At 37.6% G+C, this 63578-nt stretch overlaps 1 protein-coding gene across 1 annotated transcript; it reads right to left on the reverse strand.

The window, feature by feature from the left end:
* Positions 1 to 5901: 5901 nt before the first annotated feature.
* LOC121385411 (zinc transporter 2-like) lies at positions 5902 to 59295 on the reverse strand. Its single transcript, XM_041516082.1, has 7 exons — positions 58423 to 59295; positions 14238 to 14384; positions 13586 to 13742; positions 12860 to 13166; positions 9819 to 9930; positions 8597 to 8731; positions 5902 to 6778 (listed from the first exon to the last, which is right to left on the reverse strand). Exons 1-7 carry the CDS (start codon positions 59063 to 59065, stop codon positions 6630 to 6632), a joined length of 1650 nt encoding a protein of 549 aa, XP_041372016.1. The 5' UTR covers positions 59066 to 59295; the 3' UTR covers positions 5902 to 6629.
* Positions 59296 to 63578: the final 4283 nt, after the last annotated feature.

Raw genomic sequence — 63578 nt, forward strand, 5'->3', positions numbered from 1 at the left:
AAGGATGGATGGATGGACAGAAGGATGGAAGGATGGATGGATGGACAGAAGGATGGATGGATGGTGTATCATCTCGGCAGGGCGATTGTGTCAGGATCGAATCACCTCAGTGGACCCATTCTCTTTTCTGTCTCGTCACAATTAGCTCATCACTGGTATATCAAAGGACATGGTATGCGCTATCTTGTCTGTGAAAAAATGCATATAAAAGATCTATTCATGCAATGGAGTTAAAAAAAACCCAAAAACAATCTCACACCTTTAAATATGATAAATATGATTTATTGAAAATATGATCTGTAACAAAAATACACATATGTATATTTTACACAAATATAGGTATATATTATCTTAATAGATTTACAACAATAGTATAATATGAGACACTGCCCTACTGCCCTACTACACCCACCCCCAATATTCGTATGAAGAAATACACATGAATGAATGTACATATACATGAACATATGGGGGAGGGGAGGGAGTGAGGCATATGGGGGGTATTTCTTCGGGTGGTGTAGAGATTTCAACCTAAACGAGTAGACTGGATGATAATTCAATATTCAGTTTCATAAAAAACAGGTTAGCGATTGTTTTCCCCGAATTGTTCATTATTTTCAGAGGTAAGGAGAATACCTCTCCCTCAGTCCCTACCCTATCCATCTTATGTGAACAGTTTAATAGTATTATTAGAGTAAACACTGACTTACATCTCCAATATAACAACAACAACCATAATAATGTATACCACACAACAAAAGAAATGCAAATATTTTAATATGTAAAGTTTGTTTTGTTTAACGACACCACTAGAGCACATTGATTTGTTAATCATCGGCTATGGGATGTCAAACATTTAGTAATTCCAGAATATAGTCTTAGAGAGGAAACCCTCTTCATTTTTCCATTAGTAGGAAGGGATAATTTATATGCATCATCCCACATACAGGACATACCTTTCTATATACCAGTCGTGGTGCACTGGCTAGAAACAAAATAGCCCAATGGGCCCACCGACAGGGATTGAACCTAAATGGTCCGTGCATCAAGTGAGTGCTTTACCACTGGGCTACGTCCCTTTTAATATATAATTTGTTTTTATGATCAAATTAATTTGCTAAATTGACTGTCAAAATGGGCTAAAGTGTTCACAATTCACACAGTAGTAATTTTAACACACACACAAACTAATGGGATGCAAATGTTTGGGTTTTTAATACTTTTTTTGCATTTCTATTGTTGTTTAGTATATACACATAATATAACATCCATAACATACACATAATATACCATCCATAACATACCATCCATAACATTCATTATATATTATACAGATCATAACAGTTATTATTGCCACCTGTCGAATTATTAACTAACTTTTTGTTTTCAAAATGGTCTACCATAGTACCTCCTGACCTGTACTAAGCAACCACCTGACCTAAGAGGCCAGTGTTTTCCCAAACCATCTAATAGTAATATCATATAAACTGACTTGTATTTAGCAACCACCTGACCTAAAAGCCCAGTGTATTCACAAACCATCTAATAGTACAGTGAAACTTCTCTAAACCGGACCCTCATTAAACCGGAATTCTCTCAACACCGAACTTTTTTCACGGTCCCGCGTTTTACGCAGCTTTAATCACTGAAATAAACCCCTGAAAACCGGAAACCCCTCTACTCTGAATACCGAACGGATTTACGGGTCCCGTTTTGTTTATTCAATAAAAAATTTACCTCTGAAGACCAAACAATTAAAAACTCTGAAGGAGCATCGCCTGTCTCGACCATACCAATTAGTTGTCAAAGTCGCGGTGTTACTAACTATACCAGATGGTATGCGCATGCTCGGTGTAGCGTGTCCGGGACGTGTTTGAGCGTTTGTCGAACAATGCTCTAATTAGTCTCTGTTACCTAGATTTCGGTTAAGCCTTGTCATTCAATTAACACCTTTAAGTTTGTAACGGGAATAATCATGTGCACTGTGTTTATTGGGAATGAGATTATTACCTCTTCCGAACAAATTTATCCTGGTTATATCTGATTATTTTACACGACGACCCGACAAAGCAACCATAAATTGAATTCATTGCATGTCAACATGTCCGAATGTCCAGCAAAACGGCATCGTGTAGAGTTGTCACTGGACGATAAAGTTAAAATTATTAACAAATACGAAAGTTTACCCAAACCTACATTACAGTCACTAAGTGATTCATTTGGCATTGGGAAATCGACTGTATCTGACATAATCAAGAAAAGGGACATCTATAAATCGCAGTACGAGAATAATGCAAATGGAAGTAAACAAAGGTTTAATAACGTGTGTAAATTTGACCGACTCAACGAACTCTTTTAGCAGTGGTTTTGTCAAGCATGTGCGAAAAACATTCCGGTCAGTGTTTCCACTTTAATTTGGTTATTGTTGGTTTATAAATGTAATTTAACACACGTTTGTACCTTGGTAATATTAATAGTTAAAAAAAAAAAAATGGTTATCAAGACTGTTTCTTAAAACCTCAGTAAACCGAACACCCCTCTAAACCGAACATTTTATTCGGACCCAAGGGTGTTCGGTTTAGAGACGTTTCACTGTAATATAGTATAAACTCACATAAGCTTGTAAAACTACATTAAATACATGCATAGACATGCATAGACAGGGTGTTCGGTTTAGAGACGTTTCACTGTAATATAGTATAAACTCACATAAACTTGTAAAACTACATTAAATACATGCAAAAAATGCATCCATTTTACAAATAATACTGAACATCTACTAAATTACTAACATGCACGCGCACATGTATGCATGCACGCACACATACACACAAATGCATGTTTATGTATGTGTGACCAAGCATGCATATACAAAGTTTTATTACTAAGTGTGCATAAAATCACTTCTTTGTTTTTCAATAACACTAAAACCTGCATGTAATCCGAGACACTATATGATTGTTGATTACACCAAGCCATAAGAATATCACCATAGAGATCAGACTTTCTCAAGCCTTATAGTTCACATACGTGTGCAAATCCACAGCAATGTTTTACCAGTTAAAGCAGCAATCAGTGGAAGATGTAATGTGTTCACAGATTAAAGCAGCAATGTCTGTCAGTTGAAGCCTACAGATTAACACACAGGTGTACTTTGAAAACAAAATAGTTCCTTTACACACGAGGCCTAAAACTAGAGCTTTCACAGCACGGTTCTTAAAATAAAGCCTTAAAATAGTCTTAAATTATAGCCCAGAAAAAAAAAGATTCATTGAATGACACTAGCTAGCAAGCTAAAGCTAAACAGCAATGGCATACTGAGGAAGGCGAGCAGTCGTGAAGTATTTGACTGGTACCATGGTCTTCTATCACATGACATTTGTCTAGTTGGGAACTGTGATAGCTTGTTCTCCTGAACAGGTGTTAGGTACCAATCTATTATGGAAGTAGTTTTCACAATATAATTATACATAATATTTTAAAATAGGTCTGTAAAAGAATAACAAATTGAGCACGATCAAATCAGAAGCGTAAGGCAGCAGTGGAGATGTTTGGTTTGTCCAGCAGATTAAAAAAACCTGATAAGAAAATATACAGATTGGCTATAATTTATGTTCTAGCCTACAACTAGATCAGTAATTGCAACTGTTGAACAATGTTGGGTTTTTTTTAATGTCAGCTAAAATCATAATAACCCTATTCATAGTTTAAGCTGAATTTCACAAATTGTTAATCATCATCTAACTGCCATTTGACATCTTCATTAGTGGATTACAATTGCCTCAGACCAATTGTAAAATTATCTCTGTAGTTTAGGAGAGTAAGCTACATTACATGCTGGAAAGGGCTGCGATCACAGGTAAAGTTATGATTACAATTGTAGGCCCAGGACAGTGTACTTGAACCATAATGAGAATTAAACACAAAATGAAACTAAAGTCAATCAATACAGAGAAACGACAATGCAATCACAACGATTACAATGCAATTACTAAATGCATGGATTATTAATTTATTCACTGATCTAAGGGAAATAACTCTTGATTTAAAAATCTTATTAAAGTTGTGTCCTTGTTTAGTGAGTAGACACAAAGTTGGATATTTAATGAGAATTAAACACAAAATAAAACTAAAGTCAATCAATACAGAGAAACGACAATGCAATCACCAAGATTACAATGCAATTACTAAACGCATGGATTATTAATTTATTCACTGATCTAAGAGAAATAACTCTTGATTTAAAAATCTTATTAAAGTTGTTTAGTGAGTAGACACAAAGTTGGATATTTAAGTTTCATGCACATTACAAACTTGACCTTTGAAGCAATAAGCTGTTTTAAGAATATGATAGTTTTACAGATTCAAAATACATAATTAGTCTATAAGTGTACATGGGGGGGGAGGGGGCAGGGGGTGAGAAGGAGGCGAGTGGGGGTATGGTGGAGTGTAATTTGCAACTGCCTGACTAGTGTTGAAGCAAATCGTTAAATTTTGGCAAAAAATTATAAAGATATTCGGGCAAAATGAGCTAGCCTGAAACCTTTTCACCCACAATATGAGTTGTAGTCCATGTAAAAATGTGTAGTGATTCATTTGCAACTTTTCATAGCTGTTTGGTAGTAATGCCAATATGAATAAATGTTGTTATCCTGATTCGGACAGCTTTGTTCAATTCGGGCAAAAAACAGCCTGCAAACAGGATAGTCCATACGCCTATCCTACAGTCAAACCTGTTTTCAAAGCGATCTCAATAAAACAGTTTTTCTGGTGGAGGTGAGAGGCACAAATTTATGCCCTGAAGGAATAAATGTAAAGTATTTAGGGTCATGACAACTGAGATAATTTGATAACATTTTCTGATCACCTAGAGCAAGTCGTGGATTTCTCATCCATGAGATTACCCTTAGCTGAGATTACAGGAAAGGAAAAGAAAGGAAATGTTTTATTTAACGATGTACTAAAGACATTCTATTTACGGCTTTATGGTGTCAGACATATAGTTAAGGACCACTTCATGGGCTACTCTTTTCGATTAGCAGCAAGGGATCTTTTATATGCACCATCCCATAGACAGGATAGCACATACCACAGCCTTTGATGTACCAGTCGTGGTGCACTGGCTGAAGCGAGAAATAGCCCAACGGGCACACCGACGAGGATCGATCCCAAACCAACCGTGCATCAAGCGAGTGCTTTACCACTGGGCTATGTCTCGCCTCGAGATTACAGAGGACGAAGTAACAACGCTTCATTGGGTACACACAGATGGAAAGATTACAGAGGACGAAGTAACAACGCTTCATTGGGTACACACAGATGGAAAGACACAGGATTTAACAAATGGAATGTTTCAGCAGACTGTCAACTTGAGTACGATTCGGTACTTTTAGTCACATATCACTTGACAAATGGTAGGCAGGAAGTCAAACGTTTTTCACATTACAGGTTACATTTTTCAACAAAATATTTCTTAAATAGTACTACTAATAAAAAAGAAAATGTTTCACAAAGACCAAAAGATGGAAAAAACCCCACCGTCACATAATGCAAGTCTTAAAAGAATATTACTTTACTCGAGCTTCTCCCATTATTTTAATTATATAAATATACTGATGGAAAGAAATAAAGGATCACACAGATAGCAACAAGAAATAAAGGATCACACAGATAGCAACAAGAAATAAAGGATCACACAGATAGCAACAAGAAATAAAGGATCACACAGATAGCAACAAGAAATAAAGGATCACACAAATAGCAACAAGAAATAAAGAATCACACAGATAGCAACAAGAAATAAAGGATCACACAGATAGCAACAAGAAATAAAGGATCACACAGATAGCAACAAGAAATAAAGGATCACACAGATAGCAACAAGAAATAATGACTGCATCAAAAATCAATTCATATTGTCAGAAGTTGACTGGGAACATATAGGCAGCACATTCAACACTACAGACATTCAATCCCACATTACAACTTGGTATGAAATACAGACATTACTACGCCAATTCTACAATTCGGTGTGTTGCCTTATTTCTTTCCATCAGTATATGAATAAAATTCTTTCCGAGACAAATTAAGGTTATATTTTCAGGCCACATTTTGTAGGCTCATTCAATCAGGGCTCGAAATTGATGGGAACAGGCAGCAAATGCTGCTCAAAATACTTTCTAGTAAACAGTTTCACAAGCGGATTCTGCTTTCCATCTTGTATTTGACAGTATTCCAGATACTTTGAGAATTCCTCATTTTCCACATCTGTGTCAGTCGTTTGCAGTAACAAAATGTTCCACTGTGATGAGGATTTCTCCCACTTCACATACAATCCTGTACTTGACTCTCTGTTCTGATGCAGAGAACAAATTTCTAAACATTTCAAAGGCACTTTCCATGGTCATGAATACAGTTTCTGTCATTCAGATTTATATGTTATACATGTAACCTATATTCATAGGTCACACATGTAAGCTATATGTATTTATGTCACACATGTAACCTAAACGTAATTGTGTTTAGTCACGAATATGGTTTTTGTCATACAGATTAATATGTCATACATGTAACAGTAATCTATATTTGTATGTGACACATGTAATCTAACTGTAACTGTGTGGCAGGGATCAGGGCTTGGCGTCCTGGCACTGGTGACAGTTGTCCATGACCTCCGCGTGGTAGCGTTCCACCTGGACGGTTGTGTGGAACACTTTGAAGTCATGCTGTAACAACTCCGTCGCCTCCTCCAACACTGCATCGCTCGTCACGCTGTCATCTGTCAGAATGACAAGGTAAATGTTATTATTATTTTTTTAATAACAAAATAAAGCAAGGGATCTATAAGACAGGACAGAACATACCACGTGGGCCACTGATTAGAACAGTTAAAACGACCATTCTGAGTGTACTACTAAAGCAATACATGTCCCCTACGGGCAAAACAAATTTCCATATCTCCTACGTTCTAGGACCATAACTCTGTTAAAAATGGGTAAATCACATTGAAAGTCAAACTTGATCTGTAACAGTACATGATAAAGCTATACACAAAATTTCAGCTCAATATCTGAAGGCATTGTGTAAAAAAAAAAATATTCGGAATACTATATGTGGAACAGATAGACAGACAGAAGGACGGAGATGAAACCTATGATTAAAAGTCTGCCCTCCACTAAGTGTAATTGATCCTACAACCTATCACTCCTCAGCCCAGCACTTCACCACCGAGTATCTTCCAGCCCTCTGGCTACTGGATTTCAAACATTTGAAAATTTCGACACATTTTCAGAAGAAATCTGTTACATTTATCCATCAGCAGCAATGTACATTGACAGGACAGCACATATCACAGCCTTTTTGTCTACTAGAAAATTTAAATATTTCACTTGTAATGTTTTGTATGGGTATGTAGTTAAAGGTAAAATGCTTACAGTTTGAAGCAAAAGCTAAGAAATAAGTTTGGCGGGAAACTGACACGATGCAACTTTGAAGGAAGGAAATGTTTTATTTAACAACGCACTCAACACATTTTATTTACGATTATATGGTGTTGGACCATACAGATATTGAGGGAGGAAATCTGCTGTCGCCACTTCATGAGCTACTCTTTTTGATATATAAGCATCATACCACAGACAGGATAGCACATACCACGGCTGTTGATATACCAACCGTGGTGCACTGGCTGGAGCGAGAATGCAGCTTTGAAATAGCACATTTTAACCTGACAAAACATACTGTTTTTAATGTGGAACATTTCGGCTTAAAATATGCAAAATAATTCAATTTATATCAATCACAACACAATGAGAAAACCGGACACTTAATTCTCAATTCATCATTTTATCAAAGAATGAATGAATGTTTAACGACCCCCCCCCCCCCCCAGCACAAAAATACACATCGGCTATTGGGTGTCATACAAGGTAAGTATATGAAAATATTATTTATATAATCATGTATTTTAGCAAATAAAAATGTCTTTAAAAATATATTATTTATCAAATTCTAATTCAGTTAGTACATGTATAAAGAACAGATTGAGCTGCGAGTATACAACAACAATATCATTATTTTCTTTTACAGAAAAAACTGAGTGGGTTAAATATGCAAATTAATCAATATATTTACATTTTTACAATATTTGTTCATTTTGCTTGACATATTAAACATATTTATGCTTTCAATACATTGAGTTTGATATAAATTACATATGTAATAGAGATTACGTTACAACAGGTGTGAAATATCAATGTACCATTCATAATACATGTGTATTATACGACTACTAGCTGTGAAGGTTACACACCACCATTAACTACTCCAAGCATGACAATAAGTCAGAATATATATGATGTAATATTTTTTTTTTTTTTCTTGACATGACGTCACTGACTTAGGAGTGAAGTAAATATCAAATTTATCAGAATTGTAGTTTATATTCTGAACAGGATTTATTCTTATACAGGACACACTAAACAAATATTTTCGTTTGCTGTTAATTTCTGTTGCAAAACGTATGTATATGATTGGACTTTACATTTGTGAAGCGGTTTTTCAACCTCATATTGAATTATTTCCAGTAATTACTGACCTATTGCGAGGTGAACGTCGACTGAGTTGCGATCTATGGTGAGAGACCAAATGTGGAGACTGTGCACGGATCGGACCCCTCGTAGAGACGACAGAGCGTTCCGCAACACTGCATAGTTGAGGTCTTTTGGCACTCCTGGTGATAAAAATAACATAAAACACGTAATGGGCAAAATGTAATCATCGGCTTATCAATAAGAATTTACAGTTGCCAAAATTGTAAGGTATATTAGCTGTAGGGAATGGTTATATGATAATAGTGAATTAATTGGGCAAATATTTACAACTAGTAGTTCAGTATTACAGTAGGTTTTATGACCACCAAAGATCTTGAAGGACGATTGGGGTCAGAAGTGAAATTTGAAAGTTGACTGGTTTTATCAGTAAATCGCAAATTCAAATAATAAAAATAACTAAAAACAAAACAATAACAACTGTATGATCAACAGAATGAAAAAGATTGACAGAAATAATGTTCCACAGTGAATCCGATTAATCAACCTTCCTGGAAATTGTCAAAATCGAGCATGACACCCCACACACGAGTATGGGGCAACTGCGTGATGTACATGCAAACTATGGAATGTTTTTCGGTGTGTTGATAAACGGACCTGAACGTTCTTTACTAGGATGTCTGTGGTCAAAACATATGTTTGGTCTAATAGCTGATATTAACATTAATATTTCAGCTTCCCCTATGTTTTTTGGAAGAGTATATATATACAGTAAAGTACTCTTACAACGAACTGCCAGGGACCAGGAACATCAGTTCATTACTGCAGCAGTTCGTTGTACACATTTACGCAAGTTAGCCGTTATCATTAAAAAAAGTTGAACATTTTGGATTTTTCAAATTTAAACACAAGAATTAGTGGGTTTTAAAATTTAATTTATTATCACCAATAGAAGCAAATAAGATACAAATAAGATAAAAATTATGATCGGTTTGCTGTATATACACTAATTTACAATGAAATTCATAATTTTGACCAAAAAAATTGGTTCATTTTAACAGTTAATTCATTACACATAGTTCGTTCTATACATTAAAATGTATTAATACTGTATATGGGGGAAAACGTGACTTTACAATCACTTCGTCCTAACTAGTAGTTTGTTGTAAGCGTGTTCGTTTTAAAAGTACCTTACTGTGTATATCTTCTACTGGAACCTTCAGTCTGATTTCAAGCCATAGTTGTGACAATAATGTCCCGTGGTCTTACCTTCCAGCATAACCCGGAGTGAGTCTCGTAGCACTGTGAAGGTTGTGATGAGAACCAATAAGGAAAACAGGAATGTGCAAATAGGATCTGCTAAACGATACTTCTCTTCGGGCTGAAGAGAAAAAAAAAACATAAATAAAAAACATATATCAGGAAGGAACTGTTTTATTTAACGACGTACTCAACACATTTTTATTTACGGTTATATGGCATCAGACATATGGTTAAGGACCACACAGATATTGAGAGAGGAAACCCGCTGTCACCACTTCATAGGCTACTATTTTCGATTAGCAGCAAGGGATCTTTTATATGCACCATCCCACAGACAAGATAGCACATACCATGGCCTTTGATATACCAGTCGTTGTGCACTGGCTGGAAGGAACATATATCAGAATATGGATTCAATGAGTGAAAGAAGGACGCGTGAGATTGTACAAGTTTAAATCACAATAAAAGTGAAGTTTTGAAGTCAAAGGTTATGGTACTCATTTGTGGTCATACACTGGTGAAACTGTCATACACTTGTGAGACACACCCATCATCACACCCGTGAAGTGTGTGAAACTGTCATACACTTGTGAGACACACCCATTAATCATCACACCCGTGAAGTGTGTGAAACTGTCATACACTTGTGAGACACACTCATCATCACACCCGTGAAGTGGGTGAAACTGTCATACACTTGTGAGACACACTCATCATTACACCCGTGAAGTGTGTGAAACTGTCATACACTTGTGAGACACGCCCATCATTACACCCGTGAAGTGGGTGAAACTATCATACACTTGTGAGACACGCCCATCATTACACCCGTGAAGTGGGTGAAACTATCATACACTTGTGAGACACGCTCATCATCACACCTGTGAAGTGTGTGAAACTGTCATACACTTGTGAGACACGCCCATCATTACACCCGTGAAGTGGGTGAAACTATCATACACTTGTGAGACACGCTCATTAATCATCACACCCGTGAAGTGTGTGAAACTGTCATACACTTGTGAGACACACCCATCATCACACCCGTGAAGTGGGTGAAACTGTCATACACTTGTGAGACACACCCATTAATCATCACACCCGTGAAGTGTGTGAAACTGTCATACACTTGTGAGACACACCCATTAATCATCACACCCGTGAAGTGTGTGAAACTGTCATACACTTGTGAGACACACCCATTAATCATCACACCCGTGAAGTGTGTGAAACTGTCATACACTTGTGAGACACGCTCATCATCACACCTGTGAAGTGTGTGAAACTGTCATACACTTGTGAGACACGCTCATCATTACACCCGTGAAGTGGGTGAAACTATCATACACTTGTGAGACACGCCCATTAATCATCACACCCGTGAAGTGTGTGAAACTGTCATACACTTGTGAGACACGCTCATTAATCATCACACCCGTGAAGTGTGTGAAACTGTCATACACTTGTGAGACACACCCATCATCACACCCGTGAAGTGTGTGAAACTATCATACACTTGTGAGACACACCCATTAATCATCACACCCGTGAAGTGTGTGAAACTGTCATACACTTGTGAGACACACCCATTAATCATCACACCCGTGAAGTGTGTGAAAGTGTCATACACTTGTGAGACACACCCATTAATCATCACACCCGTGAAGTGTGTGAAACTGTCATACACTTGTGAGACACACTCATCATCACACCTGTGAAGTGTGTGAAACTATCATACACTTGTGAGACACGCCCATTAATCATCACACCCGTGAAGTGTGTGAAACTGTCATACACTTGTGAGACACACCCATTAATCATCACACCCGTGAAGTGTGTGAAACTGTCATACACTTGTGAGACACGCTCATCATTACACCCGTGAAGTGGGTGAAACTATCATACACTTGTGAGACACGCCCATTAATCATCACACCCGTGAAGTGTGTGAAACTGTCATACACTTGTGAGACACACCCATCATCACACCCGTGAAGTGTGTGAAACTATCATACACTTGTGAGACACACCCATTAATCATCACACCCGTGAAGTGTGTGAAACTGTCATACACTTGTGAGACACGCTCATCATCACACCCGTGAAGTGTGTGAAACTATCATACACTTGTGAGACACACCCATTAATCATCACACCCGTGAAGTGTGTGAAACAACCATACACTTGTGAGACACGCTCATCATCACACCCGTGAAGTGTGTGAAACTATCATACACTTGTGAGACACACCCATTAATCATCACACCCGTGAAGTGGGTGAAACTGTCATACACTTGTGAGACACGCTCATCATCACACCCGTGAAGTGTGTGAAACTATCATACACTTGTGAGACACACCCATTAATCATCACACCCGTGAAGTGTGTGAAACAACCATACACTTGTGAGACACGCTCATCATCACACCTGTGAAGTGTGTGAAACTATCATACACTTGTGAGACACACCCATTAATCATCACACCCGTGAAGTGTGTGAAACAACCATACACTTGTGAGACACGCTCATCATCACACCTGTGAAGTGTGTGAAACTATCATACACTTGTGAGACACGCCCATCATCACACCTGTGAAGTGGGTGAAACTGTCTATTCACACTGAGTCAGTAGCCAACTAGAATGAAAAATCCTTTCACTGCCAGATGTGGGACTCAAACCCAGTACCTAGCAGCCTCAAGTCTGATACTCATTATGTGCTTTACTACTCAAAAATGATTTGTCCTGAATACTACATTTGAATTCAGTATATACTCATTCTGACAAGTATATTTATACCAAACAATTACTCATTCTGAATAATAATGTACTGCAAGAATTGTTGTCTGTCCATACTCAGTCTTTCTTGTATATTTCTCTCATGATCCAAAACAACTACACCTCCTCATTGAGCCTAGCAGTGTACTCACTGTAGTTTGAAACTGCTACACAGGGGAAAAAACACCCATTGTCTCAGGTGAAACCTGAACCCCATACCTACCAGCTTCAAGCTCTATGGCATAACCACTACAAGCCTACATATTTACCTTTAATTTAATGATAAGAGCGGCCACCAGGACCCCTAAACTCTGAATGATGTCTCCCAACACGTGGATGAATGCTGCCCGGACATTGATGTTCTTGTGTCGGTGCTCCGTGATGGGCGGTGGAGAGTACATGTCAGAATTGTCATCATGGTCGACTGTCAGCCTCTGGTATTCACTATGCTGCAGACTTGACTCGTTCTTCGCCACGGTTCGATGATGAGAATGTGTGTGCGAGTGACCATGACCAAACGACTTCCGTGATGTCGCGTGAAGACAACACCTTTCTGAATGTAGAACTATACCCATTCTGAAACAAACAGTTCCTTGAGTAAAGATAACACCTTTCTGAATGTAGAACTATACCCATTCTGAAAGAAACAGTTCCTTGAGTAAAGATAACACCTTTCTGAATGTAGAACTATACCCATTCTGAAAGAAACAGTTCCTTTCTGAATGTAGAACTATACCCATTCTGAAAGAAACAGTTCTCTGAGTAAAGATAACACCTTTCTGAATGTAGAACTATACCCATTCTGAAACAAACAGTTCCTTGATTTAGGATAACACATTTAATTATACAGAGAACAATTCTACTTACATAACATTAAAAGCAACTCCCAGGTTAGAGATTTTAAAACACACAGTTCTACTTACATAACATTAAAAGCAACTCCCACGCTAACGGTTTTAAAACATTTAATAATACAAGAGAACCATTCTACTTACATAACATTAAAAGCAACTCCCAGGCTAGCGGTAATGAGCATCTCGTTTGGTTTGACATCTTTGTAATGTTCGTGAATGATTCGCTCGACTGCGATGTAACACAACACTCCCGAAACAAGCCAGATCAGAAAAACACTGAACAGAGCACCAAGGACTTCTGGGAAACGAAAAAGATGATAAATATACAGAGATAATAAATATAGATTTGATTCCAGGAAATGAAAAAGATGATAAATATACAGCGATAATAAATATAGATTTCATTCCGGGAAACTTAAAAGATGATAAATAATTGTATACAGCGATAATAAATAAACATTTCATTCTGAGAAATGAAAAACATGATAATTATAGTATTTTGTTTAACAACACCACTAGAGTACACTGATTTATTAATCATGGCTATTGGATGTCAAACATTTGGTAATTTTGACTTATTACTTATCAACCCTGTAGTAACCTTTTACGTGAAAGTTTCTAGCTCATAACTTATTACTTATCACTGGGACAACCGACACGAGGATGGGGGCAGCCACACTATCATTAGTTATATTATGGGGAGATAGAAAAATATATATAACTTAGAAGCTCTGTGGTAGCCAGAAGGACATTTTCTGTGAGGCTGGCTTCTAGCTCATAATGTTTTACTCACCAGCTCTGTGGTAGCCGAAGGACATTTTCTGTGAGGCTGGCTTCGTGGAGAGGTAGATGGCGAGAAGACTGATGATGAAGCTGATGAGATCACTACCGAGATGGACCACGTCCGTGAACAATGCCAGACTGTTAGACAACGCACCGCCTGTGATATACAGAATGTTTAATATGTTAGACAATGCACTGCCTGTCATATACACAATGTTTAATATGTTAGATATCACACCACCTGTGATATACAGAATGTATAATATGTTAGATATCACACCACCTGTGATATACACAATGTTTAATATGTTAGATATCACACCACATGTGATATACACATTGTTTAATATGTTAGATATCACACCACCTGTGATATACAGAATGTATAATATGTTAGATATCACACCACCTGTGATATACACAATGTATAATATGTTAGATATCACACCACATGTGATATACACAATGTTTAATATGTCAGATAACACACCACCTGTGATATACGCAGTGTTTAATATGTGAGATAACGCACCACCTGTGATATACACAATGTTTAATATGTTAGATAACACACCACCTGTGATATACAGAATGTATAATATGTTAGATAACGCACCGCCTGTGATATACAAAATGTTTAATATGTTAGATAACGCACCGCCTGTGATATACGCTATGTTTAATATGTCAGATATCACACCACCTGTGATATACAGAATGTATAATATGTTAGATATCACACCGCCTGTGATATACAGAATGTATAATATGTTAGATATCACACCGCCTGTGATATACAGAATGTATAATATGTTAGATATCACACCGCCTGTGATATACAGAATGTATAATATGTTAGATATCACACCGCCTGTGATATACGCTATGTTTAATATGTCAGACATCACACTGCCTGTGATATACAGAATGTATAATATGTTAGATAACGCACCGCCTGTGATATACAAAATGTTTAATTTGTTAGATAACGCACCGCCTGTGATATACAGAATGTATAATATGTTAGATATCACACCGCCTGTGATATACAGAATGTATAATATGTTAGATATCACACCGCCTGTGATATACAGAATGTATAATATGTTAGATATCACACCGCCTGTGATATACAAAATGTTTAATATGTCAGACATCACACTGCCTGTGATATACAGAATGTATAATATGTTAGATAACGCACCGCCTGTGATATACAAAATGTTTAATTTGTTAGATAACGCACCGCCTGTGATATACAGAATGTTTAATATGTTAGATATCACACCACCTGTGATATACAGAATGTATAATATGTTAGATAACACACCACCTGTTATATACAGAATGTATAATATGTTAGATAACACACCACCTGTGATATACAGAATGTATGATATGTTAGATATCACACGACCAGAGACAAATAGCACTATCGGTCTACCGACAGGGATTCAAGACCGACTGCTCATCAAGCGAGTGCTTTACCACTGGGCTACAATCCGCACTTTCACAATATAACAAATTCATTCTGTCGAGTCACAATTTGTCTTTTCCAGACCTCTACAACATACTGTAAGAGATTTGTTTTTTGTTGCTGACTGCTTGCATATCACTTTCATGCCACCTGCACCTGTGAATATGAACGTGATCTCAGTCACAATGCAGGTGCTTTATTAACATGAAACCATGCTTTAACTGGATATAAAAACGAATATTAATGAAAATGTGAAATGAATGTGAAACGAAACAGCCGTGATATTGATTCTCTAGTTAAGCAGCGTCCTCTGTCTGCAAATTAAAACTCAGTCTGTAATTACGCTGCTGACAAGACATTAAAGAAACACATCCCTAGGGACGGTTCCTCAATTAATCACACAGGGTGGTTGAGGGCTGGTGGTGGTTGGGGGTTGCATTACGGTGCTGACAGGAAATCAAAGAAATACGCCCCTAGAGACTGTTCCTCAATTAATTACACAGGATGGTTGGGGGTGGGGTGTGTGTGTGTTTGGGTGTTGCATTACGGTGTTAACAGGATATTAAAGAAAGACGCCCCATGGGACTGTTCCTCAATTAATCATACAGGGTGGTTGAGGGGTGGTGGTTGGGAGTTGCATTAAGGTAATGACAGGACATTAAAGAAACATGCCCCTAGGGACTGTTCCTCAATTAATCGCACACAGTGGTTGGGGGGGGGGGGGTGGCGTTGCATTACGGTGTTGACTATTTTGTAGATGGTGAATATGTAGAAAAAGACTTCCACAGACAATTACATGTCTTGTCTACCAGAAACTGGTTCAGTGTCGGTCATACAAATATGTACAAGTTTGTTTCGCTTAATGACACCACTAGAGCATATTGATTAATTAATTCTGACTCGTGGTCATCTGAGAAAATCTGCTACATTTTTCCATTAGCGGCATGGGATCTTTTATATGCACAGACTCGACAGCACATACCATGGCCTTTGTCCAGTTGTGGTGCACTGGATGGAATGGGAAAAACCCCCATTCAGTTGAATGGATCCACCGAGGTGGATTGATCCTAACTGAGCTAAATCCAGTCCCTACATGCATGTATGTAGTTTCATCCATACATGGTCTGGCGGGCGGGATCTAGCTCAGTCGGTAGAGTGATCACCTGATGTGCTTTCCATACATGGTCTAGCGGGCGGGATCTAGCTCAGTCAGTAGAGTGATCACCTGACGTGCTTTCCATACATGGTCTAGTGGGCGGGATCTAGCTCAGTCAGTAGAGTGATCACCTGACGTGCTTTCCATACTAGGTCTGGAGGGCGAGATCTAGCTCAGTCAGTAGAGTGATCACCTGACATGCTTTTCATACATGGTCTAGTGGGCGGGATCTAACTCAGTCAGTAGAGTGATCACCTGACGTGCTTTTCATACATGGTCTAGTGGGCGGGATCTAGCTCAGTCAGTAGAGTGATCACCTGACGTGCTTTTCATACTTGGTCTAGAGGGCGGGATCTAGCTCAGTCAGTAGAGTGATCACCTGACGTGCTTTTCATACATGGTCTAGTGGGCGGGATCTAGCTCAGTCAGTAGAGTGATCACCTGACGTGCTTTTCATACATGGTCAAGTGGGCGGGATCTAGCTCAGTCAGTAGAGTGATCACCTGACGTGCTTTTCATACTTGGTCTGGGGGGGGCGGGATCTAGCTCAGTCGGTAGAGTGATCACCTGACGTGCTTTCCATACTTGGTCTAGGGGGCGGGATCTAGCTCAGTCAGTAGAGTGATCACCTGACGTGCTTTTCATACTTGGTCTGGGGGGGGGGGGGGGGGGGGGGGGGGGCGGGATCTAGCTCAGTCGGTAGAGTGATCACCTGACGTGCTTTCCATACTTGGTCTAGGGGGCGGGATCTAGCTCAGTCAGTAGAGTGATCACCTGACGTGCTTTTCATACTTGGTCTAGGGGGCGGGATCTAGCTCAGTCAGTAGAGTGATCACCTGACGTGCTTTTCATACTTGGTCTAGGGGGCGGGATCTAGCTCAGTCAGTAGAGTGATCACCTGACGTGCTTTTCATACTTGGTCTAGGGGGTGGGATCTAGCTCTGTCAGTAGAGTGATCACCTGACGTGCTTTTCATACTTGGTCTAGGGGGCGGGATCTAGCTCAGTCGGTAGAGTGATCACCTGACGTGCTTTTCATACTTGGTCTAGGGGGCGGGATCTAGCTCAGTCAGTAGAGTGATCACCTGACGTGCTTTCCATACTTGGTCTAGGGGGCAGGATCTAGCTCAGTCAGTAGAGTGATCACCTGACGTGCTTTTCATACTTGGTCTGGGGGGGCGGGATCTAGCTCAGTCGGTAGAGTGATCACCTGACGTGCTTTCCATACTTGGTCTAGGGGGCGGGATCTAGCTCAGTCAGTAGAGTGATCACCTGACGTGCTTTTCATACTTGGTCTGGGGGGGGGGGGCGGGATCTAGCTCAGTCGGTAGAGTGATCACCTGACATGCTTTCCATACTTGGTCTAGGGGGCGGGATCTAGCTCAGTCAGTAGAGTGATCACCTGACGTGCTTTTCATACTTGGTCTAGGGGGCGGGATCTAGCTCAGTCAGTAGAGTGATCACCTGACGTGCTTTCCATACTTGGTCTAGGGGGCGGGATCTAGCTCAGTCAGTAGAGTGATCACCTGACGTGCTTTCCATACTTGGTCTAGAGGGCAGGATCTAGCTCAGTCAGTAGAGTGATCACCTGACGTGCTTTTCATACTTGGTCTGGGGGGGCGGGATCTAGCTCAGTCGGTAGAGTGATCACCTGACGTGCTTTCCATACTTGGTCTAGGGGGCGGGATCTAGCTCAGTCGGTAGAGTGATCACCTGACGTGCTTTCCATACTTGGTCTAGGGGGCGGGATCTAGCTCAGTCAGTAGAGTGATCACCTGACGTGCTTTCCATACTTGGTCTAGAGGGCAGGATCTAGCTCAGTCAGTAGAGTGATCACCTGACGTGCTTTCCATACTTGGTCGGGGGGGGGGGGGGGGGGGGGGGCGGGATCTAGCTCAGTCAGTAGAGTGATCACCTGACATGCTTTCCATACTTGGTCTAGAGGGCGGGATCTAGCTGTCGGTAGAGTATTCACCTAACGTGCTTGGGTCAAGGACTGAACCTTCTCATTCATGATTCCCTCCCATCGCAACCAGTGTCCCACGACTACTATATCAAAGGCTGTGGTATATGCTGTCCTGTCTGTGAAATGGTGGATATAAAAGATATCTTGATGCTATTTCCCCCATCCCAACCTGTATGCCATGACAAAGGTCATTGGATGTGCCGTGGGAAAGTGTTTATAAAAGAGCCCTTGATGCTAATGTGAAGAAGGTAGCGTTTTCCTTCTAAGATTAAACTTGTATCAAAAATTTTAAATGCTAAATATCCAATAGGTAATGATGACTTAATCAATGTGCTGTTAAACAAAACAAGTTTTTAGCTATAGATGTTTATCTTAATGAAAGTTTAATTTTTTAATTATACAAACATTTACTAATTCTGCCCACTCGTCTGGGCACCCCCATTTGACAACCGTGGAACCTCCCTAACTGACCTCAAGGAGAAATCAGAGAACTGTACAATTGTTAACAAATATATCTTTCAGGTCAGAGCAGGACAAACATTTACCTGACAACCACCCCCACCCACCCCATGTGACAGCCATGGAACCTCCCTAACTCAAGGTAATATCAGAGAACTAGATGACTATTTCATTGGTTAATGAACACATTTTTAAGGTCAAAGCAGGACAAACATTTGCTTGACCCTCCACCCACCCCATTTTACATCCGTAGAACCTCCCTAACTCAACGTAAGATCAGAGAACTAGATGGCTATTTCATCGGTTAATATTTTTTCAGGTCAGAGCAGGACAAACATTTACCACTCCCACCCACCCCCATGTGACAGCCCTGGAACCTCCCTAACTCAGGTAAGATCAGAGAACTTAACAGTTGTTTCATCTGTTAACGAAGGTATTTTCCAGGTAAGTGGATCCACGAAACACACGAGGATACACACAAAGGTCATCATGCCAATCACCTGTTGCCGTGGTTTCGGTACATGCAAGTCTTGTTTGTCAGCTTATCTGATATTCATTGTGGTATACTTTACAACACGACAGATGTTGTCAGCAATATACTTTCCCTGTGAATATAGTTCACTACACACCAAATGACACATGTTGTTTGTAGTATTTAACTATTCCTCTCAATAATATACATACATATATTACATGTCACGACAAACAGCCAAAAATGTGTAACATATGTTATAACATACAGTATATCAGAAATAAGTGAAATACATGTGACATATGTTATAATATATGGTATATTACAAAGTAAAGTAAAGTTTGTTTTATTTAACGACGCCACTAGAGCACATTGATTTTTTATCTTATCATCGGCTATTGGATGTCAAACATATGGTCATTCTGACAATGTTTTTAATAGGAAACCCGCTGTCGCAACATAGGCTACTCTTTTACGACAGACAGCAAGGGATCTTTTATTTACGCTTTCCCACAGGCAGGATAGCACAAACCATGGCCTTTGTTGAACCAGTTATGGATTACTGGTTGGTGCAAGTGGTTTACACCTACCCATTGAGCCTTGTGGAGCACTCACTCAGGGTTTGGAGTCGGTATCTGGATTAAAATCCCATGTCTCGACTGGGATCCGAACCTAGTACCTACTAGCCTGGAGATTGATGGCCTAACTGGTATATCACAAATTTGGCAATTAGAAAAATGGCCATGGCAAAAATATATGCCATGCAAAAATGGTCAACGCCATAGTAAAAAAATATATATATTACGGTACATTAAAAAATTGTCTCCATGGCATTTTCCGTAATAGTTTTGCAGAACTTAATGTGTATCAGAGAAGTTTAGTTTGTCAGTAAAATAAAAAATTAATTGAGAAAAGTGACATAGAAAACTGAAAGGTCCATGTAATAAAAAAATGTCTCCATAGCAATGTCAAATGCCATAGTTAAATGTCAGGGTTGTATTATAATTTATTCAGATGAAAACATATTGTTATAATGAGAAATAATTCTTCTGGCAAATACTTTTTTGGCAGAAACTTTCTGAATATGGTCAACTCAAGCTTCATTCTGTATACAGTTATAGTGCATGACACACAAAACAGTACATGTGTGCATTGTCAGCAAAAGCTTTCCTTCTCAATATTATGTATATTATGTGACAGTGAAGATTCTTCTAAATATAAACGACACCACTAGAGCACATTGATTTATTAATCATCAGGAAAGGAAATGTTTTATTTAATGACACACTCAACACATTTTATTTATGGTTATATGGCATCAGACATATGGTTAAGGACCACACAGATACTGAGAGAGGAAACCCGCTGTCGCCACTTCATGGGCTACTCTTTTCAATTAGCAGGAAGGGATCTTTTATATGCACCATCCCACAGACAGGATAATACATACCACAGCCTTTGATGTACCAGTCGTGGTGCACTGGCTGGATATATCAGCTACTGGATGTCAACTTTAGGGGCAGGATTTACAAAGCCTGTTTATGTCTTACACACATGTAACTACAGCCATTTACAATGCTTAAACACCTGTTTATGTCTTACACACGTTTAACTACAGCCATTTACAATGCTTAAACACCTGTTTATGTCTTACACACGTGTAACTACAGACATTTACAATGCTTAAACACCTGTCATACATGTATGTAACTACAGCCATTTACAATGCTTAAACACCTGTTTATGTCTTACACACATGTAACTACATACATATACAATGCTTAAACACCTGTTTATGTCTTACACACGTGTAACTACATACATATACAATGCTTAAACACCTGTTTGTCTTACACATGTGTAACTACATACATTTACAATGCTTAAACACCTGTCTATGTCTACTGCATACATTTACAATGCTTAAACACCTGTTTATGTCTTACACACGTGTAACTACAGACATTTACAATGCTTAAACACCTGTTTAAGTCTTACACGCGTGTAACTACATACATTTATAATGCTTAAACACCTGTCTTACACGTATGTAACTACATACATTTACAATGCTTACACACCTGTTTATGTCTTACACACGTGTAACTACACACATATACAATGCTTAAACACCTGTTTATGTCTTACACACGTGTAACTACAGCCATTTACAATGCTTAAACACCTGTTTGTCTTACACACGTGTAACTACATACATATACAATGCTTAAACACCTGTTTATGTCTTACACCCGTGTAACTACAGACATTTACAATGCTTAAACACCTGTTTAAGTCTTACATGTGTGTAACTACAGACATTTACAATGCTTAAACACCTGTCTTACACGTATGTAACTACATACATTTACAATGCTTACACACCTGTTTATGTCTTACATGTATGTAACTACATACATTTACAATACTTAAACACCTGTTTATGTCTTACACGCGTGTAACTACATACATTTACAATGCTTGAACACCTGTTTGTCTTACACACGTGTAACTACATACATTTACAATGCTTAAACACCTGTCTTACACGTATGTAACTACATACATTTACAATGCTTACACACCTGTTTATGTCTTACACACGTGTAACTACACACATATACAATGCTTAAACACCTGTTTATGTCTTACACACGTGTAACTACAGACATTTACAATGTTTAAACACCTGTTTATGTCTTACACCCGTGTAACTACAGCCATTTACAATGCTTAAACACCTGTTTATGTCTTACACACGTGTAACTACAGCCATTTACAATGCTTAAACACCTGTCATACATGTATGTAACTACAGCCATTTACAATGCTTAAACACCTGTTTATGTCTTACACACATGTAACTACATACATATACAATGCTTAAACACCTGTTTATGTCTTACACACATGTAACTACATACATATACAATGCTTAAACACCTGTTTATGTCTTACACACGTGTAACTACATACATATACAATGCTTAAACACCTGTCTATGTCTACTGCATACATTTACAATGCTTAAACACCTGTTTATGTCTTACACACGTGTAACTACAGACATTTACAATGCTTAAACACCTGTTTAAGTCTTACACGCGTGTAACTACATACATTTATAATGCTTAAACACCTGTCTTACACGTATGTAACTACATACATTTACAATGCTTACACACCTGTTTATGTCTTACACACGTGTAACTACACACATATACAATGCTTAAACACCTGTTTATGTCTTACACACGTGTAACTACAGCCATTTACAATGCTTAAACACCTGTTTGTCTTACACACGTGTAACTACATACATATACAATGCTTAAACACCTGTTTATGTCTTACACCCGTGTAACTACAGACATTTACAATGCTTAAACACCTGTTTAAGTCTTACATGTGTGTAACTACAGACATTTACAATGCTTAAACACCTGTTTAAGTCTTACATGTGTGTAACTACATACATTTACAATGCTTAAACACCTGTCTTACACGTATGTAACTACATACATTTACAATGCTTACACACCTGTTTATGTCTTACATGTATGTAACTACATACATTTACAATACTTAAACACCTGTTTATGTCTTACACGCGTGTAACTACATACATTTACAATGCTTGAACACCTGTTTGTCTTACACACGTGTAACTACATACATTTACAATGCTTAAACACCTGTCTTACACGTATGTAACTACATACATTTACAATGCTTACACACCTGTTTATGTCTTACACACGTGTAACTACACACATATACAATGCTTAAACACCTGTTTATGTCTTACACACGTGTAACTACAGACATTTACAATGTTTAAACACCTGTTTATGTCTTACACCCGTGTAACTACAGACATTTACAATGCTTAAACACCTGTTTAAGTCTTACACGTGTGTAACTACATACATTTACAATGCTTAAATACCTGTCTTACACGTATGTAACTACATACATTTACAATGCTTACACACCTGTTTATGTCTTACATGTATGTAACTACATACATTTACAATACTTAAACACCTGTTTATGTCTTACACGCGTGTAACTACATACATTTACAATGCTTGAACACCTGTTTATGTCTTACACACGTGTAACTACATACATTTACAATGCTTAAATACCTGTCATACATGTATGTAACTACATACATTTACAATGCTTAAACACCTGTTTGTCTTTCACACGTGTAACTACATACATTTACAATGCTTAAACACCTGTTTATGTCTTACACATGTGTAACTACACACATTTACAATGCTTAAACACCTGTTTATGTCTTTCACACGTGTAACTACACACATTTACAATGCTTAAACACCTGTTTATGTCTTACACACGTGTAACTACACACATTTACAATGCTTAAACACCTGTTTATGTCTTACACACGTGTAACTACATACATTTAAAATGCTTAAGAAAAACAGTCTTCATAATTTCGGCCCTTGGTAATTTTTACATATAGTCTTTGGGAGGAAACCAGCCATATTTTTCCAGTCATAGCAAGGGATCTTTTATATGCACCATCCCACAGACATGATAACACATACCATGGCCTTTGATGTACCAGTTGTGGTGCATTGGTAATGATGAGAAATAGGCCAATGGGCTCACCGACGGGAATCATTCCTAACGAGATGCGCATCTGATGAGTGCTTTACCACTGAGCTACACACACACACCCACACCTTCTCAAGGAAGGAAGGAAATATTTTATTTAACGACAAACTCAACACATTTTATTTTACAGTTATATGGAGTCAGACATATAGTTAAGGACCACACAGATATTGAGAGAGGAAACCCGCTGTCGCCACTTCATGGGCTACTCTTTTCCATTAGCAGCAAGGGATCTTTTATATGCACCATCTCAGAGACAGGATAACATATACCACAGCTTTTGATATACTAGTCGTGGTGCACTGACTGGAGCGAGAAATAGCCCAATGGGCCGACTGACGGGGATCGATCCCAGACCGACCGCGCATCGAGCGAGCGCTATACCACTGGGCTACGTCCCACCCTTAAAATTTGAGAAGCTGTTCCAATCGAGTAAATAAATGTTAACCTTTGATCAGTACTAGTGTTGGGAATTAGCTCAAATTGAATCAGTGATTATTAGTGTTGACCTGGTGTTTGGAAGACTTTGTTTTGTTTAATGACATCACTAGAGCACATTGATTTATTAATCATCTGCTAGTGAATGTCAAACATTTGGTAATTTTGATATTTAGTCTTAGTGAGGAAACCTACTACATTTTTCCATTAGTAGCAAGGGATCTTTTATATGCATCATCCCACAGACAGGATAGTACATATCACAGCCTTTAATATACCACTCGTGGTGCAGGCACTGACTGGTATGAGAATTGGCCCAAAGAACCCAGCGACGGAGATCGATGCCAGACAGACCATGCATCAGACGAGTGCTTTAACCACTGGGCTAAGTCCTGCGGGATCGATGTCAGACAGACCACACATTATGCGAGTGCTTTACCACTGGGCTAAGTCCTGCGGGATCGATTAAAGACAGACCACACATTATGCGAGTGCTTTAACCACTGGGCTAAGTCCTGCGGGATCGATGTCAGACAGACCACACATTATGCGAGTGCTTTACCACTGGGCTAAGTCCTGCGGGATCGATGTCAGACAGACCACACATTATGCGAGTGCTTTACCACTGGGCTAAGTCCTGCGGGATCGATGTCAGACAGACCACACATTATGCGAGTGCTTTACCACTGGGCTAAGTCCTGCGGGATCGATTAAAGACAGACCACACATTATGCGAGTGCTTTAACCACTGGGCTAAGTCCTGCGGGATCGATGTCAGACAGACCACACATTATGCGAGTGCTTTACCACTGGGCTAAGTCCTGCGGGATCGATGTCAGACAGACCACACATTATGCGAGTGCTTTACCACTGGGCTAATCCTGCGGGATCGATGTCAGACAGACCACACATTATGCGAGTGCTTTACCACTGGGCTAAGTCCTGCGGGATCGATGTCAGACAGACCACACATTATGCGAGTGCTTTACCACTGGGCTAAGTCCTGCGGGATCGATGTCAGACAGATCACACATTATGCGAGTGCTTTACCACTGGGCTAAGTCCTGCGGGATCGATGTCAGACAGACCACACATTATGCGAGTGCTTTACCACTGGGCTACATCCTGCGGGATCGATGTCAGACAGACCACACATTATGCGAGTGCTTTACCACTGGGCTACATCCTGCGGGATCGATGTCAGACAGACCACACATTATGCGAGTGCTTTACCACTAGGCTACATCCTGCACCTTCTATTAATAGAGTCGTTGTTTTGAAACTTTCTGTTAACCACTAGTTACGCTGACATTTGAACAACTGTTGAAATTTCATCACTGATTATAATTATCAGTGATGATCTGGTGTTTGATATACCACATGATGGTTTATACACCTGCACAAATGCACGTAGAAATTGCAGACAGCAGATGCATGTACACGCAGATACCGCAACACCATGCAAATTAATTATGCATGCAGTTCTTCTTCCAACCACACCATGGTGATTACAGATACGGTAATTTAATCCTGGCTAATCCAATAAGCGAAACATGATAACTTGTGAGAGATGGACTGGCTAAGACCATATTCACTTGGTGACCAAACTAAACTTTAATATGGCTGCATTGTTTTGTATTCCAGAAATTAGTCCTATTCCAATTACATATGAGCTGCATTGTTTTGTAAACCAGAAATTAGTCCTATTAATATTACATATATGAGCTGCATTATTTCGTAAACCAGAAATTAGTCCTATTAATATTACATATATGAGCTGCATTGTTTTGTAAACCAGAAATTAGTCCTATTCCAATTACATATATGAGATGCATTATTTTGTAAACCAGAAATTAGTCCTATTCCAATTACATATATGAGATGCATTATTTCGTAAACCAGAAATTAGTCCTATTCCAATTACATATGAGCTGCATTATTTTGTAAACCAGAAATTAGTCCTATTCCAATTACATATATGAGATGCATTATTTTGTAAACCAGAAATTAGTCCTATTCCAATTACATATGAGCTGCATTGTTTTGTAAACCAGAAATTAGTCCTATTCCAATTACATATGAGCTGCATTGTTTTGTAAACCAGAAATTAGTCCTATTCCAATTACATATGAGCTGCATTGTTTTGTAAACCAGAAATTAGTCCTATTCCAATTACATATATGTATGTGCACAATATGCTTAATATTATTTCAGTGAAAACCAAGTGTATTTTATTAAATTGGATAACGTTAAAGTTTGTTTTGTTTAATGACACCACTAGAGCACATTGATTTCTTAATCATCGGCTGTTGGATGTCAAATATTTTGAGATTCTGACATAAAAGTCATCAGAGGAAATCCGCTAAATTTTTTCATTAGTAGCAAGGAATCTTTTATATGCACTTTTCCACAGACAGGATAGCACATACCAGAGCATTTAACCAGTTGTGGTGCACTGATTGGAACGAGAAAAAAACCCCAATCAGTTGAATAGATCCACTGAGGTGATTCGATCCTGTAATGCAAGCACTTGGCTCCGGTGAGCACACAACTCACTGAGATAAATCTCGCCCCATTGTTTTGTAGATCAGAATTCTAATTACATATGCAATATTGTTAATATCAGGGCTTCTAGATTATGGTAGCCCCACTTCCATGGCTAGTGATATTCAATGTTGGGCTAGTAAATAATTACTATTGCCATGCCCGACGGCTAGTGAATATTTTTTTTTTAAATGTTGCAATTATGTCTATTTTGTAAATATGAATATCCTGCCCCCAACTCCCAGTGTTAGTGTTTTTAAGCTACATCTCTCTCTATAGGCGACATATCTAATTTTTACTGTTATTTAATAAAATTATATAAACTTATAGTAAAGTAGGGCTAGTGAATTTTTAATCATGGCTAGTAACTTTTTTGAATCGCTGAACCTATGGCTAGTGGATTTTATAAACATTCTAGAAGCCCTGTAATATGTATGTGTATTTATATTAGATCCTACTTGTATGTGTATTTATATTAGATCCTACTTGTATGTGTATTTATATTAGATCCTACTTGTATGTGTATTTATATTAGATCCTACTTGTATGTGTATTTATATTAGATCCTACTTGTATGTGTATTTATATTAGATCCTACTTGTATGTGTATTTATATTAGATCCTACTTGTATGTGTATTTATATTAGATCCTACTTGTATGTGTATTTATATTAGATCCTACTTGTATGTGTATTTATATTAGATCCTACTTGTATGTGTATTTATATTAGATCCTACTTGTATGTGTATTTATATTAGATCCTACTTGTATGTGTATTTATCATATTAGATCCTACTTGTATGTGTATTTATATTAGATCCTACTTGTATGTGTATTTATCATATTAGATCCTACTTGTATGTGTATTTATATTAGATCCTACTTGTATGTGTATTTATCATATTAGATCCTACTTGTATGTGTATTTATGATATTAGATCCTACTTGTATGTGTATTTATCATATTAGATCCTACTTGTATGTGTATTTATCATATTAGATCCTACTTGTATGTGTATTTATATTAGATCCTACTTGTATGTGTATTTATATTAGATCCTACTTGTATGTGTATTTATATTAGATCCTACTTGTATGTGTATTTATATTAGATCCTACTTGTATGTGTATTTATATTAGATCCTACTTGTATGTGTATTTATCATATTAGATCCTACTTGTATGTGTATTTATCATATTAGATCCTACTTGTATGTGTATTTATCATATTAGATCCTACTTGTATGTGTATTTATGATATTAGATCCTACTTGTATGTGTATTTATGATATTAGATCCTACTTGTATGTGTATTTATGATATTAGATCCTACTTGTATGTGTATTTATCATATTAGATCCTACTTGTATGTGTATTTATCATATTAGATCCTACTTGTATTTACAAAGGTTAGTGAAAACTACTTGTATGTGTATTTATCATATTAGATCCTACTTGTATTTACAAAGGTTAGTGAAAACTACTTGTATGTGTATTTATGATATTAGATCCTACTTGTATTTACAAAGGTTAGTGAAAACTACTTGTATGTGTATTTATCATATTAGATCCTACTTGTATGTGTATTTATGATATTAGATCCTACTTGTATTTACAAAGGTTAGTGAAAACTACTTGTATGTGTATTTATCATATTAGAAACTACTTGTATGTGTATTTATGATATTAGATCCTACTTGTATGTGTATTTATGATATTAGATCCTACATGTATTTACAAAGGTTAGTGAAAACTACTTGTATGTGTATTTATCATATTAGATCCTACATGTATTTACAAAGGTTAGTGAAAACTACTTGTATGTGTATTTATGATATTAGATCCTACATGTATTTACAAAGGTTAGTGAAAACTACTTGTATGTGTATTTATGATATTAGATCCTACATGTATTTACAAAGGTTAGTGAAAACTACTTGTATGTGTATTTGATCCTACTTGTATGTGTATTTATGATATTAGATCCTACATGTATTTACAAAGGTTAGTGAAAACTACTTGTATGTGTATTTATGATATTAGATCCTACATGTATTTACAAAGGTTAGTGAAAACTACTTGTATGTGTATTTATGATATTAGATCCTACATGTATTTACAAAGGTTAGTGAAAACTACTTGTATGTGTATTTATGATATTAGATCCTACTTGTATGTGTATTTATGATATTAGATCCTACATGTATTTACAAAGGTTAGTGAAAACTACTTGTATGTGTATTTATGATATTAGATCCTACATGTATTTACAAAGGTTAGTGAAAACTACTTGTATGTGTATTTATGATATTAGATCCTACATGTATTTACAAAGGTTAGTGAAAACTACTTGTATGTGTATTTATGATATTAGATCCTACATGTATTTACAAAGGTTAGTGAAAACTACTTGTATGTGTATTTGTGATATTAGATCCTACATGTATTTACAAAGGTTATTCTTTCCAGTCTTTCCAGTCCATCGCACTCTCCTCCAAGCTTGCCTGGAAAGTTTTAGGAGAGCTGCCTTCATATAACGGCCAAATTCGTCATTTGCAAATTTTATTTTAATTTGGCTAAATATTTTCACGTAATAATTGCTATTTGGTAAGAGAATAACAGTGTCTACATTTGTAAAGTTTAATGGATAATTTTGTGAAATTTTGTGCTCACCCCGAGATACAAGGCTTTATCACTGGGCCAGGTCCCGCCCCCTTGGATTAATAAAATGATGTACTATAGATATTCTGATTCCATCTTATAATCTTATACTTCCGAAACAAAATCTGGGATTCATGGAATCGTGATAAAAAATAAATAAATGGTGGGCCCAGTGGGTTATTTCTCATTCTATCCAGTGCACCACGACTGGTATATCAACGGCTGTGGTATGTGTTATTCTGTCTGTGGGATGGTGCATATAAAAGATCTCTTGCTACTAATGGAAAAATGTAGCGGGTTTCCTCACTAAGACTAAATATCTACTCATAGAAAAAATGTCAATGATGAATAAATCAAACTTTATATAGTAGCTGTACATTTGTAAGTTTACAGCAGCAGATTTCCAACTGAATCTGCTGTGGTTAATTAATGTCAGTGAACCGTGATGCCCAACAAACCGTGTCAACAACATTGTTTTTAACACATGTTGTCGATTCTGAATTTTAATATTAAAGGAGGAATAGCATCACAGAACTCACGGTTTATTAATATTAATGGACTGTTTATTCAACCACACAATGTCACAGCATGGTTCTTTGACACGTTGTCGATTCTGAATTTTAATATCAAAAGAATAATATCACAGAGCTCATCGTTCATTAACAGTTAATAATGGATGGCAGATTTTACTGAAAATTAAACTGATTAAAGGGATTATCTTGAGTTTTCAGTGACTGTTAAGACGATGTTGACCAACAGACTTGCTAACGACTAATTACATATTAAATATATCTGTCTAGATAAAACATCAGTGTCTGTATATTAAATATATCTGTTTAAATAAAACATTAATGTCTGTATATTAAATATATCTGTTTAAATAAAACATTAATATCTGTATATTAAATATTTCTGTCTCAATAAAACATTAATGTCTGTATATTAAATATATCTGTTTAAATAAAGCATCAGTGTCTGCATATTAAATATATCTGTTTAAATAAAACATTAATGTCTGTATATTAAATATTTCTGTCTCAATAAAACATTAATGTCTGTATATTAAATATATCTGTTTAAATAAAACATTAATGTCTGTATATTAAATATATCTGTTTAAATAAAACATTAATGTCTGTATATTAAATATTTCTGTCTCAATAAAACATTAATGTCTGTATATTAAATATTTCTGTCTCAATAAAACATTAATGTCTGTATATTAATATTTCAGTCTCAATAAAACATCAGTGTCTGTATATTAAATATATCTGTTTAAATAAAACATTAATGTCTGTATATTAAATATTTCTGTCTCAATAAAACATTAATGTCTGCATATTAATATTTCAGTCTAAATAAAATATCAGTGTCTGTATATTAAACGTGTTTCTGATTGTCCTAGTGTTTGCACTAGGTCAAAGTTCATTTTATTTCCCAATATATATTTGTTTCATACAAATGAAATTATTGGGACACCAAATCCAATTTGTGCTATTTACAAACATTAGTATGATCAGACACACATTGAATGTACAGACATAAACCAACACCTTGTGCAAACAGTGCATATAAAATCTCTCTCACTAATGGAAAAAAGCAGCAGGTTTCCTCTCTCAGACTAATATGTCAAAATCACTAAATAGATGACATCCAATATTCAATAGGATCGATCCCCGTCGGTGGCCCCATTGGACTATTTCTCATTCGAGACAGTGCTCCACAAGTGGGATAACAAAGGCCGTGGTATGTACTATCCAGTCTATGGGATGGTGCATATAAAAGATCCCTTGCTGCTAATCGAAAAGAGTAGCCCATGAAGTGGCAACAGCAGGTTTCCTCTCAATATCCTTAACCATATGTCTGACACCATATAACGTAAATAAAATGTGTTGAGTGCGTCGTTAAATAAAACATTTCCTTCCTTCCAATATCGACTAATTAAAAACAGCAATGTGCTCTAGTGGTGTCATATGCTAGTATTGTCCTTAACATGAGATGAAGTCTCGGTATTTCACATTAAAACAATTAGTTGATTTCAAAACCTCACCAACTTAAATTAACATTACTACATTCTACATATATTCCTTGGACTACTAGTATTACACACATATAAATATTCAAACACATGTAATCGTTTCCTCCTCGTTATCCTGTCTAAAATAAGCTTCTTCACATCAGTTGTGATAAATCTACAAGGCAGGATGATAACATCCCAGTATATTTAGCTAAAGATATATTCCTGACAACAAATTGCTATTTTTAGCCTAATACTTGGCAGACAATATGTGCAGTGTTCAACTTAAAGTTGCAGATCCTAGTGTCAGCTTGTGATAGTGAATACTTTGTCAAATTAATCTACAAACCAGTTATACATTTGGATAAAAAAAAAAAGAGTTATAGTTTGGCTTGTTTAACGATGCCACTAAAGCACATTGGTTTACTAATCATCAGTTTTTGGATGTCAAACATTTGGGTAATTATGACATATAAAGGTTGTCTTTGAGAGGAAACCACCTATATGTTTTTCTAATAGTAGCAAGGGATCTTGTATATACACCATCCGACAGACATGATAGCACATACCATGGCCTTTGATATACCAGTCATGGTGCACTGGTTGGAATGAGAAATTTAGCCACATTTTGATAAAGTTAAAATAGAGTGAAACACGAATCTGTGACTCTGAAATATCCTTAAAGGGACAGACCCTAGTTTCAACCCGTGAAAATTAACACTAAGTTTAGTTAATCTACAAACCTGCAACTCATTTGGATAAAGTTACAATAGTGTGAAACGTGAGTCTGTGACTTTGAAATGGTGAAATACCCTCTAAAAATAGACTAAAACTCGACTCCATAACTGTTACTTCTCAGATGCACGTGCGTTTTTAAAAATATGAGAAATGCATTTTGTGATATTAAAAACACCATGATGACCAAAACACTTTGAATGTACGGAAATGGATAATCTAAACAATAAAATCTAAGTAAAGTATAAATTCAGCTATCAAAAATGGTTCTAATAGTGAAAAATATGCCTTAGTGTTTAATAACTAGGGTCCGTCCCTTTAACAAGACTAGAGCTCGAATCCATAACCATTACTTCTCAGAGATACATGCATGTTTAGAAAGATGAAACACACATTTTGTGCTACTAGAAACACCAGAATGCCCAGACACACTTGTATGGATAATCTAAACAATAAAATCTAAGTCTGATTTTAGTTATCAAAAACTGGCTCTAAAAGACCATGTAGAATACACAGTGTTTAAAGCCTATGGTCTGTCTGTTTAAAGGTGCAGTCACAGATGAAGTATAATGATACAAATTATATCTGTATATTCACGGTGTTTAAAGCCTATGGTCTGTCTGTTTAAAGGTGCAGTCACAGATGAAGTATAATGATACAAATTATATCTGTATATTCACGGTGTTTAAAGCCTATGGTCTGTCTGTTTAAAGGTGCAGTCACACATGAAGTATAATGATACAAATTATATCTGTATATTCACGGTGTTTAAAGCCTATGGTCTGTCTGTTTAAAGGTGCAGTCACACATGAAGTATAATGATACAAATTATATCTATATATTCACGGTGTTTAAAGCCTATGGTCTGTCTGTTTAAAGGTGCAGTCACACATGAAGTATAATGATACAAATTATATCTGTATATTCACAGTGTTTAAAGCCTATGGTCTGTCTGTTTAAACGGTGCAGTCACACATGAAGTATAATGATACAAATTATATCTATATATTCACGGTGTTTAAAGCCTATGGTCTGTCTGTTTAAAGGTGCAGTCACACATGAAGTATAATGATACAAATTATATCTGTATATTCACAGTGTTTAAAGCCTATGGTCTGTCTGTTTAACGGTGCAGTCACACATGAAGTATAATGATACAAATTATATCTGTATATTCACGGTGTTTAAAGCCTATGGTCTGTCTGTTTAAAGGTGCAGTCACACATGAAGTATAATGATACAAATTATATCTGTATATTCACAGTGTTTAAAGCCTATGGTCTGTCTGTTTAACGGTGCAGTCACACATGAAGTATAATGATACAAATTATATCTGTATATTCACGGTGTTTAAAGCCTATGGTCTGTCTGTTTAAAGGTGCAGTCACACATGAAGTATAATGATACAAAAATTATATCTATATATTCACGGTATTTAAAGCCTATGGTCTGTCTGTTTAAAGGTGCAGTCACACATGAAGTATAATGATACAAATTATATCTGTATATTCACGGTGTTTAAAGCCTATGGTCTGTCTGTTTAAAGGTGCAGTCACATATGAAGTATAATGATACAAATTATATCTATATATTCACGGTCTTTTGTGTGATTTAAACATCATAAGTACATGTGTACACACCTGGGACCTAATTCACTGAACTCTCACAACTTTGTGGTATCGCAGTGCAATGCTAAAAGACTTGCAAAGAGAATGCTTTGTTGTCTAGTAGAGCCTAATTTAACAGACCTTTGTGAATTAGGCCCCTGGAAGTTAATTAATCACCACTTTAATTATGTTGTAGCCAAAAGCCGCATAGAAGTAGTTGTCCGTGACAACATTTTTACATATTTTTACATATTCTGTATCTCCAGGGTATTTACCGAGATGGCATCAATTTATTATAATTAAATTTTCTTTGCGTCTATGCACTTTACGGCAATCTGATTGGTCCAGAATTGCTTACTTTTTTTGGTTCATATCTCGATGGAACTGAAAACATTTAAGCCACGCCTACTACCCCTACCCCCCCCCCCCCCCCACCCCCACCTTCCACTGACTCGCACTACTTTTGTGCAACAAGCCGGATTATTCAGGCAACCATATTTAGATATTTTGTAGGAAACACACGTGAAAGCTACAAAAGCAATTAAAAAATGTATACAATAAATTAATGGAAAATGCTATAGCAGAGTAGACATGTAGATCTATACGCATTGATTTAAAACAAAACAAAAAACTCTTCGCTAATCATGACATGAGACTCGGTTGGTGGCCAAAGAAATCATGTAGGAAACTTCACTTCTGTAACTTACTTGTAAGCGATGTTCTACAGCTGTTAGCGAAAATTAAACGGTTCCACCAACAGCATAAATGTTAAGACACGTTCCCTTCATTCATTTTCATAAAATATAAACTAAGCACGAATAGGACAATTCCTTCCAATTTAACTAAATGATCTGTAAAAATGCATAGCAGCTAGAGGAAATGGCGTAGCTTATCAAAATTACGTCATTTACAAAAAAAATCACCTGATTCAAATAATAGTGAATGAACGTTTGCATTCTTACGCGACATAAGTATCAATGAAGTTTACACAAACAATACTACAGGCGTATTTAAAGATAAACAAACTAAATTCAGTTATGTATTGTTAAAGTATGCATATAAATTTAATAAGATTTGACCGCAATTATTTTTTCATGCAAGTACATGTATTGTTTTTTCGGTTCATACTTGCATGAACCAAAAAATAATTGCGGTCAATTCTTAAATATAACATTTAGTGAAATATCTTAAAATATCAGTGAAATAAAAGTGTTACTAGTCACTCAGTGACAATAACACATTTCAGAGTGAAAATTTCACTATTTCATTCTAAAATATGTTATTGTCACTGTAGAAAGTGTTATCTTTACTGTAAGAAAGCCAGAACTATTTTGCTGCTGGCATTTTAAAAATAAAGGTAAATTGTCAAAAGTTATATAATACATAGAAAATGTCATGTTTTTTGTCATATATGATTGATATCTTACCGAGTGAAGTTTGCAATCATATCACACTCGTCGCACAAGCTCGACTCCTGAGATATGATTGCAAACTTCACTCGATGAGATATAAATCATATTTGACAAAAACATGAAATATCCTCAATATATTACTTTTGAGAAGCACATCTGTGTGACTCCATCTCCATGGTTAATTACTGTAAATCAGGAAATGTTAGCCAGGATAATAATATAATATGTCAGCGTCTTTAGTGAGACCATACAAGACGCTAATATGTCATGACGCTAAACTTAAAGATTTCTTGACGACATGTATCAAGGCTGAATACGAGGAACGAATATTAGCCTTGATTTATGAAGATGATGTCTGACAAACCTGACCGGATAAAAAGAACGATACTAGTGCAAGATGATGTCTGACAAACCGGACCGGATAAAAAGAACAATACTAGTGGAAGATGATGTCTGACAAACCTGACCGGATAAAAAGAACGATACTAGTGCAAGATGATGTCTGACAAACCTGACCGGATAAAAAGAACGATACTAGTGCAAGATGATGTCTGACAAACCTGAGTGGATAAAAAGAACAATACTAGTGGAAGATGATGTCTGACAAACCTGAGCGGATAAAAAGAACGATACTAGTGGAAGATGATGTCTGACAAACCTGAGCAGATAAAGGAACAATACTAGTGGAAGATGATGTCTGACAAACCTGAGCGGATAAAAAGAACAATACTAGTAGAAGATGATGTCTGACAAACCTGACCGGATAAAAAGAACGATACTGGTGCAAGATGATGTCTGACAAACCTGACCGGATAAAAAGAACGATACTGGTGCAAGATGATGATAAAAAGAACGATACTAGTGCAAGATGATGTCTGACAAACCTGACCGGATAAAAAGAACGATACTAGTGGAAGATGATGTCTGACAAACCTGACCGGATAAAAAGAACGATACTGGTGCAAGATGATGTCTGACAAACCTGACCGGATAAAAAGAACGATACTGGTGCAAGATGATGATAAAAAGAACGATACTAGTGCAAGATGATGTCTGACAAACCTGAGTGGATAAAAAGAACGATACTAGTGGAAGATGATGTCTGACAAACCTGACCGGATAAAAAGAACGATACTGGTGCAAGATGATGATAAAAAGAACGATACTGGTGCAAGATGATGTCTGACAAACCTGACCGGATAAAAAGAAAGATACTGGTGCAAGATGATGATAAAAAGAACGATACTAGTGCAAGATGATGTCTGACAAACCTGAGTGGATAAAAAGAACGATACTAGTGGAAGATGATGTCTGACAAACCTGAGCGGATAAAAAGAACGATACTAGTGGAAGATGTCTGACAAACCTGACCGGATAAAAAGAACGATACTAGTGGAAGATGATGTCTGACAAACCTGAGCGGATAAAAAGAACGATACTAGTGGAAGATGTCTGACAAACCTGAGCGGATAAAAAGAACCATACTAGTAGAAGATGATGTCTGACAAACCTGACCGGATAAAAAGAACGATACTAGTGGAAGATGATGTCTGACAAACCTGACCGGATAAAAAGAACCATACTAGTGGAAGATGATGTCTGACAAACCTGACCGGATAAAAAGAACGATACTAGTGGAAGATGATGTCTGACAAACCTGACCGGATAAAAAGAACCATACTAGTGGAAGATGATGTCTGACAAACCTGACCGGATAAAAAGAACGATACTAGTAGAAGATGATGTCTGACAAACCTGACCGGATAAAAAGAACAATACTAGTAGAAGATGATGTCTGACAAACCTGACCGGATAAAAAGAACAGTACTAGTGCAAGATTATGTCTGACAAACCGGACCGGATAAAAAGAACGATACTAGTGCAAGATTATGTCTGACAAACCGGACCGGATAAAAAGAACGATACTAGTGCAAGATGATGTCTGACAAACCGGACCGGATAAAAAGAACGATACTAGTGCAAGATGATGTCTGACAAACCTGACCGGATAAAAAGAACGATACTAGTGCAAGATGATGTCTGACAAACCTGACCGGATAAAAAGAACGATACTAGTGCAAGATGATGTCTGACAAACCGGAGCGGATAAAAAGAACGATACTAGTGCAAGATGATGTCTGACAATACGGAGCGGATAAAAAGAACAATACTAGTGGAAGATGATGTCTGACAAACCTGACCGGATAAAAAGAACAATACTAGTGCAAGATTATGTCTGACAAACCGGACCGGATAAAAAGAACAATACTAGTGCAAGATGATGTCTGACAAACCTGACCGGATAAAAAGAACAATACTAGTGCAAGATGATGTCTGACAAACCTGACCGGATAAAAAGAACAATACTAGTGCAAGATGATGTCTGACAAACCTGACCGGATAAAAAGAACAATACTAGTGCAAGATTATGTAAAAGATAGGCTTAAAATGTTAGATATTATACATTTCTCTACAGCATTAAAACTGACTTGGATAAAAACACTGTTTGGGTCAAATTGTAAATTGGCAAATATTTTTCAGTCTATAACAGGTTTAACAACCAGAGACTTAGTTATACAAGGTGATTTTTTAATTCAGCTTAGGATAAAGAAAATTAAAAATATGTTTTGGAAGGATGTATTAAATAGTTGGATTTTATTTCAACAAAAATTAACATTTCAAAATGAAGAAGAAATTCTAAGTTTGAACATTTGGAATAATAGTAATATACTAATAGACAGAAAACCTATATTATATAAGAATTTCATTGAAAAAGGCGTTATATTTTTATATGATTTACTAGATAGCCAAGGGCAGTTTATGGATTATAACACTTTTAATACAAAATATAATATACGATCACATTTTTTAGAATATGCGTCTTTAATGTGTGCAATCAAATTATTTATATGAAACAAAACAAATTTAAATAAACAAACATACGAAGTGCCTAAACATCCAGTATTTCCTTCGAAAATAAAGCTTCTTGCAAAAAACAAATCAGGAAGTAGAGAAATATATAAAGTAGTGAATAATGTTACTGTAGTTCCTACATCACAATTGAAATATTCCCGTGAAGGATGCTGTTTTCCTACTTCAAAATGGGCAAATTATTATAGTCTGCCATTCATGATTTTGAAAGACCCAACTCTACTATGGTTTCAGTACCAAATTTTACATAGGATTATACCAACAAATTCGAATTTTATATAAAATAAAGTATATTGCATCCAGTACTTGTATCTTTTGTAATCAGCAACCAGAAACATTGCAACACCTTTTTTATGATTGCCCTAAAGTCAGTGAACTTTAGAAAACTATAGAACAATGGTTACAGCAAAAAGACGAATATATTCAGCTTGATAAAAGTATGGTTCTATTCGGCAGCATACATACAAATCATAAATTTGTGAATTGGCTTATTGTCAATGTAAAACATTATATACATGTATATAGAACAAAACTTCAAAAGAATATACTTCATATAACTGGAATTAAAAATGTAATTACAGATAAATTACAAATAGAGAAATACATACTCTGTAAAAACTGTTCACAAAGAGTTTGATGAAAACTGGGCACCTTGGCAAAGATGTCTAGAAAATTAAACTTAGCCTTAATAGTTAAAAATAACTCCAATATTAGACACATACTGTTGGTGTTTTTATGGGGTATTTTGTAACCTAAAAGCCAATAACGTATGTTTTCTATATTTGGAAATATGGATTTTTCTTTTCTTCTTTTCTCTCTGTCTATCTGTTTAATTTCTCTTTTATTATATATTTATTCAGTCATTAAAATTTTGTGCTCCAAATCTGTTTCAATTAACTAGTAATTTTACTGAATGCACTTTATATTTATGTATCTACTATAAGATAATGATTTCAGGTCCCCAACCCTGACATTATCAATACATAAATATCTGAGGCAATAAATATATTTTAACCCCCCCCCCCCCAAAAAAAAACCCAAACCCAAACAAACAAAAAAACCCAAACAAAATATGTCTGACGCAATATAACTGTACATAAAATGTGTTGAGTGCGTCGTTGAATAAAACATTTCTTTCTTTCTTTCTTTCTTTAATTGCTTAAGTTGACGCGGGTGCCCTTTTATCAAGATACAATCTCCTCCCTGGAAAAAACCCTGCATCTCTGCCAAAGAAGAATAATGCAAACTATATTGAAGACAATATATAGCAAGATCCAAGGGCCATATTATTTGTGAAAGAGCTTTTTCCATTTATTGGTTTAATTACAGACAATAAATCACATCCACTGATGGTTTTATTAGTTTACATGAAACGCTCACGATATTATCGATGGAAACCATTTCTCATTAATAACTTATTGATGAACATGTAGGATGAAAAACACGAACAAAACATGCTTTTCAATACAAAACTGTTTTATTACTTTAATAACTGGTAAACACAACTTGCCCTGTGTAATATAAAAGCGTATGAAACAGGTGTGGTACGCACTGCAACAAAATGAGATACATGTGTGCATCAAGCGATGGTAGATGTATACATATACATGTATTTAATGGATGTAATAACACAACCAGCATTAATAATACAAAAACCTGTCAGGGCCATGGATAAATGAACAGCTATTGTAATAACTACAAGTACCGTACGGTACTGACTAAAGAGAAAAGTGATATTACTGGCAGAGTGGATAAGCAACTGGATTTCAGGCCTCAGAAAATTGCGAGAACAATAACTTATAGAGAAAATTTCATGATTTTTGTCAAATATGATTTATATCTCATCAAGTGAAGTTTGCAATCATATTTCACAAGTTGCGCTTGCACGAGTGTGATATGATTGCAAACTTAATGAGATGAGATATAAATCATATTTGACAAAAAAAACCATGAAATTTTCTATTTATTATATAACTTTTGGCAATTTACCTTTATTTTTAAAATGCCAGCAGCAAAATAGTTCTGGCTTTCTTACAGTTAAGATAACACTTTCTACAGTGACGATAACACATTTTAGAGAGAAATAGTGAAATTTTCACTCTAAAATATGTTATCGTCACTGAGTGACTGATAACACTTTTATTTCACTGATATTTGAAGATATTTCACTAAATGTTATATAATCAATTTGAGCATTGCTCATGTATATCTTCTTCTTTTTTTTTACATTAAATTTAGGACACCAAAAAAAAGTCTTCACCAAGAAAGGAGCTCACCTTCACTCACCTAGAAAGTTTGAGGAGAATGGCAAATTGCTTGCTGTGCAATAAAGTTTTAATACATTTGATTTGAAACCTCCTGTGATTGCTCACCTAGCGCCATTTCAGGAGTGATCTTCAGCTCACCTTGATTGCTCACCTAGCACCATTTCAGGAGAGTGATCTTCAGCTCTCCTTGATTTCACCTAGCTCCATTTCAGGAGTGATCTTTAGCTCACCTTGATTGCTCGCCTAGCCCCATTAGAGAGTGATCTTCAGCTCGCCTTGATTGCTCGCCTATCACCATTTCAGGAGTGATCTTCAGCTCACCTTGATTGCTCGCCTAGCACCATTTCAGGGGAGTGATCTTCAGCTCACCTTGTTTGCTCGCCTAGCTCCATTTCAAGAGAGTGATCTTTAGCTTGCTTAGCACCATTTCAGGGGAGTGATCTTCAGCTCGCCTTGATTGCTCACCTAGCACCATTTCTGGGGAGTGATCTTCAGCTCGCCTTGATTTTCCTTATGGAGAAGACTGATATAATGTATATGGACATAATGCAGAAAGGAAATAGGTCACCTGAGTTACAGCGAACCATCTCTACACCGGACACCCTCGGGACCAAGAGGGATCCGGTTCAGAGAGGTTAAGTTCTGTCCTGATTTTTAAAAAGGGACTCTATAAAGCGTCCGGTTTTGAGGGAATTCCAGTTTACAGAGGGTCCGGTCTTGAGAGGTTTTACTGTATTTTTTCACAACTCATAACTGGGAAACACAATTATTCAATTCTCAAATGCCTGGCTAGGGACGTTCGAAGCTACCTTAGTTCTATGATATCATAAAACCATTGTAGGCTATGATGTTTTGTTTTGTTTAACGATACCACAAGAGCACAATGATTACAATTACAGGGATTGATCCAGGTGTTCTGGAGGTCCAACATATGTGTAGGCCCATTCCCAAAACAATGTGACACTGAAAATTCCCAATTTCTGTATTAAACATTCCCAATATATATATATATATATATATATATATATATATATATATATATATATATATATATATATATATATATATATATATATATATATATATATATATATATATATATATATATATATATAGAGAGAGAGAGAGAGAGAGAGAGAGAGAGAGAGAGAGAGAGAGAGAGAGAGAGAGAGACAGAGACAGAGAGAAAGAGAGAGGGAGGATTCATCATGAGTGTTTTTTTAATGCGGAAAATATCAATCAGAATTTGTTAAAGCTATATTTTTATCTTTGTATAGTGGACAAAAAAACCCTTACATTTTCATTCTCAAGTGGTTGGCATAGCCCCATCTCCCCCTACCTTCCCCCCAGTCCCTTGGTTTCTACAGGCCTGAAACCTCATTGTTAAGGTACAGTCAGCATGTTTTAGTAACAACTAAACAGGTTACCAACATCCCACCCTCAGTGTCAATATTGTAAACACTGCATTTGAAAATAAAGTGGATGGTCTATTGTAAATAGTTGAATATTAACCATATACACGTACTTGACACTGGGGCATTATAAACATCGCAACAGGGTAAACACATGATTTCTAGTTGGCACACACTAATAAAAGGTGAAATATAAAGCAACATCACAAACATATACTGCTTTTGACCGAGTTATGTCATAAATTATTTAAATACCGTATATCCTTCAATACAAATCCTCCTGTACAAACATGGAATAAGTAATGAACATTTTAACTGTGCATTGTGGGTCACATTTATAAAAGGTATACAGGCTGTGTATTTAGCACATACTAACTGTGGGTCACATTTATAAAAGGTATACAGGCTGTGTATTTATCACATACTAACTGTGGGTCACATTTATAAAAGGTATACAGGCTGTGTATTTATCACATACTAACAGGGCTAGCTCTGTGTGAGCAGATAATATCGCCAAATTATCTACTAAACTTCAAAACCTGCAGAAACCCACCATTATTTTCCAACAAATGTATCGATTATAACTACATAAAATTATTTTACCAAATTAAAATAAAATTTGCCAGTTGTGTTTAAAATTCGAAATTGGTGAATTAAATTGGCGAGTGACAGAACACTAGTCTTGAATAATACTATTGATGCTGTCATAAATGTGAACACCGACAGGACGTAACTGTGTACACCAACAGGATGTAAATGTGAACACCGACAGGACATAAATGTGAACACCAACAGGACGTAACTGTGAACACCGACAGGATGTAAATGTGAACACCGACAGGATGCAAATGTGAACACCAACAGGATGTAAATGTGAACACCTACAGGACATAACTGTCAACACCGACAGGACGTAAATGTGAACAATGACAGGATGTAAATTTGAACACCGACAGGATGTAAATGTGAACACCGACAGGATGTAATTGTGAACACCGACAGGACATAAATGTGAACACCAACAGGATGTAAATGTGAACACCGACAGACGTAAATGAGAACACTGACAGACATAAATGTGAACACCGACAAGATATAAATGAGAACACCGACAGACGTAAATGTGAACACTGACAGATGTAAATGTGAACACTGACAGGACGTAAATGTGAACACAGACAGACGTAAATGTGAACACTGACAGACGTAAATGTGAACACCGACAGGATGTAAATGTGAACACCGACAGACGTAAATGTGAACACTGACAGGACGTAAATGTGAACAAGGACAGGACAGAAATGTGAACACCGACAGGACGTAAATGTGAACACTGTCAGGACGTAAATGTGAACATGGACAAGATAGGAACATGGACAGAACATAAATGTGAACACCGACAGGACATAACTGTGTACACCGACAGGATGTAAATGTGAACACTGACAGGATGTAAATGTGAACACCGACAGGACATAAATGTGAACAACAGGACATAACTGTGAACACCGACAGAATGTAAATGTGAACACTGACAAGATGCAAATGTGAACACCGACAGGATATAATTGTGAACAACGACAGACATAAATGTGAACATCGACAGACGTAAATGAGAACACCGACAGACGTAAATGAGAACAACAACAGACATGGACTGGACGTAGTAAAAGCTCATTTTTCAGGGTGTCTGATTTACAGAGTCTTTGTTTATACTGAGATTTAAGAAGGAGCCATGAAAAACATCTGGTTTTGAGGAAATTCCACTTTACAGAGGTTTTACAGTATATTATTTAGGCATTGAATTTGGGAATATTTTTTTTCGGATTCTGCCAAAATCATAAATTTGGGATTTGTTGACACACTGAATCTTGCTAAATTCACAGCCTAAAATGAATGTTAATGATACAGTGTAGTCTTGTAATATATTGTGATGAAAACAAAAATATCATCCCTGATTGACAGTATTTAGAAGAAGACTTGTAACAAACAAACTAAATAAATGTATGTTCAGCCCTCTATGATAACTTTTCCATCTAGGAGCCAGATGGTACCTACTTGTATTTATATATACAGTCAAACCTGTCTTAATCGGTCACAAAAGGGAGTAAATAAAAGTGGCTGCTAAAGACAGGTGACCGCTGATTACAGGTTGCCACATATATATTCTCGAAAACATTTGTTGTTGTTTCTTGTTTTACCGTCTGTTCTGCTAATCAACGGATGTGCTTCACAGAAAAAAAGAAGCAAATGGAATGTATTAAATTAACCGTTCTCAACAAGTTTGTTTTCTTTTTCCATTTAATTATTTAATTCCTACTTCATGCAGTGCATTGTCATAGTGAGTGAATCGCCAAATGTCAAGCGTGGCCTGCCCAGAGGCAATTAGATGCATTGCAGACTCAGACTTTCTCAACTGATACACAGTCGAGATGTCGGGACTGAATGGGTACTATAGTATTTCTGAAGGTGTGAAGATCGATTATTTGCGGCACCTTATCAGTGTTGTAAAATATAGTAAACATTTAATATGGCCGCTTAATACAGGTATTTTAGCAATTTGGGATCCAATTTAGGTGGCCGCTGGCCACGTTAGACAGGTGACCACTTATTGCAGGTGCATTTACGTTATAAATCGTTTGGGAGGGGAAAAAGTGGCCGCTTAAGGCAGGTGACCGCTGAATACAGGAAGCCGCTAGAACAGGTTTGACTGTATATATATATATATATATACAGAGAAAGAGAGAGAGAGAGAGAGAGAGAGAGAGAGAGAGAGAGAGAGAGAGAGAGAGAGAGAGAGAGAGAGAGAGAGAGACAGACAGAGAGAAAGACAGAGACAGAGAGACACACACACACACACACAGACACAGACAGATAGACAGAGAGAGTAGTGAGTGAGAGACAGAGAGAGACAGACCCCTATGAAAAGCACTGATGTGAAGTGATACTATTACAAATCATAGTCTTCAGCAGAAGTTCTTCTGTAACACTGGAGTATTTACGGTAAGTTTACACAATAGGCCCATATATAACCATCAACACTACATGTGACGGACCTCCTGTGATATACAGAATGTTGACATTTATATGATCGCTGCTCTCTACATGAACATCAGTATATGAGCGGTCACATGGGAAACCTACAACTTGGCCATTTTTTCTAGTTTTTTGTTTTGTTTTGTTTGTTGCAAATAATGGGTAATAATCTTGAAAAACTAAATCTCACTAAATCTAAATCTGTAAAAATACAGATTCAATAATGTCACTTTTTCAATGACATCAACTTTTACTCGGTTTCTAATATGATGCTAAGTTGTAGATTTCCAAGTGTAATACAGCTCATATTACACCCCAACACAACATCGGCTATTGGGTCAGCTACAACTTAACATAAAATCATTAACATTTAACTGAGGGCAACATGTAGCCCAGTGGTAAAGTGTTTGCCTGGTGGCTGGCTGGCCGGATGGACAGACAGACAGATGGTCAGATTGATGGATGGAAGAATACATCGATGAATAGGTGGATAGATGAATGAATAGATGGATGTGTGGGGTGGTTTTGGATGGACAGATGGATGAATGGATGAATAGATGGATAGACAGATGGAAGAATAGAATGATGCATGGGTGACTGGATGGATGAATATATGGATGTATAATATATAAATGGATACACAATGGGATGGAAAGAAATGTTTTATTTAACGACACACTCAACACATTTTATTTACGGTTATATGGCATCAGACATATGGTTAAGGACCACACAGATTTTGAGAGGCAACCCGCTGTCGCCACTACATGGGCTACTCTTCCGATTAGCAGCAAGGGATCTTTTATTTGCACTTCCCACAGGCAGGATAGCACAAACCATGGCCTTTGTTGAACCAGTTATGGATCACTGGTCGGTGCAAGTGGTTTACACCTACCCATTGAGCCTTGCGGAGCACTCACTCAGGGTTTGGAGTCGGTATCTAGATTAAAAATCCCATGCCTCGACTGGGATCCGAACCCAGTACCTACCAGCCTGTAGACCGATGGCCTGCCACGACGCCACCGAGGCCGGTACAATGGGATGGATGAATATATAAATGGATACACAATGTGATGGATGGGTGTGTGGCTGCTTTGCAGGTGAATGGATGGATTGATGAGAGATGGCAGTAAAATACATGAATGATTGGATGGATGGATGGATGGATGGATGGATGAATGAATGGTTGGATGGATGGATGGATGGGTGAATGGATGGATGGATGGATGCATTAATGGATGATTGGATGAATGGATGGATGGTTGGATTGAAAGATGGAAGGGTGGATGGATGGATGGAAGGGTGGATGGATGGATGGATGGATGGATGGATGGATGGATGGATGGATGGATGGATGAACAGATGGATGGATGAATAAATGTATCAATGCATGAACAGATGAAAATGGACAGACCCATAGATTAATCCAAAACTTAAAACTTTACACCGACACTGATGACAGTTGACAGTTTGCTACCATCCCAACTTGGTGATAATCACCGGATATAGTACTGATCAGATACAAAAGAGTGAAACATTAAACCTGTAAAATACAACAGATGAATGAAAGGTATTTACAAAATCCATTGACATCATTACATGAGAAAGACATGGTTTTGTTGCAACACCACGTAGCACAAAGTGGATATAACATTCTGTCTGTCCAGGACAGTGGGTTAGTTGTTAGTTGGTTAGTGAGAGAAGAGGGTGTAGTGGCCTTACACCTACCCATTGAGTCTTTAAGAACTCGCTCTGGGTTGGAGCCGGTACTGGGCTGCGAACCCTGTACCTACCAGCCTGTAATCTGATGGCTTAACCACTGTGTCACCGAGGCCAGTTAATGGGCAAAGATTGCGTTTTGATGGAAACTTCATAGCCATATTGTTGAGTTGTTCTAATATCTGGACATTGTCATGTATCTCGTTTTACAACCCCTGCGCGTGCTGCAACTTCACCGTGGTGCAGGGGTGTAACATCCTCTTTGAGAATGGCCAATATAGCACAAAATTGAAGTTTTGAGTAAAAATCAGTATCTATTTGTGATGGTTGTGTTTTTGCACAGTTTTTTTTACACTGTGTTTTTGTTTGGATCTTGAATTTTTATATTGATGTTGATCATCACTTTGTTTGTATGCATTACCATGGTTTGACACCCAATGGCCGATGTGTTTTTCGTGCTGGGGTGTCTTTAAACATTCATTCATTCATTCGTTTTACAAATGAAATCTTCATACACTGAATAATAAAACATATTAATAATACAGACCAACATAACAAGCAGCAAACATCGTTCAGCTGTTACCACAAACCTAATTCTTGACACTGCTGCCCGCAAGCAATAACTCTTATCTTATAAATATCACAGACCATTCCAGGCCAATTTAATAAAAGATTAGTGTATTTTCACAGACCATTCCAGGCAGATTTAATAAGAGATTATTACATGAGCACGTGTGAGATACATGTGTTTATGCACCACCGAGCTGTCAAATGTATTCTAGACTAATATATTAGAGCAATATGGTAAACACCAAACAGCCGTAGTTTAAAATGGGAAGTGGTGTCGTTAAACACACATTCCTTTCCTTATCATACCATATAAACCAAATAGTCGTAGACTAAAGTGTGCTGTGGTCTTGTGAACCACCTCACTGGCTGGGTTTTTTCTCTCGTTCCAACCAGTGCACCACAACTAGTCAAAAGCTGTAGTATGTGCTTTCCTGTCTGTGGGAAAGTACATATAAAAGATCCCTTGCTGTATTAGGGAAAATGTAGCGGGTTTCTTCTGAAGACTGAGTGAGAATTACCAAATGTTTGACACCCGCTTACCCATTGATTAATTACATAAATGTGCTCTAGTGGTGTCGTTAAACCTAACAAACTTTAACTCATTATACTAATAGAGTTACATGCCAATTCATGGGGTCCCTTTTGACACAAACGGACTATATCTTGAACTTAGAAATCGAAGCTTTTCACACCAACACAAATACATGTACCACTGAACAATGACACAAAATAAAAGTTTATCGATCACACTTTTCTGAGCCAGTTGTTAACTAGTAACGCCAGCATCAAAAGCTAATTATTCAGTAGCAATGGTGTCTAAAGCTTAATTGGTTGTTAAAACACGCGAACAACATCAGCACCGTATCAGTTACTGCATGTTGCATCCATTCACAGCACAATACAGCGGAAGTAGAACGGTTCTTGTTTGGGGTTTTTCATCGTTTTTTGTTTTTAATCAATAGTGCTAAGTAATTATTAGGAAGTTGACTGATGTCACGTCCATTTTTTACAATTTCTGTTAAAGATAGACGTTAAGTAATTATTGAAGCCCCCTGAAAATAGAACCTTTTCAATTATTATGCATGTAAATGATGTCCTAAATGAAACTTGTGTCATGTAAAACAAGGTTTTTGTGAGTGACGTGCAGATGAAACAATTGCTCTCACAGGTTCCATATGAGAGGCCTGCATTTACACATTTCACAGGGCCACGTTTCACGAAGCGATCTTAGCGCTAAGATCACCGTAAGTGTATAACTACCGTATGCGCCTAAGGTGATCTTAGTGCTAAGATTGCTTCATGGAATAGGGTCCAAGTCTACAAGCCAACAGCTGACGCAGTATGCGCATTGCAACTGGCAAAATCAAATCCAAAATTCTTATACATAAAATATTCCTTGCTTCTATGATTTTAAAAAGATCTTATTTATTATGATTGTTAAAATGTACAACTTTAGTATATAACAAAAACAAAAAAAGAAAGAAGAAAGAAAAAGTGATATCATCAAAAATAGAACTAAAAGGTGAAAATGAAATTATAGACAGTTATAATCACTCCGAATGTCATGACCGGCCTCGGTGGCGTCGTGGTTAGGCCATCGGTCTACAGGCTGGTAGGTACTGGGTTCGGATCCCAGTCGAGGCATGGGATTTTTAATCCAGATACCGACTCCAAACCCTGAGTGAGTGCTCTGCAAGGCTCAATGGGAAGGTGTAAACCACTTGCACCGACCAGTGATCCATAACTGGTTCAACAAAGGCCATGGTTTGTGCTATCCTGCCCGTGGGAAGCGCAAATAAAAGATCCCTTGCTGCTAATCGGAAGAGTAGCCCATGTAGTGGCGACAGCGGGTTTCCTCTCACTATCTGTGTGGTCCTTAACCATATGTCTGATGCCATATAACCGTAAAATAATGTGTTGAGTGTGTCGTTAAATAAAACATTTCTTTCTTTCTTTTTTTCCGAATGTCATGTGGTCTTCACAAAGTAATAGTGAAGCCTAAGAACGATGCAATTCCATTGGTTTATATTAAATATCCAGGCACTAGCGGACTCAGGATTTTTCATTCTATATACCCAGCAAACATTTATTAAATAGGTAGCGAAAAATCACCAGCATCTTTGAAAAGAAAAAATATGGATAGGCTGTTTAATTTTGCTGATCTTTTCACCATGTAAGTAATGTAAAATACTTTATTTTTGTGTTTTTTGCATCTGAATCAAATTCATGAAGATAAATTCAACACAAAATTAAAAACTGATGAAAATTGGACATGAAAAAAACTAAAGAAAAAAAAAGGTTCAAACAGACTCGAGACGTTGTTAGTTTCTGCTACACGGGACTATAGTAGTAACAATGCAACACATATAACTTTATATCAAGAAGAAATATCAAATTACAGACAGTATATTACATGATAATAAACAATACAAAGTTTTGTATGGCTTTCTTTCACAGGTGTAAAGCGACACACGTGTTTAAGACATGAAAGTAAACATCACAGTATGTTAAAATATGGAAGTTTAAACAAATAGGTGTTGGTCTTGTACAGCGATACTATACTCGCACATGTAGTTCGTATTGGGCCTTCACACTAAAGGTTTTATTTGCCTGATGGTCAATCCTATACCGTACTGAACAAGTAATTTGACAGTAATAAATATTGTTGAAATCAAACATGCGCCATCATTGCGCCTTCAAGTTTTGTTTTGTTTTCGGGTTCAGTTTTTATAACAAGTTTGATGATTACGAAAAAGAGCACGGCGTAGCCTAAGCATCTTGCGTAATTTTACAATAACCGCCAAAATTGTTAACATCAGAATCGGTACTTCATTTTTTTTTATTGGGCATGGGAATTCAAGAAAATACATGTAAATGCCCGACTCATTTTCATTAAATCGCAAAAATGTGACATTAAATTTGACAGTAATTTACAAAATAAGGTATAATCATAATCACACCCATTGATCAGGTCTCCCCCACCCCCCACTTCCAACCAGTTTGGGAAAACAGGTTGCTTGCACAAATATACAAAATTCTATTTCATTAGGAAAAGTCAATTTAATGCACCAAATTATTCTTTATTAGACATGTAAGTGATAAGGAATATCATTAAGAACTGGCCTGGACACTAAATCGTCTAAAGAAATGACACATTAGCATAACTTATGATCTTAGTATGATCAACGTCATCCTAATCGGCCACACGTTCGGCCATATTTTGTGAAAAAATCAATGTTTAACAAACGGGCTATAACCTGAACAAATATTTGGGAGATTAGCGTGTGTCAAGTGTACCTGAAAATAGGAGATTTACTCCAATCAATAGCTAACGCTCATCTTAGGCCAAAATATCCAAACCACTGGTTTAGTCGTTAGTTATAATCATCCACTAAATTTGTCACATTCTGCCTGGAAACATCTTTCACAGTTAATTCTGCATGAATAGCTCTAAAACTGCACCAGAACTAATCACTTGGTGAGGGAAGGGGGGAGTGACAAAAGGCATTGCAATTATTACACGACTTACTGTCACCAGAAATCCAAAAATCTCGTTCCACATGGATGTCATTAATGGGTGTCTGCTGGCGATTTTTTCACTGCTTTTTTAATAATTGTTTGCAGGGATAGATTAACAAACAATACATGCTTAAATTTCTACATTTAGTATTTTTACATAATTTGTGACTGTTGATAACTCTGATATGTTTAAAAGCTTGTCCCTGATTGGTTAATATTAGCTGGTTAATGGGACACACCCGTCATTCCCACCCCACCATCCTCACCTTACCGCACCACGATCCCCAACGAACTGCCCCACCATCACCACCCCACCATTCCTAACCCACTGCCCCATCATTTCCACCCCACCATCCGCACCATGATCTCCACCCCATCCCACTGCACCACCATCCCTATCCACCCCACTGTCCCAACATCCCCACCCCACCATTCAAACCATCCCCACCCCACTGCCCTACCATCCCCACCCCACTGCACCATTAGGTATGAGCCTGATCTCAGACTGCAGAATTTCAAGTTTTACAGGAAAGACTTTTTTTTAGATCCATGTTTTATTGAGCCTATCAAACACTATTGTCTGGTAATCATAGAAATGAGGCGGGGGTTTATGTTACATTATGATAATGTGTAAGTGTCCTGTCCCTTCTGTTGTCTGCTAATCATGATAATGGGTAACGGATATTCAGTTCCGCGAGTTTGCCGACACATTACCGATACTCTACTGGAAACGATTTTACCCGAGATAATCATGATTATTTGTCTCTTCAACCGATGTTTGAAAGGTCATGTTATTTCTGAGAATAACTAGTTCATTATCACGTTATTTGCTCTGAAAGTTTCAAATATATTTAAAAAACAAACCTTGCTATTTAAAGGTCCATGACTTTGTTATAAAAATAAACATTTAAAGATATAAATTAACCATTCATTGCTTTCACTTTTACTTTTGCTTATTTCCAAATAATGTAATTAATAAGTAATTATCTGATGTCTGTCTGTCTGTCTGTCTGTCTGTCTCTCTCCCCCTCTCTCCCTCCCTCCCTCCCTCCCTCCCTCAATGTGTTTCTGCTTGTTTGCAAATATCAAATTATTATTTTTGTCATCTTGGCCACAAATGAAGCATTTTGATATCCAATAGCCGATGATTAATAAATCAACAGTGTTTGAGATTAACGGTATCCCGATATCCAGGAATTTAATTTTGGATACCAGACTTCAAGAACCCAGTATCCCACTGGGATGCCATATAATGTTGTTTGGTGTTTTTTAATCCTGTGTTTTCAGTTTTCATTTACTGGTAAGTTAAGTAAAAGTATTTCGAGCTCGTAGCCAGTCTAATGCTATGCCATAACAATTACACCCCCCCCCCCCCCCCCACTTCAACTTGTACCCAGCAAAAGACTGGGAACCACTAAGTCGCTATTGTTCTTGTTGGATGTTTTCTCACTTCAAATTTATTTGAGGTATTGATTCCACATCTGCAGAAAATTGATACAGGTAGGTTTATCATCAGTAAGGTCAGAAACACTTACAGATTACTGCTAAATATTAATTTATGTCAATATTACTCAAAAATAGATGCAGCAAATCTTTTTGCTGATTCCCTTTGATTGCGAATATCACAAATTCCGCGATTTTGATTGCGGCGTAGCAACAGACTGGGAGCGAGAACACTGTCGTCCAAGTTTGTTACGATGTTATTTATGAATTTCATTTAAGTGGGATACTAAATTCTCAGGTGGGATACCAGATTTGGAAATGTTAGTATCCAACTGGGATACTGCCCCAAAATGTTTAATCTTCAACACTGATCAATGTGCTCTAGTGGTGTATTTTGAGCCCTGCTGCATTTTGCTGCAATATATACATACATGTTGTACATGTATAGATCTACACTAACTCAAAGCATCTAAATCAGTGTTGAAAACACCACACATCTACCTGCAAACATGCACGTCGAAATGACAAAACGCAGATGCACATATACAAGCAGATATTTGAACAACATGTATGCAAACTATGCATGTTCATGCAGTTCTTCTTCCAACCACACCATGGTGATTACAGATACGGTAATTTAATCCTGGCTAATCCAATAAGCGAAACATGGGAACTTGTGAGAGATGGACTGGCTAAGACCATAATATGCATATTCTATTTCTTATTACTTTGTTTGGTTTGTTTAACGACACCACTATAGCACACCCATTTATTAATCATCCACTATTGGATATGAAACATAATTTGATAATTTTAACATACAGTCTCAGTAAGAAAACCCGCTACATTTTTCTATTAGCTGCAAGAGATCTTTTATATGCACCATCCCACAGACAGGATAGTACATACCACGGCCTTTGATATACCAGTTGTGGTGCAGTGGTTGGAGCAAGAAATAGCCCAAATGAGCCCACCGAGGAGGATCGATCCCAAACTGACCACACATCAAGCGAGTGCTTTACCACTGGACTATGTCCCACTCCTCTATTTTTTTGTTGACCAAACTAAACAATATGAAGGTTGCACTGTCTGACAGAGCAGAAATCAGTTCTATTTGGTAATTATGCTTTTAATCTTTTGTAATATTTTAGTAAACAAAGGGTTTTGCCAGAGGGTACGGAGGGTAAAATGACATATACTAAAGTCTTAGAAATTACTATTTGAAACGTGATTCATTCTGTCACTGCTGGGACCTACTTTGTGTGTTGGTAATGACATTTATCAGATTATCATGAGCAACCTCCAAGTAATGACTTCAAGGTTAAGATTGAATTAGGTTAAACAGATAGTTTGCAAGTTGTCAAAATGAGTATGCAGCCTGCAAAAAGCATCCACTTTTCAGACCTGACAGGTGAAAATATAGAGGATTCGTCACGAGTATTTTTTAATATGGGAAAATATCAACCAAGTCTATGTTAATCGATATTTGTCGAGGTTCTGCCGAGAAAAATACCGATTAACTAGACGAGGTTGATATTTTACATATTAAAAAACACGAGTAGCAAATTCTATTTATCCTAAAACACTTCTAAAATAACATTTTAATTTTTTTTTTTAGTAAATCACAGTAATAAAGTCGCCGCCATCGATAATATGACGTCATCATGATTAGCACAGATTAGTTTGACGTCACGCATTTTAAACAAATCTTTGAAAACGTTACGTTCAGGTACACAGGTCTTGTTGGCTTGTAAGCAAATGACCCATCACCAGCAACACATTACCTAGAGACCTTGCAAATTTGCATACCATTATTAACCGGGTTAATAATGTTAAAATTACAAACAAAAATCACAGGTCATGTTTCAAGAGACAGATCTCTATGTATGCATGTGTGCATACGTACTTACACACATACATACGTATGATGAGTTCATCTTCTATTTAGTTTGCGATGCTATTTCAATCTGTGGTAGGTGCAGATATGTACCAGTAGATCTAACAGCATTGCATGGACTCCCATATCCAGGTGACATTTCATCTATATATAACAATTTAAATATCGACCAATTACACTTCGCCTTTTATAGCGTTATTCGGGAGCATACAAATTCTAAAAATATCGGGCGAGACTATTTATGCAATAAGCGAACTTGTTGGTCTATTTCAACATTAAAAAACAGGGGGAAAAGTGTAGTAATAAACTCTGGATTGTATACTAGTATAAACAGATTTTATGGCTATACCATCACGTTTTTTTTTCCATCTTGAAACAAGTTTTATATAAAATTTTATTATATTGAAATTAGTTTCTGGCATACTTCATAATTCACCTGAATCATTTCATATACCCTCAGAATAATCCCAAATGTTTTCAAATTCTTTTCAAATCACGGTCATAATTTTGCAAGTAACGTTTTGATTGGTTGAATAAAAGGTCAACTGGACATGAACTCCAATGGGGTGCTGTTAGATCCACAGGTAATAGTAATTAACCAGTGGAGCTAATTTTAATTAGATTGGGTCTAGAGAGGCAACGTATTTGGTTTTTAAATTTTGATTAGTGACAGTTGGTAATCAGTTGAAAACTGAGAAGTAACTAATACTTAATGTCTTAGAATTGTGTAGCAATCTCTGAAATTTGTGTAGCAAAAGAAAGAAAGAAATGTTTTATTTAACGACGCACACAACACATTTTATTTACGGTTATATGGCGCAGACATATGGTTAAGGACCACATAGATTTTGAAAGGAAACCCGCTGTCGCCACTACATGGGCTACTCTTTCCGATTAGCAGCAAGGGATCTTTTATTTGTGCTTCCCACAGGCAGGATAGCACAAACCATGGCCTTTGTTGAACCAGTTATGGATCACTGGTTGGTGCAAGTGGTTTACACCTACCCATTGAGCCTTGTGGAGCACTCACTCAGGGTTTGGAGTCGGTATCTGGATTAAAAATCCCCTGCCTCGACTGGGATCCGAACCCAGTACCTACCAGCCTGTAGACCGATGGAATAAACTTTTGATTTAACATTTAAAGAAGATACCTTTAACAATATGCCCATAAATGATTATAGGAAATAATTTTATCTACTGGTAGAAAATACTTTTTTATTGGAGAATCTTTATGTCATGTCATGTCATAGGGTTTTACGTGCACATTCAGAACAAGCTGTTGTAGCGCATGCCTGCCGGCTCCTCTGTCCATGACAGGAAAGGTTGGGGGAGGGGAGAAAAGGGACCGCCTGCTCTGGCAGGTGCAAGGGAGCACCAGCAGCCCGATCAAATCGGTAGCAGGCGGGTGGGGGTGGTGGTGGTGGGTGCGCAATTTTGATTGAGGAAATTTGGCGCAATTTTGAATGGTCGGTCGAAAAGGTAAATGGCCGAGATAATATAGGTTTTGGTATTAGTGAATTGAGAGTAGCTCGTTAATTATAGACCTCTACGATGCTGTGGTGTCTCCCTAGGTTGCCCATAGGGCCCTTATAAAGGGCCTGACTGCTTCTGGTCGTGGCATGACAACCCAGTGTCACCATGTATACGTTATCACCAGCTGCAAGTATTGGGGGTTTGGGTGGGGGAGGCCGATATTCTTTTGTTCAGCTTCCCCCGGGTGCATTGCAATTGTGTACTCGGAACCGATATTCTTTTGTCCGGTTCCTTATTAGAGCAGGAGAATCTTTATCACAGCTCGCATTATATAGCACCTTTAAATTGTTGTAAGATTGTGTAAATTTCTAATGTACTTATATTGAATTTATATTCAATAAATATGCTAGTCATACGTACTAATTTATGCTGCAATTCAAAATAATCAGTTAACTTGCAGTTTTAAATTAAAAGTTTGTTTAAGGGTAAATGAAATTGACACATATCGATCAAAATGTGTTATAGTCTGTTCCAATTAAGGTCACAAATCACCTCTTTACTGACATATTTAGTTTAATTTCAAGAGGAAACACCACCTTGTACATCAGTGAGAGCCCAAACAAGTAAATGCTAAATTAGGTAAAGTATCATTGAATGGGTATTTACACAATATTTACTTGTCAGTTTAGTATGTAAGAAATAATCGACGAAAATCATTTTTATTCTATTTACTATAGTAACCGATTCTCAATGCTAGTAACCGGTTCCCAAAAATAGTAAGCAGTTCCCAACACTAGTAACCAGTTCCCAACAATAGTAAGCACACTAGTAACCAGTTCCCAACATTAGTAAGCAGTTCCCAACACTAGTAACTAGTTCCCAACACTAGTAACCAGTTCCCAACATTAGTAAGCAGTTCCCAACACTAGTAACCAGTTCCCAACACTAGTAACCAGTTCCCAACACTAGTAATCGGTTCCCAACACTGACAAAATTAATGCCTCTTATCATTATTGTATGGTTAATGTTTGCTTTAAATGCTTATAAAACTATCAAATAATTATTTCATATGTGCAGCAGCATGACCCTTTCAGGAAGAAATATACAAAGCTAAGTGAAGAGAGATTATCTATACAAATATATCACTCTATTCCACTGGATTCATCATGTTGTCTTCCGTAACGCCATACCAAAATATTTCTTTCTGGCAGAAACCCCGAGTAGTTACACTACACCAAAAAATAATAATAAAAATAAAAATAAAGAAAAAAGAAAAACAAATGGAAAAAAAGAAAGAAAAAAAAGATATGAGACATGAAATATTTTTCTCTAGGTGTAGTAGTATTGGTATAAAGTGCTCCTACTGGCAGTAGCTAGTGGGAATTTCCCTATTAGCTCAGTTGGTAGAGCGCTGGACTCCTGCACTGAGAGTCTGTGGTTTGAATCACCTCAGTGGAGGTTGATTTTTCTGTTACATTTGGAGCCGACGTAGGGACTGGGTGTGTTCTTAACACGAGAATACAATTATAGCCCAGTCAGGACCTGTAACAGTTCAACTGCCCTTGGCCCATAGCTCCGGGACATAGCTTCACTTGAGGGGGTGTATGTAGCAGTATTGGTATAAAGTGCTCCTATTGGCAGTAGCTAGTGGGAATTTCCCTATTAGCTCAGTTGGTAGAGCGCTGGACTCTTGCACTGAGAGTTTGTGGTTCAAATCCCCTTGGTGGAGGTTGATTTTTCTGTTACACAGGTACTTTAGAACATGCATGCATGCACATAAACATTTTAACATTGCATACATACAATATGTACTTTAAAGGGCTGTTCTAGAATTGATTACATGGGGTGGAGCAGAAAGCATCGTAAACTTTACTAATTGTTTTATGACTGCTGGGCCTGTCACATTTCCTACTGTGAACAGCCCAATACATGGTTTAATTAAATCTGTGGTGCTAATAAAAGCAGACGCATGTTCAGCGGGAGGTTTCAGGGGTCTAAACTCACTCTGCTCTATGCAAATTGTTTTGTTTTCAAGGTACCCATAAACATTTTGCTAGGCAGTCTAGACTCCCAGGGCATAATGAGGTTTGGACTGGGGGGGGGGGGGGAGGGGGGGGTCGAACATGAACCAATTTTGCACTTTAAAAAAAAAAAAAATTTAGCCTCAGTGGTTCAAACCCCCACCCCCCCCCCACCCCCCGCTTAAGTCCATGCCCCCTGCACAATTTCCTCAAAAGTAATATTTAACAAATAATAATTAAAAAATTCTCCCCCTTCCCCTGTGTGATCAATTTTGGAACAGCCCTAATGTAAACAAAATGTGCCTCTTACCTATGGATTCTCCTATCATGAAGGTAACACAGAGAATAACCACAGTTATCATCTGGTTTCGAGCCAACATGTCTGTAGTAGCCGGCGGTCCTGTATGGCAGTGATGGGGTCTGACACTGGGAGTGTCCATCTCGTCTAGGGGGAAGCTCGCGCGGTTTGTTTCTCCAGCTGCACCAGGCTCCATGACGCTGCTACCACACTGGTCAGGTTCCACTCTACTCCCACTGCGACTTTCTGCTCCGCCCAAGACTCTGTCTCGGAAATCAATTTTCAACTCAGTTACTTCCAATAAGTCCGCATTATTAGCCAGTTCGAGTTCCGTTCCTCTCAAACCGTCCGCAGATTGGCTGTGCGCGCTGTCATTATCGCAGCGGCGGAGGATTCCACCGACGAGATCGCTTGTTGACAAGTTTCCGATTCTAAATTCGTGTGATTCCGTATCGTCGTTTGTAGGTTGCGTTACGTCGAGGAGTGATTGGTTTCTTCCCAGCAATTCATCGTCAGAATCGTCGTCTAGTGTCTGCGCGCTGTGCACGAGTTTCCGTCCGATGTCATCACGGCTCGGACACACATCAGAGTCTGATACAATATTTGATGAGTTCGAACATCTAAATCCACTACTTCCGTTTGACATGGCTGCCATTTTTAGCTTATGATCACATGACCTGTCATGTGACCGTCCGACACGATACCACACCCTTTTTTTTTCTCTTTTTTTTTGGGCAGTAAATTGTTCAAATAAATTTCGAATAAGTACAACAATAATAATAATAAATTATGTACCAATATTGTTGAATATTTCCCCCCAATGCCCAATGATAAGAACAGGAGCGTGTACCGGGGATTTGGTGGAACCCACCCCCCTAGCCCCCTGGCCCGAGTACTCTGACTCCACACACACACACACTCGCACACGCACACGCACACCGGCTCAAAACAATTTTTTTTTCTGAGAGTATATATAATTCGAAACCACCTACAAACTTCGCTTCTGGCTGTGAACACCCATTATAGACCCCCCCCCCCCCCCCCCGCACAAACTCCAGATGTAGGCCTATCATTCCCGTGGGCGTTATGTGTGTGTGTGTGTGTGTTAAAATGCAAATAGCTTTTTGAGATAATATAATTTAAATGTTTATATATTTCCAATAGTTTTGATATTGTCTTTATTAATATCAATTATTACTAACAGTTCATCAAGGACCGCAGAACTAGAAGAGAAGTATTTTAACTCCCCCTTGCTACTAATGAAAACAATGTAGCGGGTTTCCTCTCTCAGGTTAAAAGTCAAAATTATAAAATGTTTAACATCCAATAGCCGATGATTAATAATCAATGTGCTCTAGTGGTGTCATTAAACAAAACAAACTTCTGTATTGTACTGGATCATAATAGGCAGGCCTACTTGCGTCGGTTCAGGCAAGCAATACTCGATTAACAAGATTAATCAAAACATCACTAGATAGTATAAACATCACTAGATAGTATAAACATCACTAGATAGTATAATCAATTAACCAACTGCAAGCGGGCGGGAGTGGGTATGTGAGTTCATACCCCGGGCACGTGTGCAGCCATTTTAATAGGTTGGGGGTGGGGGCTCTAGACTGTGGTGAGCGACGTTTATAGGGAAGTCGAGTCATGCTCCCCAGGAAAATATTTTGAAAAGAAGAAAATTCGCTTAAGCAGTGGGAGTCGACACCCGAAATCACACCTACACGCGGTTCTGATCGTCATGTCATGTCATAGGGTTTTACGTGCACATTCAGAACAAGCTGTTGTAGCGCACGCCTGTCGTGGGCACAAGAGCCGGCCTTGGCCGGCTCCTCCGTCCATGACAGGAAAGGAGGGGTAGGGGAGAGGAGGGACCGCCTGCACTGGCAGGTGCAAGGGAGCACCAGCAGCCCGATCAAATCGGTAGCAGGCGGGTGGGGTGGTGGTGGTGCTATGGAATTTGAATGGAGCAGTTAAATGCCAAAGAGAAAAGGGTGCGCAATTTTGATTGAGGGAATTTGGCGCAATTTTGAACAGTCGGTCGAAAGGTAAATGGCAGAGCTAATATAGGTTTCGATATTAGTGAATCGAGAGTAGCTCGTTAATTTTAGACCTTTACGATGCTGTGGGGTCTCCCTAGGTTGCCCATAGGGCCCTTATAAAGGGCCTGACCGCTTCTGGTCGAGGCATCACCAAGTACCACGTTATTACCAGCAGCAAGTATTGGGGGTTTGGGTGGGGGAGGCCGATATTCTTTTGTTCAGCTTCCCCCGGGTGCATTGCAATTGTGTACTCGGAACGGTATTCTTTTGTCCGGTTCCTTATTAGAGTACGTGCTGGACCATTAAATGGGGGCGGGTGCATTGTTATCATTAGTCAATGCACCCTGTGTACTGATGCAGTGAGCGTGTAGTCTGTGTGTGAATCCTAGTTTTGTGTTACGGTTGTACCTATTGTCTTAAGTCCCTATTCTAGTGAGTTCAACGGTCATTCATAACCACCCATCCCCCTCCGTCCTTGTATAGCATTGAATACAATGACGGAGGGGGGAGTTAAACTAGCCTAGCTATTTAATTTGAAGGGTTAAACCCTTATAGTGTAGGTATTGGTTTAAAAGCCTAGTGCTTGGCATACGTAACTTTATTACCAATGCAATAAAACTAAACTAACGGTGGCAAGTAGCAATTGTATACATATATGCACCGATCTAGGTACTTAGTTTGAAGAATTTTGATTCCCGCCCCCTAAATATAGGATTTTAGTAGGCTTACTTGGTTTGTCTTCAGGTTATCTGGATAGTTGGGTATCGGTTTTCCTGCATGTCTTTGCTTCTGGAACCCTAGTTGACTTACCTTAGTTAGCTAGGATGGAATGCATCAGTAATAAAAAAACAACAAAAACAAAAAAACATGGTGCGGGTGCAAAGACAAATTCGTTCAGTTTATTTACAGTTAGGTGTAGTGGGGTTCTTGATCCGTGATTGGCTGGATTGGACCAATGAGAGTGCTGCAAAAAAATAGGTGATAATTAGTGGTGTCCTATCTTGGTTGATTATCTAACGATGTTGATTGGCTGGTTAATTAGCCAATTGGGTTACTGCGACTTCGATCCTGTCTTAGTGAGAAAGAAAGAAAGAAAGAAAGAAAGGAAAAAACACAAAAAACACACAACAACAACAACAACAACAACAAATAATAATAATAATAATGTGTCGTTAGCGGGTGGTGTATGCCAGTTGTCAATCACGAGCTTCAGAACATGAACATATTTACAGTAGAATAATATGGTTATCGTGAGTAGTAGGGGGGCCTGCCGGGCCCCATGACCTACTTTCCGTGACCTTGACCCACTTTCCGTGACCTTGATGACGTCACGGACTACTGTGCCGTGTGCAACGTCCTACTGGCCCTGACCTACTTAGTCTAATCCTGACCTATTTAGCCCGACCCCGATCCGTCGTACTTAGCAACGCCCGTGCTATCCTGTCTGTAGGATCCCTTGCTACTAATGGGAAAGTGCAGGGGGGTTTTCCTCTCTAAAACTGTCAGAAGTATGTTTCACATCCAATAGCCAATGATTCATAAATCGAGTGCTCTAGTGGTGTCGTTAACCTACCACTTCTAAGGACTCTGCCCGACGCGAGGTAGTGTATTTATTTTTAGCGCCCTGAATGATGAATGGTTATCACTGTTTACATCCGGGAAGCGGTGGTATCTTGTGTTGGCAGTCTCTAAATAAAATACTCTTCGGAACTAGAAGTTACATTCTTAAAGACGTGAAATAAGAAATGATTTAAATAGGTGTAAAATAGAATTGTCGTCCCACTATGTCTCCCGCGCTAGCGCATTCACAAGATTATTATTAACTGACCTATTTCGTCACTTCATTCCGCGCTTCGCCGCTCGCACATATAATGGTTTAAATGACAGATTTTCGTTGATGTCTCGGTAGCTCAGTCGTTAGCGTAGTCGACTTTAGCGTGAAAGGTACGTCGTTCGTATCTCATGTAGGGAAATTATATTTTTAAAAGAAAATACAAATTTATAGTTTGTTTTTATTTTACTTATTTACTTACTTATTTATTTGTTTATTTATTTATTATGTTACGATTTTTTTTCAAGCATCCTCTAATAACCCTGTGGGGACGGGACGTAGCTCAGTGTTCCCTTGATGTGGGTCGGTCTGGTATATATCCAGCCAATGCTCCACAACTGGACAGCGGTATGTACTATCCTGTTTGTGGGATGGTGTAGGATCCCTTGCTGCTAATAAAAAAAAAAGTAGCCCATGCAGTGGCGACAGCGGGTTTTCTCAATCAATATCTGTGTGGTCCTTAACCATATGTCTGACGCCATATAACCGTAAATAAAATGTGTTGAGTGCGTCGTTAAATAAAACATTTCTTTCTTTCTTGTATAACCATAAATAAAATATATTGAGTAAATAAAACATTTCCTTCCTCGTAAAATAAAGATTAATTGAATACAAATATTTTGTTTTGTTTTAGTCATAGGAAAAGAAAGACATATTTGTCTCGAAGAAAGGAATGTTTGTTAAGAAGAAAGGCATATGTATTAAGGAGAAGAAAGGAATAATTGTTAAGGAGAAGAAAGGGATGTGTGTGTGTGTGTGTGTGTGTGTGTGTGTGTGTGTGTGTGTGTGTGTGTGTGTGTGTGTGAAAGAGAGTGAAACATCCCCAGCCCATTGCTTTGAAGAAAGAACGCGTGACTGCAACTGAACGCTCCGACCTAAACTATGATCTTTTAGCTGCATTTTAAACACAAGTATTTCCCTAGAGTACAAGCCTTTTTACAGGGCTTTTTTAATTACCAAATAGGTAAATACAGTGGTCGATCTAGGATCGATCCCCGTCGGTGGCCCATTAAGCTATAGCCAACTAGTGTATTATGTCTGGTATATCAAAGATCGTGGTATGTTCTGTCTTGTACACACAGCTCTTGCTACTATAAAGTAGCGGTAGAAATATCCAATCACAAATCTAGTCATAGAGTAAAAAACTCAAAAAACAAACGCAATGTTTTGGTTTTTCATTTATTTCTAAATTACAAATCACTGACACATATATAAAATGGACACACACTGGGTACATCGAGAGGCCTTAAGGGCGACATGTGAATAATATGAGTGTTCATTTCTCTTCA

This window comes from Gigantopelta aegis, chromosome 11 (assembly GCF_016097555.1).
Source record: "Gigantopelta aegis isolate Gae_Host chromosome 11, Gae_host_genome, whole genome shotgun sequence".
Taxonomy (NCBI): domain Eukaryota; kingdom Metazoa; phylum Mollusca; class Gastropoda; order Neomphalida; family Peltospiridae; genus Gigantopelta; species Gigantopelta aegis.

Excerpts from the sequence above, each read along its gene's own strand:
- LOC121385411 (XM_041516082.1), bottom strand. The coding sequence starts at position 59,065 with ATGGCAGCCATGTCAAACGGAAGTAGTGGATTTAGATGTTCGAACTCA. Across the intron at positions 13,743-14,237 it reads CTTCGGCTACCACAGAGCTG|AAGTCCTTGGTGCTCTGTTC; the intron begins GTGAGTAAAACA and ends TTCGTTTCCCAG. Across the intron at positions 6,779-8,596 it reads CGACGTTCACCTCGCAATAG|ATGACAGCGTGACGAGCGAT; the intron begins GTCAGTAATTAC and ends TCATTCTGACAG.